At 36.8% G+C, this 72,089-nt stretch overlaps 3 protein-coding genes and 1 pseudogene across 20 annotated transcripts; all 4 read left to right on the top strand.

Annotated features, from left to right (window-relative positions):
* The first annotated feature begins 13,983 nt into the window (after positions 1-13,983).
* Positions 13,984-17,580, top strand: LOC111906238 (G-type lectin S-receptor-like serine/threonine-protein kinase At4g27290). 9 transcript variants are annotated; one of them, XM_042899473.1, is made up of 9 exons: positions 13,984-14,106; positions 14,172-14,879; positions 15,081-15,596; positions 15,738-15,881; positions 16,016-16,170; positions 16,258-16,468; positions 16,611-16,848; positions 16,939-17,089; positions 17,159-17,580. In XM_042899473.1, the coding sequence occupies exons 1-9, from the start codon at positions 14,070-14,072 to the stop codon at positions 17,444-17,446; spliced, it is 2,448 nt and encodes an 815-aa protein (XP_042755407.1). In that variant the 5' UTR covers positions 13,984-14,069; the 3' UTR covers positions 17,447-17,580. The 9 variants fall into 9 exon arrangements, with proteins under 9 accessions (XP_042755407.1, XP_023757730.1, XP_042755406.1 ...); XM_042899476.2 differs by lacking the exon at positions 13,984-14,106 and having other exon boundaries at positions 14,529-14,667; positions 14,829-14,879; positions 15,089-15,596; XM_052768662.1 differs by lacking the exon at positions 13,984-14,106 and having other exon boundaries at positions 14,547-14,667; positions 14,796-14,879.
* A 14,055-nt stretch (positions 17,581-31,635) lies between these two features.
* On the top strand, positions 31,636-36,640 carry LOC111906239 (G-type lectin S-receptor-like serine/threonine-protein kinase At4g27290). Of its 7 annotated transcripts, none has more exons than XM_052768663.1 (9): positions 31,636-31,935; positions 32,047-33,739; positions 33,921-34,064; positions 34,179-34,333; positions 34,413-34,623; positions 34,701-34,938; positions 35,029-35,179; positions 35,249-35,474; positions 35,922-36,640. In XM_052768663.1, exons 2-9 carry the CDS (start codon positions 32,449-32,451, stop codon positions 35,945-35,947), a joined length of 2,442 nt encoding a protein of 813 aa, XP_052624623.1. In that variant the 5' UTR covers positions 31,636-31,935; positions 32,047-32,448; the 3' UTR covers positions 35,948-36,640. The 7 variants fall into 7 exon arrangements, with proteins under 7 accessions (XP_052624623.1, XP_042755413.1, XP_023757731.1 ...); XM_042899479.2 differs by lacking the exon at positions 35,922-36,640 and having other exon boundaries at positions 31,637-31,935; positions 32,047-32,186; positions 32,385-33,739; positions 35,249-35,683; XM_042899481.2 differs by lacking the exon at positions 35,922-36,640 and having other exon boundaries at positions 31,638-31,935; positions 32,047-32,186; positions 32,507-33,739; positions 35,249-35,683.
* Positions 36,641-39,756: 3,116 nt separating this feature from the next.
* On the top strand, positions 39,757-43,953 carry LOC111906240 (G-type lectin S-receptor-like serine/threonine-protein kinase At4g27290). 4 transcript variants are annotated; one of them, XM_042899486.2, is made up of 9 exons: positions 39,757-39,905; positions 40,309-40,918; positions 41,018-41,847; positions 42,177-42,320; positions 42,441-42,595; positions 42,680-42,890; positions 42,984-43,221; positions 43,312-43,462; positions 43,532-43,953. In XM_042899486.2, the coding sequence occupies exons 2-9, from the start codon at positions 40,566-40,568 to the stop codon at positions 43,817-43,819; spliced, it is 2,370 nt and encodes a 789-aa protein (XP_042755420.1). In that variant the 5' UTR covers positions 39,757-39,905; positions 40,309-40,565; the 3' UTR covers positions 43,820-43,953. The 4 variants fall into 4 exon arrangements, with proteins under 4 accessions (XP_042755420.1, XP_023757732.1, XP_042755419.1 ...); XM_023901964.3 differs by having other exon boundaries at positions 40,309-41,847; XM_042899485.2 differs by having other exon boundaries at positions 39,761-39,905; positions 40,442-41,847.
* Positions 43,954-45,163: 1,210 nt separating this feature from the next.
* On the top strand, positions 45,164-48,447 carry LOC111906241 (G-type lectin S-receptor-like serine/threonine-protein kinase At4g27290; annotated as a pseudogene).
* The last annotated feature ends 23,642 nt before the right edge of the window (positions 48,448-72,089 follow it).

Genomic DNA, 72,089 nt, shown 5'->3' with positions numbered 1-72,089 from the left:
GTTGGTTCAATTAATGCTTTCTTTAATAATATTCTTTATTTTAAAGCATTACCTTGTGATGGTGTGTATGAAACTGTATTTGTGGTTGATAACTTAGGAAATAATGTTTTGTGTATTGATTCTCCTAATAATAATAACTTGGATAAAGCATCATTAGGGCATTGTCGTCTTGGACATATAAGCAAGAAACACATAGGCCAACTCCAAAAGGATGGAGTCTTGGAGTCATTTGACCTAAAGTCAGATGATAGTTGCGAATCATGCTTACTTGGAAAAATGACAAAGTCACCATTCACAGGTTCTTGTGAGAGGGGTGAAGGTTTGTTGGACCTTGTACACACGGATGTGTGTGGACCATTCAAACATGCCACAAGGGATGCTAATCGTTATTATCTGACTTTTACTGATGATTACAATAGATATGGATATGTCTACTTAATCAAGCATAAGTCAGAGACTTTCGAAAGGTTTAAGGAATTTAAACAGGAAGTCGAGAATCAGTTGGGCAGGAACATTAAGATGCTTCGATCCGATCGAGGTGGTGAGTATCTTAGTTCAGAGTTCCTCGACTATCTTAGGGAATGTGGGATTGTCTCACAATTGACACCTCCCAGGACACCGCAGTTGAATGGTGTGGCTGAGAGGCGTAATAGAACCTTGTTGGATATGGTTCGTTCCATGATGAGTCGAGCTTCGCTACCAATCTCATTCTGTGGGTATGCCTTAGAGACTGCCACTCATATCCTTAATCTAGTCCCTACAAAGAAAGTTGCCTAAACTCCTCACGAGATGTGGACTGGTAAAGTACCCAAACTAGACCACATCCAGATTGGGTTTGCGAGGATTTTGTGAGGCGCGAGTCTCATGATAAGCTAGAACCCCGAAGCAAGAGGTGTATTTTCATCGACTACCCACAAAGATCCTTTTGGTTACCTCTTCTACATACCTAGTGATAATGTGGTCTTTGTAGCAAGAAGAGGAGTCTTTCGAGAGAGAGATTTTATAAGCCAAGGAGACAGTGGGAGGCAAATTGACCTTGAAGAACTTCAAGAGTCAAGTGGTTAAGGAACTTCAAACCCTAGCCCTCAACTTGAGGAGGAAACTCCTATTGAGCCAATTGACGAGTATGTACCTCTAAGGTGTTCCACGAGAGTTAGGAATGCACCTGATCATTACTATGGTTTCCATATTACTGTGGAAGGTGAGACACTTATTAGTGATGAGACACTAGTAGGTCTGGATGAACCTAACAGCTACGCAGAAGCCATGGCAGGCCTTGAGTCTGCTAAATGGAAAGAGACTATGGATAGCGAGATACAATCCATGTATGACAATCAAGTTTGGAACTTGGTTGAAAATGTACCAGGTCGTAAGACTGTAGGGTGCAAATGGATCTTCAAGAAGAAGACCGACATGGATGGTAATGTACACACTTATAAGGCTCGATTGGTGGCAAAGGGCTTCTCTCAAACTCCTGGAGTGGATTATGATGAGACTTTTTCTCCAGTAGTCAAGATTAAGTCTATTAGGGTTATGTTAGCCATAGCTGCATTTCATGACTACGAAATTGTTGGATTAGTGTCTAAGTCCATAACTATTTTGGTATGTACTTGACCCGATGGTGCATGGTCCTTTTGGGTTGCCTTCACCAAAGCAACTTGATAGGATGAATTATGGAGAGACAGGATTAAATATGATTTATTAATATATTATGAGAATAATATATTAAAGGAGAAATCATATTGTTTAATTAATATTAGTCAAGAATTAATAAGAATTAAGTTTGTGACTAAAAGAGATTAATTAAACTTAAGGGACTGGAATTGTAATTATAAGATAATTGCCATTGGGCTATGGATTGCCTTATATTATAAGGTTGGACGAATTCTATGGGGAAACCCATAAGAAATCGTCCAAGGCCTTTAAGGAAAGGAGTCCATGGGTTGCTTAGGGCTTAAGCATCCAAATTAGGGTTTCCTTGTTAGATAACCCTAATAGCCTCACTATTTAAAGAGCCCTTATGCCCCAAAAACGTGGACAAGCTTCCTTCTAGGGTTTCCACATGTTTTAGGCAGCCTCCTTCTCTCCTCCTCTTCATGCTTTTGCTCTTGGTGTTTGTGAACCATTAGAGGAGTGACATTTGTGACTCTAAGCTTTCTAAAGTCAATACAAGAAGGATTTGAGATTGTTATTGCTACATAACAATCAAGGTATGATCTAAACCCTAATTATATGTTATATTGGTTATCATATGCTAGATCTAGGGTTTATAGTCTTGGATAACTTGCATGTACAATTGAGAAACCTAGATCCAAGCATTAGGGTTTGTATGAGCACATAGGATGTTCTTATAGCCAAAACCCATCAGAAATATGGCAAATGGATGTCAAAACTGCTTTCCTTAATGGAAAGTTGACTGAAGATGTTTACATGAGTCAGCCAGAAGGTTTTGTCAGTAACGAGTACCCTAATAGAGTGTGTAAGCTTGAGAAATCCATTTATGGATTAAAGCAAGCACCTCGCAGATGGAATCTTTGCTTTGATGAGAAAGTCAAGGAATTTGGCTTTTCTGGGAGTGAAGATGAATCTTGTGTGTATGTCAAGGCTAGTAGGAGTATAGTTAGCTTTTTGATATTGTATGTGGATGACATACTACTCATAGGAAATGACATCCCAACTCTGCAGGAAGTTAAGTCCTGGCTTGGGAAGTGTTTCCCTATGAAGGACCTAGGAGAAGCTGCCTATATTCTAGGGATAAGGATTTTGAGAGACCGGAGTAAAAGACTAATTGGACTTAGTCAAAGTACCTACTTGGACAAGGTGTTGAAGAGATTCAGAATGCAGAACTCCAAGAAAGGAGAGTTACCCATCCAGAGTAATGCCAGATTGAGTAAGACACAAAGCCCTAGTACTGAGGTTGCGATAGCAGAAATGAGTCAAGTGCCTTATGCTTCGACAGTAGGCTCGATCATGTATGCTATGACTTGTACTCGACCTGATGTAGCCTTTGCCTTGAGCATGGTTAGCAGGTATTAGGGGAACCCTGTCAAGTCTCACTGGATTACGGTAAAGAATATCCTCAAGTACCTACGGAGGACTAAGGTCTGGGTCCTTACCCTCGGTGGGAGTGATGACTTGAGAGTTATAGGGTATTGTGATGCTGGTTTCCATACTGATAGGGATAATTTCCACTCTCAGTCGGGCTAGGTCTTCACCCTAAACGGAGGAGCAATCACTTGGAAGAGTTCCAAGCAGGAGACAGTGGGTGATTCCACTTGTGAATCAGAGTATATAGCAGCAAGCGAGGCAGCAAAGGAGGCTATATGGTTGAAGAACTTCATAGGAGACCTTGGAGTAGTACCAGCTATAAAGGACCCCATGGAAATTTTCTGTGATACTGAAAGTGTTGTTGCCTTAGCCAAGGAACCAAGGGATCACGGGAGATCCAGACACATCGATAGAAAATATCATTTTATCAGACATCGCATAGAAGAAGGAATCCTCGTGGCAAGGAGGGTATCATCGGATGAGAACCCAGCAGATCCCCTCACGAAAGGACTGAGTAGGGTTAAGCATCTCCAGCATGCTCGGAGCATAGGGCTGAAGGATGATATAAGTTTTAGTAGTTAGATAAATTATGAAATTTGTAAAGTGTAATTGACATTTGATGATGAATAAAAGTTGTGTTTATTCATGAGTAAAGTGTTGCTATCTTTTGTCAATCATTTACTATAATTTATTTTGCATGTTTTGACTTCCAGAATAGTATGTTGTGGTTTCACATATTATTCAAATTTTCCACAGTCAGTCATATGTTGGAAGTAGATATGAAGTAAGACTGTCATGAAGTTGGTTGTAGGTGTCAGGATATAAGACAACACTTCATTAGTGCTCATAAGTTCTGAGTATTGGAATCAACCCACGCTCACTAGAATCACTTCATGGAATTTTATCTCGAGTGATCGTGAGACGGTAATATCATATAAGTCTTCAAACCTAGAGATATGATTTGTTGCCTATGAATTGATTATGCATTGATTGTATGAAAATGCATTGGTAACTCGATGTTATAAAATATGCTTTTGTGTATAACTCAACTAGTAGTAGAACAAACATATGAGTCGAAGTTTATCTGTTCCTTCTTGGATTAGAAGCTGATATTTGGGCCACTCGATGATTTTTTTTTGACCTATGTAGCGGGCCCGGTCAGAACTAAGTTGATGTGTTCAATTAAGTTCTTTGTCAAACAAATCAGGAATCGGGAAACAAACTGCTGGACAATAAGTAAGACATTGTTCCATGTAATTGTCCGGATGATATCTAGAACAGAGGATTATATGATCACTTATCTTAAATGGCGTATCAACATCTTCTCAGTTCCGAGAGACCTTGAAAGAGCTACGATTGTCGATCGGTTCCTGAAGTATTGCAGTTATAGTTATTAGACTTATCCAAGTGGGAGACTGTTGGATAAGGTGTCTAAGTTCATAACTATTTCTGGTAAGTACTTGACTCGACCCGGCATGGTCCATTTGGGTTGCATGGCACCATGCAATTGGATAAACTAAATGAGAGAAATAACACATATGGTTTATTAATATATTATAAGTTCTAATATATCAATAATATTATTTAATTAGTTTTGATCAAGAATTAATTTAGAATTAATTAAGTGATCAAAAGATAACTAATTAAATATATGGGTAGATTATGTAAATCTTCCATATCTTATATAGTGGGCTAAGAGGCTCCATGGATTATCAAGTTGGGTTCCACCCATAAGATGCTCCATGGAGTTAACCCATAGATCAAGAAATGAAGAGTCATGGAACATTAGGGTTTACCTAATGCAACACACTATATAAGCAATGTAACTCTCCCCAAAATCGGCTACACTAAGAAACAAGAGGGCTTGGCCGATTTTGCATGTGTTAGAGTATTCTCTCAAGTTTATTCTTTGCATTTGGTGTTGTGTGAAGCATTTGAGGCATCACACTTGAGGGGCTAGGCTCACAAGGTTTCAAGGAACACTTTCAACAACAAGGTATGTAGTTCTATCTTTTATACAAATAAAATTGTACCCCATGTATGCTAGATAGGTTCATAACCTTGGAAAACAACTTTGCATGATTATTAGACAAACATAGATCCAAGGTTATTAGGGTTGCATGTACACTTAGGAAGTGTTAGAATGCTCAAAACCCATCAAAAGCAACAAAGGAGTTTAGGGATTGATTCGATCAATTCCAAAAACATTCTTGGGCTAAAATGCCATTTCCTCTTAAAACCCTTTTACTTAGTTTTTAGATTAGATTAATCATAAAGATTTTGGATTAATTGCTATGTGGTTTATTTATTCTTATTAATTTAATTATGTTTGTTTGATCACCAACCTTATGTGTTAAAGATCTTATTTTCATTACTTATTGCTAATGATAATAGAACTTAGACGATCAACCCTGTTTTATTGGCTTGTTTCATAGTTGTTTTATGACCATTAAATACAAATTAGGCTTATGTTTGTTTGATCACCAACTTTATGTGTGTACGTTGAGCGTACTGGGACGTGCCCTAACACGTTGGGTGTACACTTATGTACGCGGGGTGTACTACCTCGAGGAGGAAAACCCTAATTTTTAGGGTTTGGGTGGTTTTAAGCAACATTAAGACTCATTTTATCCCACCTCCTTTGAGATGTTTTTGCAAACCCTAACCCTTGAGTGTGTGTTTTGGAGCTCAAGTTTCTTCTTGGTGTGTTGAATGAAGAAGAAGATTCTTGGAAAAGCCTTGGTGTTAGAGCAACTTGTAGATCTGGGATTCTTACCTTCTTGAGAAGTTCCAGAAGGTATAAAGCTTTGATCTTGAATTGTATTTCTTTAAGATCTTTCCATGATAAATTTATGTGTTTTTAGTCCCTTTCTTGGCCTTAATGAGCATGAACTACTCTAAGACCAAAGGATCTGTCCTTTCTGAAGAATTGAGGTGCATTAAGTCATAAAATGCTATCTTGGCTCATTTGGTGCATGCATGAAAGTTATATAGGTCTTCATTTGTAACATCCCGAGTTCAGAAGTGCAAGTTTAGGGTTCAAAGTGTAAATGTGAAAGGGCAACTAGGCGAGTACATGGGTGGACTCGGCGAGTAGGGTCGCGATTCTGGTCGCGTGTTAAGTGGCAAACTCGGCGAGTCGGCGGCTGGACTCGGCGAGTTGGTGCTGTGTGGAGAAAACCCTAATTTCGGAGGATGAGCCCTATATAAAGGACATTATACCCTCTCCCCAGCCTCTTTACCCTCTCTTGAAGTCCAGAAAACCCTAGAATCGTGTATAACCTCCATTGATGAAGAATTAGAGCTTGGGAAGAGAACTTGAGAAGAAGAAGGTTGAAGATTAAGAGGCTAGCATTTGGATATTATTGTAGATCAGGGATCTACTCCTCCTTTGGATCATTTCTGAGGTAACAATTTGTTACCTTGAGTTTCCTTCTTCTTGATTTGTTCTTAGTTGCTATTTTGGGGATTATGGATTGAGTGGATTCAATTGCAAGTTTAGAAGCTAGATCTGAAGTTGAAACTTCAGATCCAAGCTTGTAATGATCCTATTTGTTGTAAAGGTGCTGCCCAAGAATGGTTGATGAAGCCCTTTTGTCCCAAACCCAAACCCTAGAGTGTAAAATGCTTAGATCTACTTGGATTCACGTAAAGTTTGCCACTTTACGTGATGGATGGCTTGTATAAGAGTAGATCTATGGATTTGAGACCCTGCATGGCTTAGAAAGCCTCTGTATGGGTTAAGAGCTAGTGGCACTCGGCGAGTCACATGGGTGTACTCGGCGAGTTGCATGAAGGTGGGCAGAAACTCGACGAGTTGGAAGAAAAACTCGGCGAGTTGGTTGAAGATAGCCTTGGACTCGGCGAGTCTGGTCGTGAGGTCCTAACCTTCTTCTGGTTGAGCCGTGAATCGGTGAGTCAAGGGAGGACTCAGTGAGTTGAGTGCGAGGGGACTCGGAGTTGTTGGACTCGGCGAGTCTCGGGGTGACTCGGCGAGTTGAGTCGCAGATTGGGGAAGTTCTGAGCATGGGGACTCGATGAGTCATCGGGTTGACTCGGCGAGTAGATTTAGTCAGGAGGTTGACTTTGACTTTGACTTTGACCAAGGGTTGACCAGTTGACTTCCAGGGGCATTTTGGTAATTGTTGGCATTTGTTTTAAGTTCAGTGTTGGTGTTGGCTAGTGGTGAAGATCGTGTCAGTGGTCGGAGCAGCTCGGTCTTATCTTTTCAGTCGGCAGTTGCGAGGTGAGTTATCCTCACTATATCGACAGGGTCTACGGCACCAAGGCTGACCCTTTATCGGATTGTGATCCAGGTATCATTGTTATGTTTTGCTTTGCTATGTTTGCATCCGGTAGTTATGATGGTATATGTTAGAGACCTGGTTAAGGTCGGTATCCTGGTATATAGGATGATGTTATGCTAGTGACCGGTTAGGTCGGTATCCTGGTTAGGATGATGTTATGCTATGTGATCTGTTAGATTGGTTTGATTGGATGTGATTCGTTATATGATTGAATGTTTATGTGCACATGGTTGTTGGATTGGGGTTGGGTTGAGGCGGGTCCTGCTTTGTGCTATAGGCCAACATACCCAGGGCGGACCGGTTATCCCGAAGGCCCAGCGAGCGGTCCGGATAGGCTGTAGGCCCCAAGAGGGCGGACCAGACGTGCCGAGGCTCGGAGAGTGGACTAGGCCGACTGAAGGCCCAGTGCGGGCGGACCAGTCATACTGTAGACTCAGAGAGTGGACTAGGTGGATTGAAGGCCCGATGCGGGCGGACCAATCACACTATAGACTCGATGTATGTGGCTAGACTCGGAGGGTGGACCAGGTGGACTGAAGGCCGGTGCGGCGGACCAGTCACACAGTAGACCCGAAGTGCATGGTTGTTCTGTGTTCTGTTATGATATGACATGTTGTGCGTGTATGGTGTATGTGGTTGGTATTTTGGGGGTATCTCACTAAGCTTTTGGGCTTACAGTTGTGGTTTAATGTTTTTTAGGTTCTTCAGGAGACCGTGGCAAGGCAAAGACATGATCGTACCGCTCCTCCTTATTATGTTTTATGATGTGGTTCTGGGAAGACTCTGATAATAATTGTATTGAAAACCTTTTTATAATAACTTTATGAAACTTGGTTGTTTTTGAAAACTTTAAATTGGTTGAGATTTTTAGAGTGTTACATCAGTAGTTAAGACAAACTAGGATCTTGGTTTTGGGACTTAATAAGACATGTATAACCATAAAGTTGGAAACTTTATGGTTTGCAACACCTTTTAGGCTTGGATCTAAAATTGGACGTTTGGACTTGTTGGATTAAGCACTTAATGGGGATTATGGGAGGTGAGAGGGTACGCCCCACGTACTCGGTCAACCACCCTGATGGTAGTCAATGCGAGGCTTGGAGTACGCTAAGCGTACCTCCAGAGTATTCCATGCTTACTCACACTGGGTCAACTTAGTGGGTTTGACCAGTTGACTTTGACCAGGTTAGACCTTGGGGGTATTTTGGGATTTTTATGGAATTGGTCATTTAGTGGAAATAGGTATCGGTTTGAGAGCTGAGATTCAGAGTCGGGCCTTATCGGTTTGGTTCAGTTTGCAAGGTGAGTTTTCTTTACTGTACTTACGGGTTGAAGGCATCAAGGCCGTCCCTTTAGATTGTTATCCTGGTTTATCGTATGATTGTGTACTATAGTGATTTATAAGATCTGTATCCTAGTAGATAGGATGATGCTATGCTTAGTGATCTATAATATCTGTCTGTTTGTTTATTGGTTAGTTATTTGTATGCGTGTTTGTCATATATGTGTGTCGACATAGTTTATGTGTGGTTGAGTTGAGGTGGTCCTTCTTTGTGCTGAAGGCCAACGAACCCAGGGTGTCCTGGATAGACTGAAGGTCAGTGGGGCGTTCCAGTCAGACTGAAGCCTCTGTATGCATGTTGTTTGTTGTTATTGTTATGATTATGTTTTGTGTTGGTATTTTAGGGGAAACTTACTAAGCTTTAGGCTTACAGTTTTGGGTTATGTTTCAGGTACCTCAGATGATCACGGGAAGACGAAGGCGTGATCGTGCACCTCCTCGTGTTTTGATTTATGATTTTGGGAAAACTCTGATATTAAACATGATTTGAAAACTAAATTGAAAACAATGATGATTTGTGGGATAGCTTTAAAAGTTTAAATTTTTCATGAATTTTATGGATGATACAAAATGACTTGGAGTGCTTAAACTAAAGAATCGCATCCGAAAACCCAAATCCACGATCGCATTTTTTTATATGTGCATTCGCATAAATGTGTCGATGTTTTGCAAGGTCAAAAAAAGGCATATGGAGAAAAAAGCTTATTTCTGCGATCACATATATCATATTTGCGATCACATTTTTGAGAGGCAACTCCAGAAGCTTCAGAAATAGCATCATACTTCATTTAAGGCCAATCCTGAATATTTTTGAAAATCTACGATCGCATATCGCACATCTGCGATCACATTTTCTACCAACTTGTTTTGGAAGCTTCTATCTTGCGTATAAATATGACCCTCTTGATCAAATTCAAGAGTGAGATGGTTCCAGGTGACGAAAAAACACTTCTGAAGGCAATTTCTAACACTTTTCAACACTTTCTAAAGATCTAAAGGTTGTGCATCATCTTCTACACTTATTTTAGAAGATTAATCAGTTCGTTTTTCTTTTTACTAGTTTAGATTCGTTTTTAGCCATGTCTGGCTAAAACCCTGGTTTTTAGTTTATTATTAGACTAGTATTTTTCATGTATCAGCTCTGGGTTTCTTTGTATAATTCTATCTAGTTGTTTCAGTTTTGAACTTAATGAATGTTTGATATTTAATTCTTATTAGTATGACCACCTAGCTAGGATTTTATCATTCCAGTTAATCAGTTAATAGAATCTGTAATTGTTCTTGTCAACTAGTAATAAGTAACAAGTATCAGAATGATTCCATGTTAGGGATTTAATTCTAATATAAACTGAAATTTCATACATTTACGCTTCCGAGCTTGTGAGAAGTATTAGGTATTGCTGGGAATTTTACACAGATCTTAATCTATCTTTTATGATCTTAATTAAGAGCTTATTTAATTAGACAGTAAAAATTTAGGGTTAACTAAAGAGCTTGTTCTGGTTAATTTAACTAGTTAAAAGAGATTATATCGGATCTTTTTAGTTTTTCTCAATACCAGCTTAGATAGAACGCATTCTGAATAACCAGATTTGGGTTGATTGCATGATTAGGAAATTCACAGCAGAACTGAAATCGTGTTTATTACTGAGTTTAATTTAGTTTATTTTCACCGTAATTTTTAGTTTTTAGTTTAAATAAAAAAATTCCCTTTTTATTTTTATGTTTTAATGACTAGTATGTGCCTTACGTAAAAATGCAGTGACCGTTAGGCTGTGTCCCTGAGGATTCGACTATGCTTCCCTATGCTACCTTTTAGTGCAACTAGGGGTGTAAACGAGCCGAACCGAGCCCGAGCCTGGCCAGGCTCGGCTCGGGCTCGTTTAAGTTATATGAGGCTCGAGCTCGAGCTCGGCTCGATTCGAGCTTTCTTTTACTGAGCTCGGCTTGAGCTCGTAAAGAGTTATACAAGCTTGGCTCGGGCTTGGGCTCGTTTTTATCGGCCGTGCCTAAATAAGCTTAAGCTCGGCTAGAGCTCGTTAAAAAACTCATTTACTAATACCCGAAATTCATAATTCCTGCAATATGTTTTTATTTTAATATATATAAATAATAATAAATAATATTATATAAAGGCTCGTTTAGGCTTGCGAGCCTAATCGAGCTTTGTGACATAGGCTTGAGCTCGAGCTCGTTTAATAAACAAGCTTAATATTAAGCTCGAGCTCGGCTCAGACTCGTTTAAAATCGGTTTCGAGTCGAACTTTTAACGATCCGATCTCGAGTAGCTTGGCTCGTTTGCACCCCTAAGTGCAACCAGCAATAAAATAGTATTTGCTTAATACGCCTACGATAGCGTGTTAACAAACAATTTTACCTCTAAACAAACTACAAGAACCATTATTACATCTCTTCTTTTTATTTTATTCAATTATTATACATTAATTATTTTAATTAATCATTTTTGATTTTTTTATTGAATTATTATATATTAATAAATATTAAAAATATTGATGTTGATAATAAGTTAAGCAATTGTTTATTATCATTGATTTTTATGAGAAACTTAAATTCATATTGAATAAGTTTCGGTTATAATTATCGATAATTAATTGTATTTATATATTGAAAATCTTACAAAATCATGTTTAATTAATAATTTATTGAAAATAACCGATTAATAATTATGAGTTTTTACTATAAAATTTTAATTATTTTTGTAACCATGGTTTCCACGGGCTATAAGCTAGTAATTAAATAAAATAAAATAAAAAGTGATGCATAAATGGTACTCATAGTTTGGTTGCAAAAATGTTCCATGAAGTAAAATTATAATTAAAAAAAAAAAAGTTAACAGCTAAACTATTAAAGTTAACAATTTTGGACAAAAAAACGCATAAGGATTCAAAATTTGACCATTGGTGTATCACCGACATTTTTGGACAAAAGACACATAATTTTGACAAATATAAGACTATTTTTGCAATTTTATCTTTTATAAAATTGAATCTTAATTTTATTTATTTATTTTTTTAATATCTTAGATTTTTTTTTCTGGAAAAGACTTTTAGCTTTTGAATTTTTTTTTTCAAAAAAAAAAAAGCCTCTAACCTTTTAAATATTTTTCCAGAAAACCCTTAATTTTTTTTTACTTTCTTTTTGAAAAAAATCCTTTTTAACTTTTTCCTGATTTTCAGAAAAAACTAGTAAAATTACCAAATGAAATTTGGGTTTAATCGAAAAAATATTTGTATTTATATTAATAAAAAAAAGACAAAATTGCACAAATGGTCCATGTGGTATGTCGAAAATTGTCACTTTGGTCCAAAAATGTTTGGAGTAGCACTAGAGGTCCAAAGTTTTTATTTTGTTGCTTGTTTGGTCCAATCTGTTTTGATATTTTTCAAAATGACTGATTTGCCCCTGTTAATATGATTTTATTCTTTTTTCTTATTTGTTTTTCCGATTTTCAGATTTAAAAAAGTAAAAATTAAATAAAAATAAATCTCTCTCTCTCTCTCTCTCTCTCTCTCTCTCTCTCGCCACCATCCAAAATAATTCCCCTTTAATCTACAGTCCAACATCACCACTCTTGAAACAAACTCCGACCACCGGCCAACAACATCGCCAATAATCACTGATACTAAATCTAATGACACTAAATCAAAAGGAAACCTTAAACTTGAAATTAAAAGCAAACCAAAATCAAACTTGAATCAAACCTAGAAAATAAAAATAGATTAAACGAAATTCAGATTTCAACCATCACTTAATACCATAAAAAATAACGATTCAAACCGGAAAAAGAAACCTAAACCATTTTTCTAAGAAACTGCATCAATTCCCAAATAAAAACTTGATTTCGGTCCTCGATTTCAACTTGTATCAAACCAGGAAAAGAAATTAAAACTTTGTTTATAAAAAAAGGTTTAGGTCATTTTTGGTCACTTAACTTTTGGTTTTGTGCTCATTTGGTCACTTAACTATTTTTAAGTTTTAAAAGGTCATCAAACTTTTGACTTTGTGCTCATTTAGTCACTTAACTTTTGGTTTGGTCACATTTAGTCACTTAACTTTTAGATTTGTGCTCATTTAATCACCTAACTTTTAAAATTGTGCTCATTTAGTCACTGAACTTTTAAAAAAATTTAAAAGTTTAGTGACTAAATGAGCACAATTTTAAAAGTTAGGTGACTAAATATGACCAAACCAAAAGTTAAGTGACTAAATGAGCACAAAGCCAAAATTTTGATGACCTTTTAAAACTTAAAAAGAGTTAAGTGACCAAATGAGCACAAAACCAAAAGTTAAGTGACCAAAAATGACCTAAACTCTATAAAAAAACCTTCATAAAACCCAAAAGTCCTGATTTCAAATGAAAAAGACATGCAAATCCCTACATCAAATCCAAAAAAAAAAATCACATTACCGATTGGAGATTAGGGTGATGACAGTGTATCACATAGATGATGTTGGAATCGTTTTTTGTAAGAGAGAAATACATGGGTTGTGCAGTCATGAACAAATCTGCTGCAACTCGATCCCGTACCCCGTCGATCTTGCACATGGCAAACTCCAAATGTTGTCTGAAACCGGAATCTACCACCGTCATCGTCTTCTTCGCCGCTGGAAACCACAATCCACCACCGCCACTGGCGATGCTAAATGATCTGCTAAAAACCTAGATCACTGGCGGCTCGCCGGATAAGGAGAAAGACGAAGGTAATGGAGAGAAGGCGGCGATTTAAGAGAGAGGAGAGAAGGGTGTCGGTTTGAGATGGTGAAGTTAGATAGGTTGGGTTGTTGGTGCACTGAATTCGTAGTCATCGGTTTGTGGGGGAAAGAAGGTGAAGTTGGGTGAGCGTGTGAGTGTGAGAGAAGTTGGTGCCGGATAAAATAAGGGTGGGGTTCATATTTTTCTGACAGTAGAGAGATAAGGAGTTGGTGGAGGGAGTATGGGTAGGGTAGGGTTATATTTGTTTTCTTTTTTCTTTAATTGTTAATTAGAAAAATTCAAAATTAATAAAAAGAAAATGGAAAATCAAATAGAAAGGGCAAAAGGGTCCTTTCATATACTTCCAATTATAAAATGGATCAAACTTGCAACAAAATAAAAATTTTGGACCTCTGGTGCTAGTCCAAACCTTTTTGGACCAAAATAGCAAATTTCGACATCCACAGGGACCATTTGTGCAGTTTTGTCATTTAAAAAAAAAAAAAAAAAAAAAAGATGGTAGACCATTTTTGTGATTACCGACATATTTATTTTCAAATAGAAGGAGCATTGATTTGTTGGTGTTGATTGTTGAAGTTTGAACAGAGTATCTAAAATATTCAATTTGAAGTTTTGAATAGTTCAGAGAGGATTAGATATGCTCATCAAAAGTTCAAAACAACATGTGGTCAACCGTAAGTTGAAATCTTTAAATTTCCAAGACGCATTTTTTTATTAAAAACGAATTTATTTTTGACAGTCTTTGTTCCTTGGAAATGGCATCGCAATCACAATTATTTAGTATTTACTCCATTCCTTACGTCAGCTATGTCCTCGCTCCAAACCAGACAACATATTTTCTCGAGGAAAAACAATTTAGTAATCAAAGAAGGTAAATCGTTAATGGAAAGCCTTTTCACAAGTTTATTGTTCGCCATTTCTTTGTTCTTGCTCCTGCCAATTTCTGTTGCAGTAAACAGCATAGCTGCAAATCAAGGCATCAAAGATGGTGAGACCATCGTTTCAACTGGAGAAATGTATGAACTCGGCTTCTTTAGCCCCGCTAACTCCGACAATCGATACTTGGGAATATGGTTCAAGAAGATATCAACGGGTACAGTGGTATGGGTTGCTAACAGAGAGTTTCCGATACCCAATAAAACAGGCACGCTCAAAGTCAACATAAAGGGACACCTGTTGCTTTCCTGCTGTGGCGATACCCTAATCTGGTCATCCAATTCCTCTGTTTCTGTCAGGTACAATACCAATCCAGTGGCACAACTTTTGGATACTGGAAATTTTGTTGTAAAAGATGGTAGTAGTAGTTCTAATAAGACAAATTTCATATGGCAAAGTTTTGATTATCCTGGTGACACTTTGTTAGCTGGAATGAAACTTGGTATGGACTTCATAACAGGCACAAACAGGACATTGACATCATGGAAAGGTCCCAATGACCCTTCTCCAGGTCAGTACGTAGATTATGTAGACACAAATGGATATCCACAAATATTTTTGATGCAAGGTTTAGTTATAAATGTAAGATTTGGACCATGGAATGGCATCAGGTTTAGTGGTTTGCCTAATGAGATGCCAAATCCAATTTACTGGGTTGACTTTGTTGTCAACCAGAAAGAAGCATATTATAAATTCGAGCTTAAAACTTCAGTTGTTCAGATGATACGTTTGAAATGGGATGGAAGCATAGCAATGTGGCACTGGAACAATCGAAGTAAAAATTGGGTTGTGTATACAAGTGGTCTGATAGATAGTTGTGGTCGCTATGGAATCTGTGGTCCTTATGGAAGCTGTAACATCAACAGAAATCCTCCCTGTAGTTGTATGGAAGGTTTTGAACCAAAAAGCCCTGAAGAATGGAACATAGCAGACTGGTCGAATGGGTGTAAGCTCCAAATTCCTTTAGATTGTCAGGGTGGGGATGCCTTTCGTAAAGTTATTAAAATGAAGTTTCCTGACACACGACATTCATGGTACAATAGGAGCATGACACTTGGCGAGTGTGAGATAGCCTGCAGGAGAAATTGCTCTTGTACAGCTTATGCAAATTTAGATATCAGAAAAGGGGGAAGTGGATGCTTACTATGGTTTGGTGAACTGATGGATCTTAAGGTCATTGAAGAGAATCAAGATCTTTACATAAGAATGCCTTCATCCCTACTAACAGGTAAACACATTTCTTCAGAATAGTCCATGTTTTTAGTCTAGGTTTTATGGAATCTAATGAATAAACTTGATACCACAAACTACCTATTCCCTTTACAATGAATAAACTGTTTGCTAAACATATTACATTTTTTAAATGAAGGTCCTACAGTCCCCCAACCTGATTTCAATAGCAAGATTCAAGTACTCACCATAGTCTTGCCAATTGTAGCTCTCTTGATTTGCCTGTCTGTAGCAGTGTATGTTTTCAGCATGAAAAAGAAAAGGTCTTATATGAAAGCAAGAGGTAAGGCGAATGAGTCACATCAATGCTTTAATAAATGATTCTTTTATTTAGAAAAATGTAACCCATGCGGAAGAGTACATGTTATTGTTTCTCTTATATATATAATATTAATAATACAACATATCACTTTGTAGGTCGAAGGGTACACTCCATTGATAGACATAATTCAGATGTACAAAAGGAAGATCTAGAGCTGAATTTTTTTAGCTTATCTATAATAACCAAGGCTACCAATAACTTCTCAGTTGAGAATAAGCTTGGAGAAGGTGGCTTTGGTCCTGTTTACAAGGTAACTTCTTGCATGAAATTGTAGTTTGCTCAGTTAACAGAAAAAGTAAAGCTTATCATAATCCTGAGTCTTGACTATAATCTTTAGGGGGTGTTGGAAACAGGACAAGAAATAGCTGTGAAGCAACTTTCTAGAACTTCTGAACAGGGTTATGATGAGTTCTACAATGAAGTTGTTTGTGTTGCTAAACTTCAACATCGGAATCTTGTGAAGCTTGTTGGATACTGCATGGATGGAGATGAAAGGATCCTGATTTATGAATACATGTCTAACAAAAGCTTGGACTTTTTTCTATTTGGTTCGACTCTTTTATCATTCTTTTTTTTTTTGTTACATAATAACTACTATTGCTTTTCACGTGCACATTTACATCCATTTACCTTTCTCCATTTTATAGGCCCCATACTTTCTAAATCTATATGGTAATCTTGTGTTGACAGATGAAACCAAAAGTTGCATGCTTGACTGGCCTCAACGTTTTTGCATCATCAATGGGATTGCTAGAGGAATGCTTTATCTCCACCAAGATTCTCGCCTTCGAATCATACACAGAGACCTGAAAGCAGCCAATATTCTGTTGGATCATGACATGAACCCTAAAATATCAGATTTTGGCCTTGCTAGAGAGTTTGAAGGAAACCAGATCACTGCAAAAACGAAGAAAGTGGTTGGAACATAGTAAGTATCTGTATGTATAGTATATACTATGACCATGGGGCTCATTTCCTGATGCTTATATATACATCATGCTTTTTGGTGGTTTTACAGTGGTTACATATCACCCGAGTATGCACTTCATGGACGCTTTTCTGTAAAATCAGATGTGTTCAGTTTTGGTGTTTTGGTGCTGGAGATAGTGAGTGGGAAGAAAAACAGAGAATTCTCACATGAAGATCTCAATGATAACCTTCTTGGACATGTAAGTAAATCTCATGGATTAATTATCTTCTTTTGAAAATATTTTATTAACTTTTTGGTTTTCATTCAGGCATGGAGACTGTATACAGAAGGCAAGTACCTTGATCTCATGAGCCCATCTTTACAAAGCTCATGCATTATCTCAGAGGTGAAAAGATCAATACATGTTGGGCTATTATGTGTACAAAATCATGCACAAGATAGACCAACTATGTCCTCTGTGGTTATGATGTTGGGTGGTGATGGATTACTACCTCCACCTAAACAACCTGCTTTCTTTGCTGAAGAAGGTTCACGTAAGCACTGCACTTTTTCAGATGTTGATGAAGCAACTATAACATTGTTAGATCCTCGGTAGGAAATATGTATTCATATGCCAAATAGTAATGTATATTTAGCCTCGATACATTCTTTTCCTACACCATTATTGGTTTTTTGTGTATTATGTATCATTAAGCTGCATGCTTTTGTCAATTGTATCATATTTGAGTATGCCCTTTTCCTTTCATCAGTATTATAGTGGCGACAACACAACAAAGCACACAAATACACATTACATGGGGTATAACTATATTGTATATGATCGTTACTCTTAGTGAAGTTGGTTGTATGCCATGTCATTAGATGTTAGTGTCATGTGGGTTTTGTACTAATCTATATTAACCGGCTTTTCTCCTTCTATTGGTGTATTAATACTATCCCAGTATCCCTTTCATGATATCTTTGTAATTACTTCAAAATCAAAACATAAGAGTGTTCATAGCAAATACATTTATTACATTTTAGTTCTTTTTTTTTCTTCATACCAGAAAGAACAGGCTGCCCTTCTTTATCCACAACAACCTATGTAGTGGATGTGATCAGGTTATTGTGTCAATTACTCGTATGGTCTGTTGCAAGTGTTGTTGATAAGATTGTTCATATTTGTTTTCTTTGTAATTGATTTGTTCATATAGTTCTAATTACTACTTGTTAAATGCAACTTGGGAATTGACGACTCGAATGCATATTGTCCCAACGGAACAAAGTAAAGAAACCCGACACAGCTAGGCCCGACCTTATTCTGGTTATGGTTACGTGTTGTACTTTGCATATATAATACGACTGATAGCTAGGGTTATATTGTAATATTGATTTTCAAGCTTGTTAATTAAAATTAAAAAAAAAAAAAAAAAAAAAAAAAAAAAAAAACCTTTGTGGACGTAGATCACATGACTAAACGATGTTAATGATATGGGTACATCTACCCTTTGGCACTAGAGACTAGAGACCGGAGAATATGAGTGAGAAATGTATAAAGATACTAGATATTGTTGGTGATTTTAATGTCATCATGTCATTTTATGTAACTGGAATTAGCATGTGAGCTAAGGGGCTTCTTAATTTGTTTTCTAATATGTGTACGGGTTGGTGCAGAGTACACGCATGTATAAGATCAAATTAGTAGCCGGTTCGACGAATAGTCGGGAGTCCGGGGGCAGCGCCGCTTTGGCGGGGTCTAAGGGCAGTGCCCCTAGCGGGGTCCAAGGGGTAGAGCCCCTGGCTGGGGTCCCGCTGACTTGCCCTGACTTGCTTCCAAAGGAATCCATAGAGGCCCAACCCTAATATCGTTTATTATATAAACGACTATTCTTTTTAGAAGACATATACGATCTTAAGCTCTCGTTTTCATCATACCTTTACAGAATCTTCTAGCATATTGACTTACGATTTCTGTGCCTAGAATCGTAAGTGTCCACTTGGATTATCCTAGGCTTAATTTCTTGTAACCCAGACATAGGATAGAAATATTAGTTCGGAAAGTGATATCACGATCCAAGTTGGTATCCAGATCTCCACCACAAACCCTAAACTTCCCAATAGATACAAATGTAGGATTCCATAACTCAAGCATGTAGATTTTGATTTATGTGAGCCATGTGTCCTTGGCAAATAGAAAAATGTTACCTTAATGAATATGGGAATGTCACTCAAGATTGGGAAGATGGAGTGTTTTATACTGATGAGTATGGCCCTACATCACTTTCTTCAATGGTAAGTATCTTATAATTACTTTAGAGATAAGAGAGACCCATAACTCAGAGAAAAGTAGGAGTTTTAAACATGATAGACGAATCTAAGATAGTGGGAGCTCGTAATTCTAGACTATTGATGAAGTATATTCAAACACTAAGAGGCTGTTTGTTTTTTTGCTGCAGATCTGCGAAATCACTTTTGTCTGCGCCGCGCAGACCACGCGCAGACATAGGTCCTCGCAGTGTGTTTGTTTTTTCAAAGTGGGCAGATTCAAAAACGTCTGCGCGAGGTCTTCACCACACAGACATGGACTAACATCTTCTAAGATCTGCAAAGTCCTTTTAACCTAAAAAACACGTCTTTTTTTTTTCTTTCTCTATTCGGCCCATCCATTCTCACGTTTCACCCACCATCGACGCTCCTGCCTCGCTCCAACATCTTCTTCATCGTTCATCTTCTCCAATCAGCACCGCTGTCCGCCGCCGCCTCCTCTCTGATCGCAGGCAACAGAAAACGCCTCCTCTCCCATCGCAGACGAACAACAACACAGCGAACAAGTTTGCTTTCTTTTTTTCGTTTCTTTTCCGGTTCTAACGTCAAATTAATGATTAATCTTGCTTGAAAACTCTCTAATGTACTGAAATATGTGGTTTAATTTTGCTAAAATTGCTTCTTGCTGTATGAATTTGTTGTTGAATATTGGAAATCCGAAAATATGGTTGAAAATAGATTTTCCTGTGTAAATTTCTTATTAAATGTTGCTGGAAATCATATTCCTTGTGTATTTTGCTGGAAATTTCATGAGATTGCTGAAAATCAAGTTTTTTGTTGCTAAAAATCAACTTTTTTGTTGTTGAAAATATGAAAATAGTGCTGAAAATCATATTCCTTGTGTATTTTGCTAGTAGTTTCATAAGATTGCTGAAAATCAAGTTTTTTGTTATTGAAAATCAAATTTTTTGTTGCTAAAAATAAGAAAATAGTACTGAAAATGTGAAAATAATTTCTAGAAATTCCATAACATTACTGAAAAATTCAATTTTGATGTTGAAAGACCCTTTTAAGTTGAAAATTGTGAATGTTGTTTATTCTTACTGAAAAGTCTATAATCTAGTCAAATTTGTTGATTCTTTTTGCTGAAAATAGTTGTTTTTTCTTAAATTTGATGTTAGATGTTGCTAAAAATGTTGTGAATTGTTGTTTAATATTGCTGTGAAAATTGTTGTTGAAATCAAGTTTTTTTTTTTTGATTAAAATATGAAAAATTGTGTTGGAAATATGAAATATTGTTGTGAATGTTGTGATTTTTGTTGAAAATACTTTTTACAATACCTTATAAAATCTTATTTGTCTATGATATATTGGTTATTGTAAAACCATTTTTTTATTGTATGACTAATTTAGTTGAATGAATTTTATTTTCAGTGTTGTATGATTATTATTATTAAAATTTTGGTGTTGAAAAATCATTTGAAGTTTGTAAAATAATTTTATTTAAAATTCAGTTTATTTTAGCAGCTTGCAGACGTTAAAAAACAAACAGTCTTCTTATTGCAGACTGCAGACGTTTGGTCCACCTCTTCTGTTGCAGAGGCTTGCAGATGTAGTCCGCAGACTGCAGACATTTTGACTTCAGAAAAACAAACAGCACCTAAACTGTTAGAAGATCCACTAGATAAAGAAGACTTCTGGATACATACTCTCCAGCAACAAACTATTTTTTGTCGACTGAGAATGATGAGTTATATTCTTATCCAAAGGCTTTGAGAATGGATGATTCATATAATGGAAGAAAGTTATAGATGATGAGATGAATTCATTTGATAAGAATAAATATGAAAAAAGCACTGCATAATAAGTGGGTGGGTGTTCACGGAAGTTGATGACCACGATGACAACAAATTATACAAGTCTAGATCGGTGCTTGCAACTTGAAAATGAAGTTTATTATTATGATATTTTTTACAAGTTGTGAAGATGGTCACTATCATATAGGTTTTAGGCGTAATAGTTGCAAAAGAATTACATCTAAAAGCAACAAGGTAGTAAAATAAAAAAGAATAGAAAATTACAAATATAGCCACTTTTTAAAAAAAATTTCCACAAATTAGCCAAAGATTAAGTTTTTTTTTTCTTTTTTTTTTAATAATAATAATAACCACCCAAACATAGATAAGGCTAACACTAATTGTGGTTTCATCAAGTGAGCTTGTTAGGCTTGTCAAACTCAACAAATAATAGGGGTACAACGGACTCCAAATACACTGCTTTAATATACTAAAAAGTAGTACAAGGCAAACAGGGTTGAACCACAGAGACACGAGATAAAAGTATATACCTCTTTGCGCAAGGTACTTTGATCACAAAAGGGGGTTTTGTTTACTAAAGTAAAATAATAAAATAACAAACTACTTTAAAAACATGCAGAAAATGAAAAAAACTTGTAAACAATTTGATTGAATGGTTCTAGTTCTGGTTGTCAATGTTGTTGTTCAACTTGATTATGACTTGATGTAGTTCATGATTGTTATTCTAAGTTGGTACTGAAAGATATTAACACACTCTAATACCTCTCGCTTGCCAAATTATCTAACCAAAACACGCTCTTTGACTAGACCTAGCTTTACTAATTCAACCTAAACACACTCTTAGATTGTATTGAAAAATTGCATTAAGTTTTGTACAAGCTTCCCAACAATGTTCATTTCTTCTTATACACTCGGAAGTGCGAAAACATGTGATATATGTTTTACAATAAGAAAACTTATTGCTTGTTACCAATTATTAACTTAATAGAATGTTTAGGTGCCCTAAAAGTTAAATAACCACACAAAAATTCAATTCATGAAAGTGCCCAATCAAACACAAATCAAATTCAAGGGTTATAGTTTAAACAAAAACATAATCACTAGAATTGAATCACAAATCAAACATCAAATCACATGCTTCAAGTCAAGCAATCAACATGTTTTGATAGAAATTAGGGTTTCTTAGTCACACATGGCTAAGAACAAATCAATCAGAAAGAAATATGAAATTGGAAATGTTTAATGCTTACAAAAGGAAATCAAAAGTGTTTGCAATGATTAGTAGCCTTCAAGAATTCCCAAAAATCTCCCAAAATCATCATAGAAATCTCCAAAAACCGTCTCCCTTTCATAAGTGTCGACCCCCCTTGTTTTATCATAAGACCATGGGTTTTTAGCATGGCCATGCCTTTTGCCCATGTGATTTATTTTAAAGCTAAAAAATTAGAAACTAAAATTGATATTATGAGAAATTAAGGGGACCATTTATGAAGATTTGTCTTGATTTATTTTATAAATATAACGTTAAAAAGACCATAAAACTATAAACATATAGAAAAACATATATAAATTATTGAAGTGACTATTTGTAACACCCCACTTATTAAATAAATAAATTAATTAATTAATGAATATATAGTAGCCCTAAAATCAATAATTATAGAGCAAGGTGTTGGTCTTGAGGAGCTAATTGTCATAATTTTAGAGATTGGGGGTTAAAAGTGTAAAATTCGGATTCATGTTGTAAATATTTATGAAGACAGGGGCTCCGTGGCAATTATTGGAACTTAAGCTGAAAAGAATGAGAGGATGAGGGACTAAAAATGTTAACATGGCTGAAGTTTGATCATTGGACTAAATTGAAATGAATTTAGAATGTTGAGGGCTAAAGAGTAAATTCTGGACCTAATCTGAAAAGGATTTGTAGAGGGAGGGGTTGTTGGGTAAATTTCGGACTTAATTTGAAGGGATTTTGGATGGCTGGGGTAAAAAGGGTAAATTGTGGATCTATTTTGAATGAAAAAGGAGACCCAGGGACCATTCCTATCATTATGGCCATAAGTTTCAAGTGTCGGGTATATAACCCATACAAACCCTAACCCTAATCAATCATCTACAGCCGCCACCTCTCCACCCTTATGCCTCCTCGTCGGCGCCACCGCTATGTCGTCTCCGATCAGCATCCGACGAAAATACCTTCGGACTTCCGTTCTTCTTCTCCATCTCCTTCTTCGGTCGCTGCCATGAGAAGTCTCATCCACCACCGCTACTTCGCAATCGGAGCGCCGCCACCACTGCCGATGCGCCATTTTCGTCAATGCCCATTTCCATTGACGACAAGTTGTCGCCAGATACTATGTGTTGTTGCCGCCGTTCGTTGAACGCCACCAGGTGGGTGGCTGCTCCCGGATCTCAGGCGATGCATACGTGTGGTTGTTACTTTGCTGTCACCGTGAATGCTCCCCTGCCGCCGCTATCTCCGGTCAATGGCGCCGCTGCTGCTATTTCCTTTTGAAGACGAGTGTCACTGGTTCGTGGGTTTTCTGTTTGCTGGTGTGTGTTGCTGCGTGATTAGGAGCCAAAAGGAACCACTTCCACCACCGCGAGGTGGTGGCTGCCATCCCAAAACCGTTGTTGTCGCCGCCGTGAGCCACAAGGTGGGTGGATGGAGTGTATACTTTAATATGAAGTGTGTTGATGTGTGTCTTGTGTGGCTGGAAAACCAAGAAAAGGCCACCATCACCACCGTGAGGTGGTGGCTGCCACCGTCTGCCACTGCCGCCCACCACAATGGTGGTTGTGTGTGTGTTTATGTATTTGTGTGTGTATTTGTTTTGGGTTAAAGCATTGTAAATTGTAATTAGTGAACTGTATAATAAGAAAACCCATAACCACCACCGTGAGGTGGTGGCTTCCTCCTCCTACCGCTACCAGCCGCCGTGTTGGGTGGCGGTGTGCCTTGTTTGTGTTTTGATTCATTTGAGATGCTTGGACAAAATGGACTGGAACCATAACCACTACCGTGAGATGGTGGCCGCCATCGTAAGCCGCCATTGAAACCTTAATGGATCTAAGGACTTAGCTTTTGGGCCTATTGGGATGGGATTGGGTTGGAAACCCTAATTAAGGTTAAGAAAACCCTAATTTTGGAATCATTGACTTGGACTTATCGGGACCCGCATTTTGGGCCATTGGAATTTGGTGGTTGTCGAGGCCAACACAAATAATAACCCTAAATATTACACACTAAAATAGTGTATAGTGGTAAAGGGATCGAATCCACGGAGATTGGTTCAATTTATAACTCTATGAAAAATCTCTTTGTAAAAATACTTGTAAAATGACAATAAAAATAAAATGGGGGGTTTTGTTGTTTTGAAATACTTGAAACAAACTAGAATTAACTATGATTTAAATAGACAAATGCAACAAAAATAAGAGTTTGATGTAAAATCAATGAGGGAAAGATGGTTGACTTAAAGTTTCCTCACTTTGACTTTTGATGAACATATCATTAGAATCCAATGGTGCAATACTTTGATTTAAATCCTTAATTTGGCTATAGTAATCCAAGGAGCTTGAGATTACCTAGACTTTTCTTAATTGTTGAAATGGCTAGAGAAGCTCATAACAATTTCCTTAGTTAAAGTCACTAATTCCAAATAGCATGTAATTAGTGAAAGTCAACTAGCATTAAGAACCAAAAAGTCACCAAATCCAAGAGGGGTCAAATGCTTTCACCACCATATTGGAGGAAATGTTTTTATGATTGTGTGAAGCAAAAACAACACAAAAATCATTTGTTGCTTGCTAATTTGAGGATCCTTTACTTAATCAAGAAATTAGCCAACTAATCACCACAAACACATTTAAACTCATGAACTAAAACATACAAGTAGTGATAAGATGTTAAAACACAAAACATTCCCATAAAGATTTAAGAACATGTTCATGGATTCTTCAACATTCAACAAAAGTTCAAAGGATTAACCAAAAGTCAACCAAGATTAGTTTAGCCAAGCATGGCTAAACCCAAAGAAACAAAGTTAGAGAAAATTGTACCAAACATTAAGCAAGAATCAAGAGGTAAAAATATGATGTTCTTCAAGTGTTCTTGGCCTTCAAAAGTCTTCAAAACTCCAGAGAGAATCTCCAAAAATCGGATGTCTAAGAGTCTCTAAAAGATGGGCACCAACCTTCCTCAAATAGCCTTCCAAATGGATTTCCGAAATTGCCCCTGCAGGAGGTTGCGCGACCCGCGTGCTGTTGCGCGGGTGGGTTGCGCGGGTGGTCCCTGAATGTAGCATCTTTGAGGTTTTGGGCCTCCATAGCTTAGCCCACTTGGCCCAGTGCGAGCCCAATCAGCTCCTAGCCCATTTTTCTTCAAGTTTTCTTCAATTTAAGCCCAATTTGGCTTCTCCACATCCTCCAAAGCTCGTGCACTCTCCCGATTAAAAATCTACGTATGCCCGCATCTTGCAAATTTAAAGTTTATTTCTCTCCAAACCTTCAAATAACCATCAAGCTCGCTCCATGCACCATCTCCATAATCACCAAGCCTAACATCCTTTTTGCCTATCAAATCTCATCGCTTCCCATACTCCCGAACACTCCCGCTAGACCCGAAAACCTGCAATTATGCTCACAAGATTCGAAAGTACCCGAAATAGTCATAAAATAACAAAATGGAAAATATGCATGGAAATTATCTAAATTATGAATGAAATATGCTAAAATAAACTATAAAAAGAAGTAAACAAAACTAACTATCAGAATTGTACTATGTATTCAGCCTGACCACGCCATATGATTTATCTAGTAGAGTGATGGACTTAATGGATTAAGCCATAAATGGGTTAAGTGAGAAACACTTAACCTTAATTGTCATTTTATATGAAAACCCTAATCTTGCTTGGGCCTTAAGTTGGGCCTTTTTATTGGGCTTTGGTGATTGGGCTATTGATGAGCCATCCAAGAACAATCATATGGACTAAGAATTTATGGATGGGCTTTAGGGTAAGGCCCATGTGAGGTTCGGGCCCAATTTGGAAAATTGGGCCATATGTGGGCCATAATTGGGCCTTTATGATTATGAGATATTGGGCCATTAGAAATGCCAAATGTTTGGAGTGGACTAAATGGTTGGGCCTTAGAATAAGACCGTGTAAAGGTTTGGGCCCAATTTGGAAAATTGGGTCATATGTTAGGCTTTGACTCATAGTTGACTTTTGGGCCTTGGGCTTGAATCAAGCTAAGATAGGGGGTAAAGCAGTCTTTTACCCCAAGCATGGACTTATGTGTATATGTTGGAACCCAATTGCTGATTGGGTGTTATTTTGATGATTGACAGTTTGAGAACCTGTCATCCAGCAGCTAGAGTTTTGTCTTCGGGACTTCAGCAGTGTGTGGTGAGTTACCTTCCAGTAGAAGTAGGTCGAAGGCACCAATGCCGACCCAATAGTAGTTGATTATAGTTGAGATGATTGTTTTTGTGATAATTCTCTTGTATGCCACTATCTGTTATGTGTTATGTGCTAGTATGCTATGAGGGGTAGGATAGACCCCAGTATCGGTTATAAGAACCGACACGTAGGTCGGGCACCCCAGATATGCCTAATAGTATGTTTATGATATGTTATTATGTAGTAGTAGTAGGGGTGAAATAGTCCACGTAGCCGGTTGAGATAAATCGGAGGGTAGGTCGGTGGCCCAGAATTACCAGACAGGGTAGGTCGAGCACCCCAAAAATGCTTGACATGGGTAGGTCGGGCACCCCATACTTGTCTGGCAGGGTAGGTCGGGCACCCCAGAATTGACTTGCAGTATGTGTTTGGTATAGTATGTTGTATGATGGGGGAACTCACTAAGCTTCGTGCTTACGGTTTTTAGTTTTGGTTTCAGGTACTTCGTTTCCAAAGGAAAGGAGCCGGCTTGATCGCAGCGCATCACACTATGTTTTCCGCACATGAGATCTTTGAGATTACACTCTGATATTATTTTATGATAACATGTTTGACTATTGACACTTTGGTTTTGACATGAGATGTTATTATGGATGATTTTATACTTATGGTTTATAATAACTTATTTAAAAATGAAATTTTTGGCCTTGAATTTTCGGATGTTACACTATTAATGGAAAAATGACATAAAAAACCTTAAATTTTCAAGAAATTGTTGGTTTTAAGTTCAATAAAGTCTTTAAGTTTGCATTTTTCTTTTCACTTTTACCCTTTTTTTCCAGTAAAGACGGTAAACTGCCGGTCATGCTCCATGTGTGCATGAGCAGTTAATATGGATGACGTGACTCTTGACGTAAGGCCACATCAGTGTGAGTAGAAAAAGGACACATGTTTTGAAGGCAATGACCATGCTAGCGATCGAACTTTAGACCTTTGAAAGGAGGGGTTAACGCCTTATCCATCAGGCTAAGAGGAGATTGATGGTCTTATGTTTGATTTTTTTTCATATATAACAAGAAACAAAAGAAATTGATTATTATTATTATTATTATTATTATTATTATTATTATTATTATTATTATTACATAACTATATTTTATAAATGTATAAATACATTTTAGAGCGTATTTATATATTTAAAAGCGCATTTTTTTATTTTTAGAAACGTATTCATATTTTAAAAATTGTGTTCATACCATTAATAGTGTATAAAGACGCTTCGTGATGTATAAATATGTTCGAAAATATATAAAATGTAACGACCCAAAAATACGACCCAAAAATTCCATTTTTAATATAACAAAATCATAAAACTGCGTATCACATAATAAAACCATACGTTGCGTATCTCAAAACCATACTAAAATACTGTGAGAAAAACTGTGTCACAACTGTATCAAAACATATCTAAGAAACTGAATCAACTCCCAGGACAAAAACTGAAGTTGTGGTGTGTGCGATGCCATCATCCCGAGCTCTTCCCTTTGCTTGCGGAAGTACCCGAAACCAAAACTGAAACTGTAAGCACGAAGCTTACTGAGCTCCCTCAAACTACCACATACCACACAATAACAATTAAAGCACATACTGGGCCTTGCCCACTGTATCGGACCGAAGTCCGGAACTAGCTGCATCGGACCGAAGTCCGGAACTGACTGCCTCGGACCGAAGTCCGGAACTGACTGGGACCTTGTCCCCTGCATCGGACCGAAGTCCGGAACTAACTGCATCGGACCGAAGTCCAGAATTGACTGCATCAGACCGACGTCCGGAACTGACTGGGACCTTGTTCCCTACATCGGACCGAAGTCCGGAACTGACTGATCATAACATAGCACAACACATATCAACTAATATAGACACATATACTGCATACTGCATCGGACTGAATTCCGGAACATATAACACATAAACATGCTTGAATCACATAGATATCAAGCATATTGAACCGCTGCATCGGACTGAAGTCCGGAACTAACTGCTAACTAAACGGGCCGGCATTGTGGCCGTAGACCCGTTCCTACTGGAAGGAAACTCACCTCGTGAACTGGCTGCTGAGTGTATGGCTCTGGAAGCTAACTGCTGCTGCTCCGGTATCTCCCCGGCTACAAATCCATAAACACACTCAATCAAATGCTAATTACTGCACTGGGGTAAAATGACTCTTTCACCCTTAGTCAAAGTCAACTCCCCCGGTCAAAGTCAACCTACGGCTGACCTAACTCGCCGAGTTGGGCCGCCAACTCGCCGAGTCTCTAGTCTCACTTCTTGACCCTACTCGTGGCTACTCATCGAGTATGGCATCGACTCGACGAGTATCCTCTCGATTCAAGAACTTAGACAATCTGCACCCGACTCGACGAGTTGTTCTTGAGCTAAGAAGATTGCCTTGGACTCGTCGAGTTGTATGAACAACTCGTCGAGTCCCTCCATTACTGAGTTTAACCTCCGACTCACTGAGTCCATCCTACTGCTCACTGACCTCCACCCGGAGTCACTCAAAGGGGGGGGGGGTAAAAATCGGGGACTCGCGGCCTGACTCGCCGAGTCCGAAGAACGACTCGCCGAGTCACATGCATGCAGATCCTAAAAACTCGATTCTGATCAAAACCACTGCATACAATTTATAGATCTGAGTTTCTAAGGTTGATTCACCACGTAAAGTTTCCAACTTTACGTGTACATACGCATGAAAAGGGATATAAAGGCTAAAAAGGCACTTAAAAGAGTAGATCTAGGGCTATCATGCAAAATGGCTCCATAAAGGTGGTAGATCTACGATTTTGGGACTGAAACATGGCTAGATCCGAAGGCTAATCAATCAAATGTGATCTCTACCAAGAACAAGCTAAGAAATGGCTAAAAGAGGTTACATATGCTTGTTAAAGAGAAATCAATCATAGAAACAGCAGGAATTCGGCTAATACCTCAATGAACTCTGAAATGGGAGCAAGACTTCGAATCTTCTTCTTCTCCTTTGGATCTAGCCTCCTTCTTCTCTTCAAAACTTCAAGATTCACACAAGAAATGCACAAATAATCAAGGAAATGATTAGGGTTTGCTAAATGATGCTCTGAGGGTGAAGGGGACGAGTTTGGGGGCTCATAAGGTGGTTTAAATAAGGTGCAAACCCGGGGATTTAGGGTTTCTACCTGGCAGGCAGACTCGCCGAGTCCCGAATATGGACTCGCCGAGTCGTCGACTAACACGTGCTCGAAAACTCGACCCTACTCGACGAGTCAAGCCATAGACTCGCCGAGTCCCTCAAGAAAACTTCTAAATAAATGCCACGGAAACAACATACCAGAGATGGGGCGTTACATAAAAACGTACGTATATGTATCTATTCATTTAAAACGAATGTATATAAGCATATTTTTATGTATTTAAACATTTAAAACATATTTATGAATATTAAAAATGTTTTTATATGAAATTATATAATTTAAAAACGTATTAGTATGTTTATATATTTTTAGAACATATTTATATGTATTAATATGTGCTTATACATTTTAAAAACATGTTTACATGTATCTATATGCTTTTAAAATGTATAAATATGTATGCACATTTTTAAAATGAATGAATATATATACACATTTATATACTTTTACTAACTTATTTTTATATTATGAAGCTTTTTAATATAACTTTACAGATATAAATATGATTTTAAAAATAAAAAATAACATTTTTAAATAAAAAAAAAATAATACTTGTATTACCAATAATAATAATACGTATTTAAAATGTATAAATATGTATGCATATTTTTAAAATGAATGAATATATATACACATTTATATACATTTACTAACTTATTTATATATTATGAAGCGTTTTAATATAACTTTACAGATATAAATATGATTTTAAAAATAAAAAATAATAATAATACTTGTATTACCAATAATAATAATAATAATAATAATAAATAATAATAATAATAATAACAACAACAACAACAACAATGAAACAATTCCTTCGGTTTATCTTTATATTTAATGTGTTGGAAAGAAAACTATCAGACTCGATCTAGCCTACTGGTTACATGTCCTGTTATTTGGAAGGTCTCAAGTTCAATTCTCATAAGCTATATTTCTACATTTCTAAATACTTTTGCTTATCATCTTTTTTAGGGTATATTTAAACTGTCACACGTAAATATTCAAAGTGTGTTGCAGCCGAGTGGTTATGTAGCTTGTTAGCGTATTGGAGGACGAGGGTTTGAAACCCACATACGTCAATTCTCCCTATTAATTTTTTAAGCAGTTGACTAACTAAAGCCATGTCAATCAAAAATGCACAATCTGACGAGGCGCTCCATCTTTGTAGGTAACCAGATCTTGACCTTCAAACCGGCCAAATAGACATAAGTGCAAAAATTAAACAAAAGCTCAGACTTTATTGAACCTAAAAGAGGCCGAAGGTTAAAACCAACAATTTCTTGAAATGTATTTTGACTGGCGGTTTAGGGTTTAAGACTTAGGTTTTTAAGAAGTTGACTAACTAGAGCCATGTCAGTCAAAAATGCACAGTCAACACTGACATGTCAGTCCATCTTTGTAGGTAATCGGATCTCGACCTTGAAACCAGCTAAATGGACATAAGTGCAAAAATTAAACAAAAGTTCAGACTTTATTGAACCTAAAAGAGGCCGAAGAGTAAAACCAACAATTTCTTGAACACTTGAGGGCTTTTATGTTATTTTCCCACTATTAATTGAAATTTTCGTAAAACATAAAAGATAAAACCGGCAAATTAAACAAAAGCTTAAGCTTTATTGAACCTAAAAGAGGCCGAAGGTAAAATCATCAATTTCTTAGAAACTTAAGACTTTTATGTCATTTTACCGCTATTAATTGAAATTTTTGTAAAACATAAGCACCAAAAAACATTCTGGCTCAATGGAATCTTCGTAATACATAAACACGAAAAAAAACATAAAAAAAATTCCAAAATGGCTCATCATGATTTCTGTCTATACTCCAAAATATCACGATGTTCCGAACAAATTGATCATTTTGCCAACAATATAAATTTTTTTATAGATACAAACATTTACATTGGTTATATTTCTGTTTGATTAAGGGGTGGTTTGGATTAGCTTATTAGCTTATTTGTGGTGGGAATAAACAATAAGTAATAAATATAGGGAGAGATTCTTATTAAAATTAGCTTATTACTTTGATTATAACCCGAACCGAATAACTTTTAACTTTATTTGGTCCTGTTAACTCGCAACAATTTCGTCGCTCTTCGATTTTAAAGTAGACAAAAATCAAAAGTCAAAGCGCTGAATCGAAAAATACTGGTGCACAGTAGACGAAGGAGGGCACCAAACAAAGGTATGGAATTCCCCTCACGTCTTTGTTGAACGTAACTAATCGTGTAAAATCTGGAGATTTTGCAAACCTTCTTGATTTTGACTTTGCTACTGATGCGAATTCGGAATTTTGTTTTGAATTCCGAGTTATTCTGGGAAAGATAAAAAAAACAGTCTCAGTGCGCGGGTGCATTTATATTTTGTTTCTATTATTTGATGCGATGATTCGAAGGTATGAACATGATCTCTGACTGAATTTTGAGTTTCATGTTTCTACTTTTGTGGACAAATAAGTTGATTATTCTTTTGATGTTTCGCTCACTGCTTTTACTTGTAATTGCAGTATAATGTCGGTTTACAGTCTACCTATCCAATTGATTGAATTTAGGAGAACGGATTATAGCTTCCAAGCCCTTTTTAGACAGCGAGTTCGACAGAGTTAAATGGAAATATACTGAATCCGTAATAATCAACGTTTTATTGGTATGTATGTGGTCAGAGATTATATTTGATTTCGTATGCAAACAGCATTAGTTGTTGTGGTTTGGATAAACTATTATATTAAACAAGTTCTATTGAATCTTTCAAACCTGAGCAGCGTAAAGGAGATAAGATATGTTCAATCATCTGTAGATTTCCAAGACGCTTTCTTTGATACGAATAAAATTATTTTTTTGGCAGTCTTTTAAAAAAACATATCGATCGGGTCCACAGCCAGGCAATAATCAAAGAGGCTAAATCGTTGATGGAAGGCCTTTTTACAAGTTTATTGTGCATCATTTCTTTATTCTTGCTCTTCTTAGGTTCTTTTGCTGTAGACAGCATAGCTTCAAATCAAGGCATCAAAGATGGTGAGACCATTGTTTCAACTGGAGGAATGTATGAACTGGGCTTTTTTAGCCCCAGTAACTCAAACGATCGGTACCTGGGAATATGGTTCAAGAAGATATCAACAGGTAGAGTGGTATGGATTGCTAACAGAGACTTTCCATTACTCAATAGAACAGGAAAACTCAAAGTCAGTAGTGAGGGACTCCTGTTGCTTTCCTGCTGTGGTGATACAGTAATCTGGTCATCCAATTCCTCTGCTTCTGTCAGGTACAATAACAATCCAGTGGCACAACTTTTGGATACTGGAAATTTTGTTGTAAAAGATGGTAGTAGTAATAGTAGTAGTTCTATTCAAACAAATTTCATATGGCAAAGTTTTGATTATCCTGATGACACTTTGCTAGCTGGAATGAAACTTGGTAAGGATTTTGTAAGAGGCATAAACAGGAGCTTGACATCATGGAAGAGTCCTGACGATCCTTCTACAGGTCAGTATGTAAGTTATGTAGATACAAATGGATACCCACAATTAATTGTGAGCCAAGGTTTAGTAATAGACTTAAGATTTGGACCATGGAACGGCATCAGGTTTAGTGGTTTGCCTTTTGAGACGTCAAATCCAATATACTCTCATGATTTTGTTGTCAACCAGAAGGAAGTATATTATAAATTCGAGCTTAAGAGTTCAATTTTTCAGATAATATCTTTGAGGTGGGATGGAAGCATAGCATTGTTGCATTGGAACAATCGAAGTCAAAATTGGGTTGTGTATACAAGTGGTCTGATAGACAGTTGTGTTCGCTATGGAATCTGTGGTCCTTATGGAAGCTGTAACATCAACAGAAATCCTCCTTGTAATTGTATGGAAGGTTTTGAACCAAAAAGCCCTGAAGAATGGAACATAGCAGACTGGTCTAATGGGTGTAAGCTCCAAAGTCCTTTAGATTGTAAGGGTGGGGATGCCTTTCGGAAAGTTACTAAAATGAAATTTCCTGACACGCGATATTCATGGTACAATAGGAGCATGACACTTGGCGAGTGTGAGATAGCCTGCAGGAAAAATTGCACTTGTACAGCTTATGCGAATTTAGATATCAGAAAAGAGGGGAGTGGATGCTTACTATGGTTTGGTGAATTGATGGATCTCAATGTCTGTGAAGAGAACCAAGATCTTTACATAAGAATGCCTGCGTCCCTACTAACAGGTACTCTAAATTTTTCACAACACTTCATATTTTTAACATCAACAATTACATAGGGGAAAACACCAAATAGGGACAAGAAAGCTAAACAAGCCAATCTGAACTATAATACTACTTTAGAAATGAGATTGGTTATAACTTTAGTAAGAAAAGCTGTTGAACTTGTTTCATTTTGTAAATGAAGGTCTTACAGTCTCCCAACCTGGCTTCAATAGAAAGATTGAAATACTCATCATAGTCATGCCAACTTTGGTGATCTTAATGGGCCTGTCTGTAGCAGTGTATGCTTTCAGCATGAAAAAGAAAAGGTCTTACATCAAAGGTCGAGGTAAGGAAAACATTAAACAATTCACAATGCCATACTGGAATTGTTTTTTTTCAGAAAAATGTAAAACAAAAGGAAAAGTAGACATTTCTGTTACTCATGTATATCACTTTGTAGGTCGAAGGGTACACTCCACTGATAGACATAATTCAGATGTAGAGAAGGAAGATCTAGAGATGAATTTTGTTAGCTTATCTATAATAACCAAGGCTACCAATAACTTCTCAATAGACAATAAGCTTGGAGAAGGTGGCTTTGGTCCTGTTTACAAGGTAACTTTTTGCCTAAAATTATTGTTTGCCCATTTAGCAGAAAAGTAAAGCTAATCAAATTCCTGAGTATAATCTTTAGGGAGTATTGGAAACAGGACAAGAAATAGCTGTGAAGCAACTTTCTAGAACTTCTGAACAGGGTTATGATGAGTTCTACAATGAAGTTGTTTGTGTTGCCAAACTTCAACATCGGAATCTTGTGAAGCTTGTTGGATACTGCATGGATGGAGATGAAAGGATCCTGATTTATGAATACATGTCTAACAAAAGCCTGGACTTACTTCTATTCGGTTAAACTCTTTCACCATTCCATTATTTTCATTACATAATAAAAGTAATCTGTTAAATCTAAATCTTGTGTTGACAGATGAAACCAAAAGTTGCATGCTTGACTGGCCTCAACGTTTTTGCATCATCAATGGGATTGCTAGAGGAATGCTTTATCTCCACCAAGATTCTCGCCTTCGAATCATACACAGAGACCTGAAAGCAGCCAATATTCTGTTGGATCATGACATGAACCCTAAAATATCAGATTTTGGCCTTGCTAGAGAGTTTGAAGGAAACCAGATCACTGCAAAAACGAAGAAAGTGGTTGGAACATAGTAAGTATCTGTATGTATAGTATATACTATGACCATGGGGCTCATTTCCTGATGCTTATATATACATCATGCTTTTTGGTGGTTTTACAGTGGTTACATATCACCCGAGTATGCACTTCATGGACGCTTTTCTGTAAAATCAGATGTGTTCAGTTTTGGTGTTTTGGTGCTGGAGATAGTGAGTGGGAAGAAAAACAGAGAATTCTCACATGAAGATCTCAATGATAACCTTCTTGGACATGTAAGTAAATCTCATGGATTAATTATCTTCTTTTGAAAATATTTTATTAACTTTTTGGTTTTCATTCAGGCATGGAGACTGTATACAGAAGGCAAGTACCTTGATCTCATGAGCCCATCTTTACACAACTCATGCATTATCTCAGAGGTGAAAAGATCAATACATGTTGGGCTTTTATGTGTACAAAATCATGCACAAGATAGACCAACTATGTCCTCTGTGGTTATGATGTTGGGTGGTGAGGGATCACTACCTCCACCTAGACAACCTGCTTTCTTTGCTGAAGAAGGTTCACGTAAGCACTACACTTTTTCCAAAGTTGATGAAGCAACTATAACATTGTTAGTTCCTCGGTAGGAAATTTGTATTCATATGCCAAATAGTAATGTATATTTAGCCTCGACACATTCTTCTCCTACACCATTAGTTGTTTTTTGTGTATTATGTATCATTAAGCTGCATGCTTTTGTCATTTGTATCATATTTGAGTATGCCTTTTCCTTCCATGGGTATTATAGTGGCCACAACACAACAAAAGACACACATACACATTACATGGGGTATAACTATCTTGTATATGATCGTTACTACAGAGAAATTGGTTGTATGCCATGTCATCAGATGTTCATTGGCTTTGTGTGTGATTTATTCTTGTTTATTCATAACACTACTCTTATAACTTGATTATCAAAATATCTTGTTGAGTCTTACAAATCTCACCTAATCAATCATGGACATTCAGTTTTTATAGGGTTCAAGTTTCTATAAGAGGGATGACAAGATTGAGAAGTAACTTTTACACACTTTAAGAGTATTTGGATGTGTCTTTTATATCAAGATCAAGGGTGCTGACATAAACAATCGAGGCAAGTGCCAAGAAATACATATTTTTTTACTAGGTTGGGATAATATGGGATATACTTTTCTGGATTATCAGATTATAAGAAGAATGAATGTTATATTCAATTGGAATATAAAGATGATCTTGCAACACCTTTATTATAAAGAAAGAAGAAACCACATGGAAAGGAGCAAGTAATGCTTTAGAAGTATATTAATACACCAAACTGGTAGAAGATCCCGTCCCCATCAACAAATTATTTTCTATTGAATATACCGACTTCTCCCCATGCAAAAAGATTCAACATTTAGGGATTAAGAGAGAAGGGTGTCAATCCGGTTACAAAAGTTTCATTAGCTCTTGCCTAAACCTTAAGATGAAGTATGATCTGAAGTTCAAAAGTGAGAAATGTGACAACGTATCTGCATGACTGGAAGCCGTATTTTGTTTTTGAAGTCACCGGATCAAACGGTCAATGGTCAATGGTCTGGAATATCATTTCATTGAATCTGATTTGCCACAAACAAATCCGATATCACAACCTTCATGTATTATATCGTTCGTGGGGTCCATTTGCATGTTTTATCATTATTTGGACATATGTGAACGTTTACTGTTTTTTTCAATAGATTTTTTTGTTTCATGTGAAAAACATGAGTTGATATAACTTATAATCATAAAATCAGAAATAATCATAAAATCATAAACACATAAGAACATAAATATATATATATATATATATATATATATATATATATATATATATATATATATATATATATATATATATATATATATATATATATATATAATCAAGTTTTATATGCTTTTTAAATCTTTTTTTGAAAGCTTTTTAAAACTTGAAAAAATCATTTTGTTTTTTTTTTAAGATTGCCAAATCTTTTTTTGTGACTTATTAATTTTTTTTAAGCGTTGTTTCGAAAAGACAAAACTACAAAAATGGTCTTTGTGGTTTGACGATTTTTTTTAGGTAAGGTCTAAAAAAAGTTTACTAGTAAAAAATGCCCTACTACAATCTATTTCTTTTCATGGGTTTGTTATGCATTGTGTGGGTAGTCAGCCAGTGTAGTTTGTGTAGTTTTTTGTCGAGAGTTCATGATTGTATGCGAAGATCCGCGATTTCCTATGAGATTATGTGACAGGGAAAGATAGTAGAAGACAATGAATGGATGAACTAACAAGGAGTGTGTAGATCAAACCTCCTAGTGGTTTGAATGGTGGTGGGTATAGCAGAAAATGGTCGATTTAGTGGCAAATATGGAGAATTCCGACAGATTGTGAAGAACTTGTAGTAGGTGGCTACTAGCGGTATTGGGTGTAATGGTAGGGTTTCCATCGGACCTCCAATGAAGGAGATTGGCAGTGGTCTTTCCGATTTTCGATGTTAGGAGGCGGTGTTTTTGCGTGCTTCCGCAACTTTGTGGTGGACACAATAAAATTAAAAAATTAATATTATATATTAAAAATAATTTAATAATATAATAAAAAAGAATTAATACAATAAAACAATTAAAAAAGTTAATTAGAAGAGATCAACAATAAAAGTAATATTTAATAATATATGAATATTATTTATTAAAAATAATATTTAATAATATATAATAATCCAAGAAAAAAATTAATCCAATAAAAATTAGTTAAGAAAAAACTTATTAAAAGAGTTAATGTATAATATTTCAATAAAATTAAAAATAAAAATTGTAGAAATTGTCCTTATAGTTTGGTAAAAAAGATACAACTTTAAAAATAATCTCTAAGGATAAAATTGTCATTTAAAAAAAAATTAACAGTTAAACTGTTAAACTTAATGAGATAGAAACCAAAACCAAAACCTTTTTTTTTGAACGGCAAGTACAATATATTCTTAAACTACTCCTAAATCCACATATGTCTTAGAAGATACTTGAACCCTCAACCTAAAGGAGGGAGGACAACACCTGATAATGACATTTTTTGTTAGACTATGCGGTACGAGACCGTTAAGTAGAGGAAGATCAAATGGCGAAAGATTTGACAATTCTTCGCACTCGGGAGGAAGATATAACGCCACGAGAAGTGCAAGTGGTACGAAAAATGAATGAGAAGATTGAAAATAAATATTTGGACTAGGACTATTGTAACGTTTTTATATTTTTAAATTATGACTATTGTATTTTTGTGTTTATTATTATTTTTTTCTTGTGTAACATTATTTTTAGTTTTTTTTATGTAATGTTTAATTTAGGATTTAATTAAATAGCATATCTTATTGATTTATATTTTTTTTATAAACATTATAATATAAATAAAAAAACAAAGGGTCAATTACTAATCTAGCTAAACTAAAGAAGTGATTAACGATTTTTAGCCAAAAATTAGGATTTTTCTCAAACTAGTCCACGAAACCGTAGGTGGTTAAAATGGTCTACTGTTTCGCCCATTCACCTATTGTTTTGATTTTAGTATATAAAGATTTTTTTTTTCATTTTTCACTATGAAACCGTAGACGAAAAAATGGTCTACTGTTTCCTCGGAGAAGTCTGCTGTTTCCCAAATAGTAGATTACAAATGATCTACTGTTTCGTCTAAAACCTACAGTTTTAGTTTTTTTTTAATGAAAAAAAAAACACTAACTTTTACTGTAAAAGTTTGTTTTTTTCTTTTAATATATAGTAGGTACAATATAGTAGTAAAAAAGTTAGTGTTTTTTTCATTTAAAAAAAACACAAAACCGTAGGTTTTTAGACGAAACAGTAGATCATTTTTAATCTACTATTTGGGAAACAGTAGACTTCTCAGAGGAAACAGTAGACCATATTTTTGTCTATGGTTTTGTAGTGAAAAATGAAAAAAAAAAAAAACTCTTTATATACTAAAATCAAAACAGTAGGTAAATGGGCGAAACATTAGACCATTTTAACCACCTACAGTTTCATGGGCTAGTTTGGGACAAATCCTAATTTTTGGCTAAAATGTGAGAAGTCATTAATGAATTTGGTTAGATTAGTAATTTTTCCAAAAACAAATAAAAGAAAAGAAATCGAAAAAAACAATGATATGAAAATTGATAGGTGTTAAATTATGTTGTTTATTTCCTATTTTTGTATTATAAGACCATGGGATGGGATGACTTATATGATATTTTTTTAGTATGATATCATGTCTTCTCATTTTACTGACATCCTCTTCGTAATTTTTTTTTGACTTTACCTAAATAAATCAGGAAACCACATCGACCATTTCTACGGTTTTTCTTTCGAAAAACAATTCGTGACACCCCCTTATTAAGGCTGTCAAATCGGACAGTCATGTCGTGTTTTTTTCTGACACGACACGACACGACAAGGTTTTGGATGACACGAACACGACACGACATGATGTCGTGTTTTTTTTTTCATTAACACGAAAACGAACCAATTAAAACACGACACGACACGAAAAAGATAATATTACATAACTATTAGTGTATTTCATTCATACTTAAAGATATATAGCACGACAAAAACGACAAACACGACAACTATATGCTTAATCGTGTCAATTTATGAACACGACACGATATCGTGTTTTTTAATCTTGACACGAACACGACACGAGCACGAATTCGAATTTTGATTTCCTTCCGATTTTATTCCGTTTCGTGTATTTTTGTTGTGTCGTGTCATAAATTGACACCCCAACCCCTTATAAGTTATAACCCGAACCGAATTACCTTATCTTCATTCGGTCCGGGTAACCCGCAACATATTTCGTCGCTCTTTTGATTTTTTAAAGCAGACAAAAATCAAAAGTCTAAATTCTGGAGACTTTGCCTTCCTTCTTGATTTTGACTTTGCTACTGATGCTCGCGGGATGCGAATTGAATTCCGAGTTATTCTGAGGAAGGTAAAAAAACAGTGTCATAGCGCGGGTGCATTTAATTTTGTTTCTATTATTTGATGCTATGATTCGAAGGTATGAACATGATCTCTGACTGAATTTTGAGTTTCATGTTTATACTTTTGTTTGACAAATAAGTTGATTATTATTTTGATGTTTCGCTCACTGCTTTTACTTGTAATTGCTGTACAATGTCGGTTTAGAGTTACATATTCGATTGATTGAATGTGACTGAGTTAAATGGAAATACTTAGTACTGAATCGGTAATAGTCAAACGTTTTATTGTTTATTATGTATCCCTTATATTTATTGTCGGATGCAAGCAGCAATATTAATTGCTGTGGCTTGGACAGAGTATCTAAAATATTCATTTAAATAAGTTAAATTGAATCTTTCAAATTTGAACAGCTCGAAGGAGATAAGATATGTTCATTCGTCAGCAGATCAACACAGGAAAGAGCACGTGAACAACGATAAGCTGTGAAATCTATAAATATCCAAGACGCTTTCTTTAATACAAATAAATTTATTTTTTTGGCAGGTTTTGTTCCTTTTTAATATAAAATCTCAATCACAATTATGGGGTCCACGCCCGCGGTCAGCTATGTCTGCGCTCCCAACCTGACAGTATTTTCCCGAGGAAGAAATAATTTAGTAAATCGTTGATGGAAGGCCTTTTCACAAGTTTATTGTGCACCATTTCTTTATTCTTGCTCTTCTCAGGTTCTTTTGCTGTAAACAGCGTAGTTTCAAATCAAGGCATCAAAGATGGTGAGACCATTGTTTCAACTGGAGGAATGTATGAACTGGGCTTTTTTAGCCCCAGTAACTCAAACAATCGGTACCTGGGAATATGGTTCAAGAAGATATCAACAGGTAGAGTGGTATGGATTGCTAACAGAGACTTTCCATTACTCAATAGAACAGGAAAACTCAAAGTCAGTAGTGAGGGACTCCTGTTGCTTTCCTGCTGTGGTGATACAGTAATCTGGTCATCCAATTCCTCTGCTTCTGTCAGGTACAATAACAATCCAGTGGCACAACTTTTGGATACTGGAAATTTTGTTGTAAAAGATGGTAGTAGTAGTTCTAATAAGACAAATTTCATATGGCAAAGTTTTGATTATCCTGGTGACACCTTGCTAGCTGGAATGAAACTTGGTATGGACTACATAACAGGAACAAACAGGAGCTTGACATCATGGAAAGGTACCGATGATCCATCTCCAGGTCAGTATGTAAGTTATATAGATACAAATGGATATCCACAAATATTATTGAGCCAAGGTGTAGTAGTAGATGTAAGATTTGGACCATGGAATGGCATCAGGTTTAGTGGATTGCCTACTGAGATGTCAAATCCAATTTACTCTCTTGATTTTGTTGTCAGCCAGAAGGAAGTATATTATAAATTCGAGCTGAAAAGTTCAATTGTTCAGATAATACATTTGAAGTGGGATGGAAGCATATCAATGTTGCATTGGAACAATCGAAGTCAGGATTGGCTTGTGTATACAAGTGGTCTGATTGATAGTTGTGGTCACTATGGAATCTGTGGTCCTTATGGAAGTTGTAACACCAACACAAATCCTCCTTGTAATTGTATGGAAGGTTTTGAACCAAAAAGCCCTGAAGAATGGAACATAGCAGACTGGTCTAATGGGTGTAAGCTCCAAAGTCCTTTAGATTGCAAGGCTGGGGATGCCTTTCGGAAAGTTATTAAAATGAAATTTCCTGACACACGACATTCATGGTACAATAGGAGCATGACACTTGGCGAGTGTGAGATAGCTTGCAGGAGAAATTGCTCTTGTACAGCTTATGCAAATTTAGATATCAGAAAAGGAGGGAGTGGATGCTTGCTATGGTTTGGTGAACTCATGGATCTCAAGGTCTGTGAAGAGAGTCAGGATCTTTACATAAGAATGCCTTCATCCCTACTAACAGGTACACAAATTCTTCACAGCATCATATTTTTACTCTCGTTTTTTTTTTGGGTAAGATTTCTAGCAAGTCGGGTCCTTCCACCCCCTTGGATTTTTATGCATCCACCATTTGCACGTTGTTAAAGGATATTTATATCATGTACTTGATCCTCTCTTAAGATGATTGAATGAATATATTTTGTGGCTAGTGAAGGAAGACTATTTGATGGAGACATTATATCAGAACTAGATAGGAGAAAAAACCAGATAATACTACTTATTATAGAAATGAGATTGATTATAACTTTAGTAAGAAAAGCCGTTGAATGTATTTCATTTTTGTAAATACAGGTCTTACAGTCTCCCAACCTGGCTTCAATAGAAAGATCCAAATACTCACCATAGTCTTGTCAATTTTGGTGGTCTTGGTGGGCATGTTTGTAGCAGTGTATGCTTTCAGGATGAAAAAGAAAAGGTCTTACATGAAAGGACGAGGTAAGGCAAAAAATTCACAATTCCATGCTTTAAATAGATGAAAGTTTTTTTTTTCTTCAGAAAAATGTAAAACAAACGGAAAAGTAGACATTTCTGTTACTCCTGTGTATCACTTTGTAGGTCGAAGGGTACACTCCATTGATAGACATTATTCAGATGTAGAGAAGGAAGATCTAGAGCTGAATTTTTTTAGCTTATCTATAATAACCAAGGCAACCAATAACTTTTCAATCAACAATAAGCTTGGAGAGGGTGGCTTTGGTCCTGTTTACAAGGTAACTTCTTGCATTGAGTTATATCTTTGCTCAGTTAACAGAAAAAGTAAAGCTGATCATATTCCTGACTACTATAATCTTTAGGGAGTGTTGGAAACCGGACAAGAGATAGCTGTGAAGCAACTTTCTAGAACTTCTGAACAGGGTTATGATGAGTTCTACAATGAAGTTGTTTGTGTTGCCAAACTTCAACATCGGAATCTTGTGAAGCTTGTTGGATACTGCATGGATGGAGATGAAAGGATCCTGATTTATGAATACATGTCTAACAAAAGCCTGGACTTACTTCTATTCGGTTAAACTCTTTCATCATTCTATTATTTTCATTTTAAAGTAAAAGTAGTCTGTTAAATCTAAATCTATATATATGGTAATCCTGTGTTGGCAGATGAAACCAAAAGTTGTATGCTTGACTGGCCTCAACGTTTTTGCATCATCAATGGGATTGCTAGAGGAATGCTTTATCTCCACCAAGATTCTCGCCTTCGAATCATACACAGAGACCTCAAAGCAGCCAACATTCTGCTGGATCATGACATGAACCCTAAAATATCAGATTTTGGCCTTGCTAGAGAGTTTGAAGGAAACCAGATCACTGCAAAAACGAAGAAAGTGGTTGGAACATAGTAAGTATCTGTATGTATAGTATATACTATGACCATGGGGCTCATTTCCTGATGCTTATATATACATCATGCTTTTTGGTGGTTTTGCAGTGGTTACATATCACCCGAGTATGCACTTCATGGACGCTTTTCTGTAAAATCAGATGTGTTCAGTTTTGGTGTTTTGGTGCTGGAGATAGTGAGTGGGAAGAAAAACAGAGAATTCTCACATGAAGATCTCAATGATAACCTTCTTGGACATGTAAGTAAATCTCATGGATTAATTATCTTCTTTTGAAAATATTTTATTAACTTTTTGGTTTTCATTCAGGCATGGAGACTGTATACAGAAGGCAAGTACCTTGATCTCATGAGCCCATCTTTACAAAGCTCATGCATTATCTCAGAGGTGAAAAGATCAATACATGTTGGGCTATTATGTGTACAAAATCATGCACAAGATAGACCAACTATGTCCTCTGTGGTTATGATGTTGGGTGGTGATGGAATACTACCTCCACCTAAACAACCTGCTTTCTTTGCTGAAGAGGATTCTCCTAAACTCAACACTTATTCAGGAGTTGATGAAGCAACTATAACACTGTTACATCCTCGGTAGGAAATAAGTATTCATATGCCAAATCTTAGTGTACATTTAGCCACCATTAATGGTTTTTGTGTAATTATGTATCATGAAGTTGCATGCTTTTGAGTTTTGTCAATAGTATCATATTTTGAATATGCATTTTTTCCTTTTCATGGTGTTTAATTGTTTATGGTGACCATAACATAAAATTGATAGATCCTTGTTGAATCTATCGTAAACCCTAGGCATCGTAACACTCTTACTAACAGAAATTCTTGATAATATTCATAAAGATAGTTTTCTCACAATTCTAGAGGTGAGAGTCTCTCCAAAAGAAGAACAAAGTTCTTACAAATCAATTCTTAGCTATCTCACTCATACTCCTAACTACTATATATATACTACTACTAAAGAAAAGGACAAAAGGGAATAACAACCAACATAATCAGGTGTTGTTCCTACTAACATAACAGCCAATAACAGCCATAATACCAAAATGACCAAACTACCCCTACAGCCAAAAAGATAGCAGAATAACTCTACTAAAGCAAATCAACTAAAAGCACTCTAGGATTAGTTTGGGCTTATCAAAAATCCTAGTTGTAATAACTTGATTGGAAAGGTATACACGACTTTAAATAGAATTTCTCGTTAGAGTTCCAAGAGGATTCACTCTTGTCATTTAATTTGACTAATCACCAAATACCACACATGAACTTTACCTCCTTGCCATATATGTGTAAAGCATAATATGGTTTGTGGGATGCTAAATGTCAATAAACTTGAAGTAGTATGTTAAGGATGCATGTTAGGCAAGCATTCAAATAAATCTTTACCACATGCCAAATGTCAATAAACTCAATTTTTAGCGGTGTATAAGGGGAACATTTGAAAATTTTGTGAAAAAATGTATAGTAACTTTATTAATAAGATATATCAAGCTTTTTGAAAAATTTATAAATTTTATCAAATACTTAATTACAATAAATTAAAAAAAAAAAAAAAAAGTTCAGTTTACAGGGGAAAAACGAAACACAATAATCTCGTAATAATGCGACTGTCCATTAAGGCATTAAATAAGAAAAAATAAAAATCTTAGACTACAAATAAAGAAGTAATGCTGACGTCACACCAAGTTATCTTCTCCGCGGGAAGGAAAATAGGATGACCTAAATGCTCAAATTATTTTTATCAGTGTAGGACAGTAGGGCCCAATGATAGACATTGAAAGCAATTGAATTGAAAAAGGTGTACAGTTCGAAGAGGACCGATATATTAAGCAAAAAACAAACAATTTGATACGACTTCCATCGTAAGTCGTAACTGATATTGACGGATATCTGTATATATAAAATTAAGAAAACAATGTATGGAAGATGGAAACTCAAAATTGGAGTGCTGAGAAAATACACCAAAAGTTGACGATTCCTATCACCGAAAATTCAAAATTGGTATATCAAGTAGGTTTTGGTTTCAAGTTTCAACAACACATGATATCCATCCGTTATTGACCACCGATCGACAAACACTTTGAGATCAGAAACACCCATGAAAGTCAATCACTTCAGCTGTCTTATTTTTCTTCAGTTGCTCCACATAATTTCTGCTGAAATGGACACCATAGGTGCAAATGAGTACATAAGAGACGGTGAGACCATCATCTCAAGTGGTGAAATGTTTGAACTGGGCTTTTTTAGCCCTGGAAATTCAAAGAACCGATACTTAGGGATATGGTATTATAAGATATCTCAGACAGTTGTTTGGGTTGCCAACAGAGAAATACCACTTAACAATACATCTGGTGTGTTCAAAGTCAGTAGCCAGGGAAGTTTGCTGCTCCTCAATGGTGAAGGCCGAGACATCTGGTCATCGAATTCATCTGTATTGGTCGGGAATATTCATCCAGTGGCACAGCTTCAGGATAATGGAAATCTTATTGTGAGGAATGAAAGTGACATTGACCACTTAAGTCTCATCTGGCAAAGTTTTGATCATCCTTGTGACCATATTCTACCAGGAATGAAATTTGGGAAGGACTTAGTCTCTGGCAGAGACATAGCATTGAGTTCATGGAAAAGTCTGGATGATCCTTCTCCAGGTCTATATGTAAATTGGATGGATACAAATGGATACCCACAGACATTTATAAGCCATGGGGTTCAGTCATACAATATAGGTTTGGGCCATGGAATGGTCTTAGTTTCAGTGGCTTTCCAAGAGAGATGCCTAATCCATTTTACACATATGAATTTGTTGTGAATCAGAAGGAAGTATATTTCAAATGGGAACTTATCAATAGTTCATTTCGTTCAAGGGCTTATCTAAGTCCACAAGGCCACCAGGCACGTTTGAACTGGGTTGATCCCATACAAGCTTGGATTCAATATGCGGCTATTACTGTCGATATGTGTGCACAATATGGTCAATGTGGTCCAAATGGAATATGTGACATTAACAAGTCCCCTATATGCAGTTGTATTGACGGCTTTGAACCACTACACCCCGAAGAATGGAATATAGCAAACTGGTCAACGAAAAAAGCCTTTAGACTGTATGAATAGGGATGGATTTCAGAAGATTACAGGTGTAACACTGCCAGACTCTCGACAAACATGGTACAATGTGAGCATGAGCCTTGCAGAATGTAAAAAGGAATGCAATCTTAAGAGGAATTGTTCATGTACAGCTTATGCGAATTTGGATGTTAGAAATGGCGGAAGCGGATGTTTGCTATGGTTTGGAAATCTGACGGATATCAGAGACTTTGAGGAAAATCAAGATCTTTACATAAGAATTGCCATGACTGAGTCAACTGGCTCAAGCAAGAAAAGAAAAATCATATTGGTCCTCTTGACTTCTGTTGGCGTGGTTCTTGTTGGTCTGACATTAGCAGTACTACTGTATGGTTATAAGAAAAAAATTTCCCCAAGAGCAGGTAATGCCACCAGTTCTCATTATAATATGTCACAGCTGGAAAAACTCAAAAAAGCATACATGCCTACACAAGGTTCAACCATCTACCTACGTACTTTTGGTTTAATTTGATGTATCACTCTGCAGGTAATCTGGTACAATCCCTTGTTGATGATTATACAGAGGGGAGCCAGAATAAAAATGTAGAGCTACTGTCGTTTAGCTTGGCTAAAATAGCAAGATATACAAATCACTTCTCAGTCAGCAATAAGCTTGGAGAAGGTGGTTTTGGTTCAGTTTACAAGGTAAAATACTTATACATGGCTGTCTTGTGCATACTAGAGTGTTGTTCCTTAATTAGATTTGAACTAGGATCATGATTGTTTAGTACTAACCTAAAAATTTATTAGGGTGTGATGGAAGATGGACGGGAGATAGCTGTGAAGCGGCTATCAGAAACTTCTACGCAGGGATTTGATGAGTTTAAAAATGAAGTTAGATTTGTTGCCAGACTTCAGCATCAAAATCTTGTGAAGCTTTTTGGATACTGTGCTCAAGGAAATGAAATCATGTTGATTTATGAGTACATGCCCAACAAAAGCCTAGACACATTTTTATTTGGTATTACATGATTTAAAATTTCCATCAAATACAGGCTACTACTAATTGACTAGTTGTTCTCTCCTCAAATGAAACAAGAAATTTAATGCTTGATTGGACACTGCGCTTCCATATAATCCAAGGGATTGCACGGGGGCTTCTTTCTTTGCATCAAGACTCTCGGCTTCGCATTATACATAGAGATCTGAAAGCCAACAATATATTGTTGGACAATGATATGAACCCAAAGATCTCTGATTTTGGCCTTGCTAGAAGGTTTAAGGGATACGAGACCGGAGCTAAGACAAAGAATGTGGTTGGAACTTAGTAAGAATTAATAAACTTGATTTGTATCTTGGACTCGGTAAAGAAATATTTTTTTTTGTCTCTATTAATTTATCAGATCCTGCTGCAGCGGTTATATCTCCCCTGAGTATGCAGTGCATGGGTTCTTCTCAATAAAATCAGATGTATTCAGCTTTGGAGTATTGGTGCTTGAAATATTTAGTGGAATGAAGAATCGAGGATTCTCCCATCACGAACACTGTGATAATCTTCTTGGACATGTAAGTTTTGGAACATAAATCCTTCTATAGGAGCTAAAACTGTTATTTGCTATGCCTTTAATTTCCTTTTTATGTCATGGTATACATTAGGCATGGAGACTCTATAAAGATGACAAGACCCTTGAACTGGTTAGTGAATCCCTACGCAAATCATGCATCGTTTCTGAAGTACTATGGTGTGTACACATTGGTCTATTATGTGTTCAAAATCATGTTGAAGATAGGCCAACAATGTCATCTGTGGTTCTGATGTTTGGTAACGAGGGTATGTTGCCTCCACCTAAACAACCTGCATTCTTCTCTGAGCTTGAACCAAATTCTACTTCATCCAAACCAGGATCAGTTTCGGTTAATGAAGTAACAATTACATCATTAGATGCCTGATAGAATCATGGATTTTCATTTCTCTACATGTCCATAAACTCATAGAGTACTTCAATTTTGCAGCTGTAACCCAGATACATTGGATCTTGATCATCTGTAGACATCTCGATCATTATCTGGTCTCTTATGAGTAATTTCAAATTCCTTGTAAGCTCATTCATTATATCTATAAAATTTGGTGAAATAAAAACTAAAATCCAACACAGATTTGCAATCATGGTGCCAACAATCACCAAGCTACCACAAAATAGGGGTATTACCGATGGATTCTTACCGATGGAAAAAATATCCATCAGAAATACTGACAGGTTTCCTACGGACAATATTTCAATTTTCAATTTTTCTGGTGGCCGTTCCTGACAGTTTAAGATGGATTAGGTTCTATAGATGATAAGTTGGGAAATTACCAACACATTTCAATAATTTTGAATTTGGGGGCTCATTTGGGAAATTCTTTTTGCTAGAATGTGATTTGGAACTGGTGATTCGAATGAATTGCGATTTCAAAGGATAACTATATGGGTCCGATCCTATATTTGCTAGGGTTTACGGCTTAAAGTATTAGTAGCTAGGGATTCCAATGAATCACTTTTGAGAACAGTCAAGTAATAAAAGAATTATCCGGTTTCTGCTCATGGACATAATCACATATGTCACATTAAGTGAACCACATTAATTCTCTATGTTGTTTTATAGCTTTCTTTGCTTGTCTTCTTAATAAGTGATATTAAAGTTGTGATTGCTTGAAATCTAAAAGACTTGAATAACTAAAAAGCTTGCAATTAAGCAAGATGATGAGATGCTCAAATATTAGAGAGAATTGGCTAACCAAGGCAATTCAACACAATGAACATTTATGTATTTATCATTAGGATTCAATATGAAGCTTATCATTCATCCCAAATTTGTTATAGCAATCATGAAACATGATATGCGAAGATTCCTTATAGGTAGTATGGAGGTTGGGGAAGCCCACAACACACCTTCTTAATCAAAATCAAGGATCAATTGAAGCAATTGAACTCAAGAAGTTGATTAGCCTTACGAATGAAGGAATCCCCAATTCCTAGAGGATGTCAATGCTTACACATCCATAAAGGAGTCATGATTCATAAGCTAGAGATGATTTCTACCATCATAAAGCCCTTGTTCTAAGTAAATTCAATGATTCAATGCTAAACCAAAGAAATAAACCAACAATTGCTCATTCAAGTACCAAGCTCATGATCAAAGTATTAAACAAACATAAGAAATATGAACTAGAATCATAAACATAAGATAAATGACAATTAAGCATGAATCCTTCAAAAACCCACAAATATCCAAGGGTTTTAGCCAAAGTTAACCAAAATATAGAAACTAGCCACTCATGGCAACAAAATAACAATCACAAAAGTGTAGTTGAATCAAGAATCTTCCAATTACTTAGAAAGATGAGAAGAATGAGTATCCAAGCTCCAAAATCGCCTATAATGGTCTCTAATGGTGGAAAATTGAAGTGAATGTTGAAAGATCCAACCCCCGAGGTAAACGGTGAACAAAATGACCAAAATGCCCAAAAGTGTGCAGTTGTGTGGGTACCTGCACAAGTGTTGCGCAAATGAGACTCCACCCTCGCAAGTGTTGTTGGAATGCTATTGGTCCATTCTTCTCCACTACACCACTCCACTATCCAAGATTCCCTTGGTCCCCTCCATGCCTCACATGATTCAAATTTGGCCAATCACCTTCAAGCTTTAAATATAGATAGTCCATGCCCAAAATAAGAATCCATGACCTATCTCCAAAAGCTCACTTCATCCAAATCTTCAACTTTATAAGCCCAAATATCCTTTGATGGATCCGTAAAGCCCAATAATGCATCGAAAAGCCCACTAAGCCCAACCGCAACCGCAACGAGCTCCAAAACCCTGCAAAATATCTCATGCAAAATAGAAAGTATCCGACGCGATCCATGATAAAGAAAATAAAGAATATATAATGCAATACTAATAAAAAAGAGCTAAAAATACTAAAATAAATTAATAAAACTAAGGAAATAAAGTAAGTTATCAAATCACCCCAAGCTTAAACCTAACTTATCCTTAAGTTAGAACAAGACTAAAATGAGCTCGGGATGAGCTAAACTAAAAAGTATACCATAGAACTTGGTCAACATCAGTCAACATGGCCAGAATTAGTCTTTCATGGACCCTACGCATCTTCAAAATGTTCCCCGCTTTAGGGCCATAAACCACATTCTCAAATCACTTGAAGGGTGAATAGATCACGTTTGGATGTAGTCGCGGTGTGCAAGACAAAGGAAACAGAGGATGCGCCTAGTGGGGGCACTTTAAATCACCAATGCAGACCATAATGCATGAACGAAAGGCGCCTCTTCATCCACGATGATTCCTACATTTGTCAGGCTAAAGTGTATAATAATGAAACATGGTTTTGCTGCTTGAAACCCTAGAGGAATAGCCGAAATTCCTAACTCTACTTCTCCTCTCTCCTTACTCATCCTCTTTCTAGTGTTGGGTGTGATCTACTAGAGGAATAACCAAAATTCCTAGCTCTACTTCTCCTTTCTCCTCTCTCATCCTCTTGCTAGTGCTGAGTGTGATTTACTAGAGGCACGACGTTTGTGGTGCTTGCTCTCTAAGCTACAACAACACAAGGGTTCTTGTTATTTTTCAATAACCATAACAATATGTATTCTAACCTTGGTTATTAATTTCGAAATTAGTATATGCTTCCTAGGATTTTCCATTTGATGTTCAAAAGTTGTATGTTTAGTTAAAGAAAACATAGATCAAGATTAGGGTTGCATGCACACATAGGTTTTTGTTTGTTATGCTTAAAACCCATCAGTGGTATCAGAGTCTTGGCTTGTTTTCTATTGAATTGATTGCAATTGTTTGAATTTGATCAATTATGGATTATGGCAATTAAACCCTTTTGGACTTAGGGATTTTTGATTTTAGGGTTCTCATGAACCCTAAGTTTCGAAAGTAAGGAAGGGTTTTAACCATTTCCCTTGCCCTACAATTTTAGAATTAGGGATTCCTTAACCCTCAAGGTTTCGAAAATGGAAAGGATTGAAATCCTTGCCTTCCTCCCTAAGATAAGCCATTTTTTCGAAAATCCTAGGGTTTTGGTAGGGTTACCTTATTTTTGTAATTATTTGTTTATTTTATTAATTGGATAATTATAAAAAAAAATTATCTCTCCCATGATTTTCAAAAATAAAGGGGGAGAGGATTAGGATTAAATTATTTTGATTAATTTAATTGGATAATCATCAATTGATTTAATAAATTAATTAAATTTTTAATTAATAGATAATTATTAAATCATTTGTTTTTAATTTTAATTTTAATTTTAAATTATTTTTTTTATTTCGAAATTTAAAATTTAAAAACCCTAGTATTTTGAAAAGTTTAAAATACACTTTATACTATATGTAAAATTAAATGTTTAATATTTATTATATGTAAGACTAAGTCAATCAAACCGCTAGTACACCTCATTCACGAAGCCGATCTATATGGGGGCATAAGGAAACCGCCTATAAAATGGTAGTTGAATGAGTGTCCACTCTCACCCATTGCTTCCTTGATTGGTGTAGGGTCGTTAGCCGAACGGGTTTGATAGGACAAATAATTCTCATTAATAAGTATAATGAATTACAAAGTAACTAATTTTTTTATAAAATTCTTCATCTTAGTTACTTTAGGAAAAATGTGAATTTGTATGCTAACCCATGAAATTGCATATTGCACTTTATAAGTTGTTAGTGCAGCGCGTGTGGTTAACTGACACACTAATAGCGACTAATAAAGAGTGTAAATAGGTATCTCGTAAATTATCATTGATTAATGGAGTGCGTGGCTAACCGACACATTAACATGAGATGATAAATGACATCGAGAGTACCAAACTAATTTGCATGGTTATTCACATCTTGTTTGTGATCCTCGGTATCCAAGTCACAAATAGAAGAGCATAATTGAGATTAAACATGTCATTGAATAGTTCAATGAATCTCAAAAGATCTAGGAATTTCATTAAAACCCTAATTTGTTTAAAATTTCGTTTTCATGGTGAAATTGGTAAATCGTCATTTACCTACCTATATATAATTTACAATTAGATTACAACATCCCTTTTCTAAGTTTTGAATTATTTAGTTAGATCCTAGCCTTAATATTTCATTTGGGTGTTATATTGAGGACTATTCTTATCTAACAAAAATAGTCCTTCTTCTCTTTCAGATGTCTACTCCCAACGTTGCTTTTGGTTCCTCCTCTAATTACAACTTCTCACTGTTGAACATCTGGTCGAGGGTAACTTTTGATAGCACCAATTAGGGATGAGCAAAGGAACTGACCCGGCTGGAACCGACCCGGGAACCGAACTTGGTGGAAATAGGAACTGAACCGGACCGCCGGTTCTACTGGTTCTTGCCATGTCTTCAATGTTGGAACCAGTCCTCGAGAAATAGCAACATATGGTTCCGATTTTTGCTAGTTCTATCGGTTTTGGCGGTTCTACTAGTTTCGGTTCCTACCGGTTCCTGGTTCCAAAAATCCACAAGAATATCGTCCCGGTCCCGACCTGACCGGTTCCATCGGGTTCCGATTCCGGTCGGTTCCCCGATCCATATGCTCATCCCTAGCACCAATAATAACGATTGGATGCGCAACCCCAAAATGGATCTACGATTCAAGGACAAGGAATATGTGCTCGAAAAAGAACTTCTCGAGATTGATGAAATGAAAGCGACTGTTGTAGAACTAGCTGAGTATAGGAAACACTATAATGATGCAACAAAAGTTTCTTGCATTATGGAGGCGACTATGACTCATGATCAGCAAAGTTTATACGAGGATTACTGGCCATACGAGATGAACAAGGACTTGATGGAAAAGTACCATCAACGAGCTCACCAAGAGAAGTATGAGGTAGTAAATTCCCTTATCACTAGCAAAATGAATGATAGAGAGTCTGTCAGTAGCCACATGAAACGAATGCAACGATACGTGGAATGCTTTCTAAAGCTCAATGTGAACTTTGATGAGGAATTGGCTATTGATATAGTCTTGCACTCATTGCCCAGTTGTTATGATCAGTTTATCCTGACTTATCATCTGAAAAACCAAGAGACCATATTGGCTAAACTTTAGAACCTCCTACGAATTGTTGAAGCATAAATGAAGGGAAAAGGTGTTGCCTCCACTCCTGCTGCTGCTCCAGTCTTGGCCATTGGGAAAGGAAAAGGGAAGAAGAGGAATTGTCCTCCAAAGCAGAATTGGAAGGGAAAGTCCCAAGTTGGGTGATCAAGCAATGGACCCAAAAGAAAGGCCAATTTTGATGCTCCCCCTACCTCCGGTCCCAAAGAGTCTACTTACTTCTACTGCCACGATAAAGGGCATTGGAAACGAAGCTTCCCGAAGTACTTGTAAGATATAAAGGATGGCAAGGTGAAGCCAACCTCATAAGGTATTTACATTATCTTATCTAAAAACTCATCATATTCTCATTCTTGGGTCCTTGATACAGAATGTGGTTTTCACATTTGTTCTGATTTTCAGGGGCTAAGAAGAAGTGAGGATGTGCAGCATGGAAGTATGAACTTGATCATGGATAATAGACGATCTTCACCTATTACCAAGATTGGAGTTTATAACTTAGTGCTCCGTAGTGGGTTAGGTTTGGATTTGATAAATTGTTACTACTCGTCAGAGATGACACGAAACATCATTTCATTTCATGCTTTATTTAAACAAGGTTTTAGATATTCTTTTGATAATGAGAATGGATCTATTTCTGCTTTTAAAAATGGTGTATTTTATTTTGAAGCTTTACCTTGTGATGGTGTGTATGAAACTGTGATGATTGTAGACAATTTAGGAAATAGTGTTTTTTAAATTGATTTATCTAATAGTATAGACAAAGCATTCTTGTGTCATTGTCTTCTTGGACATGTTAACAAGAAACGCATCACCCAACTTCAAAAAGATTAAGTGTTGGAATCATTTGACTTAAGGTCAGATGATACGTGGGAATCTTGTTTACTAGGAAAGATGACGAAATCACATTTCACTGGTTCTTGTGAAAAAGGTGAGGGATTGTTGGATCTTATACACACAGATGTGTATGTGCCCATCAGATCCACCACAAGGATTCAAATCGATTCTTTGTGATTTTTATTGATGATTATAGCAGATATGGCTATATCTACTTAATCAAGCATAAGTCAGAAACCTTTGAAAAGTTCAAAGAGTTCATACAAGAAGTCAAGAATCAATTAGACAGGAAAAACAAGATGCTTAGATCTGATAGAGGCGGTGAGTATCTTAGTATCGAGTTCCACGACTACCTCAAGGAATGTGGAATAGTTTCACAGTTAACACCTCCTAGGACACCACGACTTAATGGTATGGCTAAGAGGTGTAATCGAACCTTGTTATACATGGTTCATTCCATGATGAGTCGAGCTTCACTTCCAATCTCATTATGGGGGTATGCCTTGTAGACTGCCACCCACATTCTTAATCTTGTCCCAACTAAAAAGGTTGCCAAAACACCTCATGAGATGTCGACAGGGAAGGTTCATCCATTAGCATATATCAAGGTTTGGGGTTGTGAAGCTTTTGTTAGACGAGAGACTCACGATAAGCTTGAACCTTGAAGTGGGAGATGTATTTCATCGATTACCCACAAAATTTCTTTGGATATTTGTTCTACAGACCTAGTGACAATGTGGTCGTCGTAGCACGAAGGGGAGTCTTTCAAGAGAGAGAGAGAGAGAGAGAGCTCATATGTAAAGAGGACAGTGGGAGTACAATTAATCTTGAAGAAATTCAAGAGTCAAATGATGAAGGAACCTCTAAAATTACTAGGGCTCAACCTGAGGAAGAAATTCCAGTTGAACCAATTGACGAGTCGTTACCTCTTGGGTGTTCCAATAGAGTTAGAATGTCACCAGAATTTTATGGATTCCATATTACTACAAATGGTGATATGTTTATCAGTGATAGTACACGGGGAAATTTGGATTAACCTTCTAACTACAAGAAAGCAATAGTGGGCCCTAAGTTTGCCGTGGAAAGAGGCAATGAACAGCAAGATCAAGTCCATGTATGACAACCAAGTTTGGAATATGGTTGACAATGTACTAGGTCGTAAGACAGTTGGGTGCAAATGGATCTTCAAAAAGAAGACCGACATGGATGGAAAGGTACACACTTTCAAAGATCAACTGGTTGCGAAGTGCTTTACTCAAACCCTAGGGGTTGACTATGATGAGACCTTCTCACCCATAGCTAAGATTAAATCTATTAGGGTAATGCTAGTCATAGCCGCATTTCATAACTATAAAATTTGGCAAATGGATGTTAAAACCGCCTTCCTTAATGGGAAATTGGCTGAAGATGTTTACATAAGTCAACCAGAGGGTTTTATGGATGCAAAGTATCCGAATAGAGTGTATAAGATTGAGAAATCAATCTATGGATTGAAACAAGCTTCTCAGAGATGGAATCTTTGCTTTGATGAAAAGGTCAAAGAGTTTGGCTTCTCTAGAAGTGAAGATGAATCTTGTGTATATGTCAAAACTAGTGGGAGTATAGTAATCTTCCTGGTGTTGTACGTTGATGACATACTCCTTATAGGGAACCACATTCCAACTTTGCAAGAAGTTAAGTCTTGGCTTGGAAAGTGTTTTGCTATGAAGGATATGGGAGAGGCTGCCTATATCCTAGGGATAAGGATTTTGAGAAACAGGAGCAAAAGACTAATTGGACTTAGTCAAAGTACATACTTGGATAAGGTGTTAAAGCGTTTTAGCATGGAAAATTCCAAGAAAGGAGAACTGCCTATCTAGAGTAATAAATACCAAACTGAGTAAGACTCATAGTCCGAGTACTGATGCAAATGTAGCAGAAATGAGTCGAGTTCCATATGCTTCTATCGTTGGATCAATCATGTATGCTATGACATGTACTCGTCCTAACGTGGCTTTTTCTTTGAGCATGGTTAGTCGATATCGGGGAAATCCGAGTAGAGCTCATTGGATAGCAGTTAACAATATTCTTAAGTATCTGTGAAGAACTAAGGATTGGGTCCTTGTGCTTGGTGGCAGTGATAACTTAAGAGTAATTGGGTATAGTGACGCTAGCTTTCAGATAGACAGAGGCAACTTCTGTTCTCAATCTGGTTGGGTGTTTACCTTAAATGGAGGAGCGGTAACTTGGAAAAGTTCCAAACAGGAGACGGTGGCTGATTCTACCTGTGAATCAGAGTACATAGTAGCAAGCGAAGCATCGAAGGAGGCTATATAGTTGAAGAACTTCATCGGAGACCTTGGAGTTGTGCCAACCATAAAAGAGCCAATGGAGATTTTCTCTGATAATGAATTAGCGGTTTCCTTAACAAAGGAACCGAGAGATCATGGCATATCAAGCCATATTGACAGAAAATACCATTTTATTTGACATAGGGTGGAAGAAGGACACGTCATCGTAAAGAGGGTATCATCAAAAGAAAATCCTACAGATCCCCTCATAAAGGGTCTGAGTAGGGTTAAGTACGTTCAACATGCAAGTAGCATTGGTCTGAAAGATGATATTAGTTTTAGTAGTTAGATAGGTATTGAGAAACTTGTAACAAAGTAAATGTAATTGACTATTGATGATTAAGTAATGGAGAATTATTTATGAGTATTGTTTACTATATTTTGTCAATTGTTTATTATTGTCTTTCATTTTTCATGTTCTACTTCTTGAATAATTAGATTATTGAAAACATCCACAACCAATCAAAGTTTTGGAAGTAAGTAGTGAATTAAGACTGTTGTGAATCGGGTTGTAGATTGTCTAAGGGTTTAGACATAGCAATAGTTTGATGCAGTATTCATGAGTACTTTGAAATGGAGAATTTAAGTATTGGATTAACCCATGCTCAGAGAATTACTTCATGGAATTTATCGTGAGTAATTATGAGATGATAATATCTTATAATCTTAAAATAGAGATATATGACTTGTGGTCTACAAATCAATTGTACATTGATGATATGTAAACGCATCAGTAACTTGATGTTATAAACGTATTATTGTGTATGATCTGGTGAATAAATAACACAAGCACATAAGTCAAAGTTTATCTATTCCTTTTTCCCTAACGGGAAAAGTGATATCTTGGGCCCCTCGATGATTTGGTGTTGACTTATAGTGTCGGGCCTGACCAAGACTAAATTGGTGTGTTCGATTAGTAGTTCTTTGTCATTACAAATCAGAAATCGAGAAATAAAGTATTGGAAAATGAGATTGATTCTATTCCATGTCAATTGTCCACATGATATCTTGCAGAACGGAGGATTATATGATCACTTATCTTAGAACACATAACTGACTAGGTCAGAGTTCGACAGTAGCTTTGAGAGAGGTTGAATTTATTATTTGATTAATAAATTGAAATAAATAATTTTTTAATATATTGTGAGAGTAATATATTAATTAGAAATATCAATATTTAATTAGAAATTAATTGGAATTAATTTTGAGATTAAAAGAATTAACTAAAAGTGCAGGGTCTAAAGTGCAATTGTTTAATAGTTGAGCAAGAAGTTCCAGAACCTTCCTAGGGCAGAAGGTGGACGGTTTCTATATGGATAATCTAGGGTTTCTAGATTATCCTATGTGGATAAATAAGGAGTTGGATAATTACCAATTTGAAATATAATATTATATACATATTATTGTTATCCATGGCATCCTAGATGCGCTATAAATAGACCTCTACCCCAGGATTTTTGGCCACTTGAACCCCTAGATGAATAGTTGAAATTCCTAGCTCTACTTCTCCTCTCTCCTCTCTTATCCTCTTGCTAGTGGTGGGTGTGATCTACTAGAGGCACAACATTTGTGGTGCTTGCTCTCTAAGCTACAACAATACAAGGGTTCTTGTTATTCTTCAATAACAATAAAGGTATGTATTCTAACCCAGGTTATTAATTTCGAAATTAGTATATGCTTCTTAGGGGTTTCCATTTGATGTTCAAAAGTTATATGTTCAATTACAGAAAACATATGTAACATCCTGTTTTCAAGACCTTTTTAAATTTGAAATGGTGAACAAGGTTTGGGTGTTAGCAGGGTTAGAATCCTTGATGAAGTTAATTATTAGGCTCATTGGGAGGTGGAGGCTATATTAGATACTTTGGGTATTCGGTTGTGACTTGGAGCAAAAAGAGTATTTCGATAACTTGTCAATCGGGATTTATGGGAAATGGATTTCAGATCTGATGGCAAGTATGAATTGATAATAGTGTTGAGCGTCTCGATGCCTTCTATGGATATATGGATCGTCGAGATTGGTGTTGTATCGAGTGAGTTATGGCATTCGAAAGATTCAGGGTTTGGGAGAAAACCCTAGTACGTTGGGCTTACCGAGTGATACACAGGGTGTACCGAGGAGAAAAAGTATATGTGAGGTGTAGCTGGAAAGAACACACAACGTAGGTGTGAGGTTTCAGTCGAGGTGTGTGGCCTTGTATACAGGGCATAGAAGAAGGTACGCAGGACGTACAAGGTTCACAATGAAAAACCCTAGTTTTAGGAATGGACACTATATAAAGAACATAATGCCTCAAAGATCAGCCTCCCTCTTACCCTTGGACAACTTTCACAAAACCCTAATCCTTCTTGTGTGTTATTGGAGCATAGAAGACCATTAGAAGAGTGTTTTGGTGATTTTGAAGAAGGTGCTCACTCTTGAAGATTCATTGAAGAAGCTAGAGCTTTTAGATCCAGAATCTCATCAGCCTTTGGCTCTCATTTGAGGTATAAAGTATCAAACTTGGTGGTTATTTTCTTAGATCTCTTTTAGGTTGAGTTTATCGACTCTTTTGGTCCCATTAATCAAGTCCCTTTAGTCCAAGTAATTTTTTGAGCTTATAGTTGCCCCTCTCAGTGTTATTTGGGACCTAGAATCATAAAGTTGTTATCTTGGAAGTCTTAATGGGTTCATGCAAGAGTTAAGACCATTTTCATGGAAGTAGAATGCCATTTTTGGAGTTTGGGTTTATGTAGGGCATGCAAAGTCACCAAGCCAGTGACTTTATGGGTTTAAATGTGATTTGGGACTCAGATCTGTAGTTTGGACTTATGGCTTAAAGCATTAAGTGCTTAATGGAAAAGTTGGTTTAAGAGGGACGTACATTGGGCGTACAAGCCGGTACGCACATCGTACAAGTTGTTAAGCGAGTACGCGCAGTATACCACTGTGTAAGCCCTGCGTACTCTGTCTGAGTGGGTTTGCATATTTGGGCTTCGGTTTGGGATGTATTCTTGGGCCCGATTGCTGGTAATTGATTGGGGAATCTGAGAAAGGGTGTTTTGGATTAGAGTTAAGTCGTGGGCTTTAGGGTAAGGACCAAGCAAGGGGTTGGGCCCAATTTGTAAAATTAGTCCATTAGTGGACCTTTTTGGTCTTGGGCCTTGGCGGGCCCAATGATTTGGTTCAGTAATGGTCCTGGTCAGTTGGGTCATCTATGGGGCATATTGTTAGGTGTGGCCTTGTATAGTCTCTGATTATAGTGTTGGGTTGTTTTGGCCCAGTTCAAGAGTCAGTGCGCGGTAGAAACGACAGTGTAGGGTTTCTCGCGTAGCAGCTGAGGTGACTCTTCTCACTATACTTAACTTAGTGGTAATCATTGTGTGACCGAAGGGTCTTATGTGCTTATACTGAGTTGTGTGATATCATGCATTTTGTCTTTGTGATTTATGATGTATATTACTCTTGTGCCTTATTGAGTTAATCTGTTCTTGTGAGACCAGAGGGTCTTCACTAAGATACCGTACTGGAGGGTCTGACCTGAGTTATGAGATCAAAGGGTCTTCACTAAGACACATGACCGGAGGGTCCTTATCGAGATATAGCCATGAGAGGCTAACTATTTGTGTGTGGTATTTTGGGGAGCTCACTAAGCTTCGTGCTTACCGTGTTGTGTGATATGTGTTTTAGGTACTTTTTAGGATCGCGAGAAGACGCCGACTTGATTATACACACCAGTTACTCAGTTAGAGATCGTGATTTGAGGACTATGGGATTTTATCAAACATTGTTGACTTGTGTTTTGACAACTTATACATTTTGTGGTTTTTGGGAAATGTGATATTGAGTTTATGTTATTTTAAAAATGAAAATTTTATTGAAAATTTACAGTGGTACAACATAGATCAAGATTAGGGTTGCATGCACACAGATGTTTTTGTTTGTTAGTGGAAGTTCCATGAGTGAGTGTAGATTGTAGTTGGCCAACATGAGGAAGGATTACCCACTCTTGAGAGAATATGTATAGGATGTATGCGTATCCTAGATGTTGGGCCTTGTAGCCAGGTGGTCCATGATAAACCGTTGAGACAAATATAGGTAGGTGTAGAAGGTAGTATGGACTCGTACTACTGGAAGCATAGGACCCGTACATATAACAAGGAAGTCATGAAACCCGAGGGTTTAGTAATTCTGTAATGCTGTAATATTAGGAATTGTGGTTTTTATGATGTATTCCGGTTTGTTTTTAGTATGCCGATCACTTGAGGCTCAGGATCAGGAGCGGGTGGCCCAAAGAGGCCAAGATTGATGGATGATGAGATTCAGGAGATGAAAACCACTAAGGTGACCATGGCTATTATGGAGGTGATCCCAGAGGTTTTTGGGTCTTTTAAGACCACCATGATTGAGATGTTCGACGAGCGCTATGTTGTTGTCTCATAGGCTACTACATTTGCAACCATTACAGTTGTTGCTGCTACAGGAGTTCAGGGGAGAGGGTTTTTTCAGTATCGGGACTTCAGCAACATGAAGCCGCCAGAGTTTGATGGGTTCAAGGACCCGATTGTCGGTATGATGTGGTTATCTGATGTGGATGGTTGTTTCTGATGGGTTTTAGCCATAAGAACATCCTATGTGCTCATACAAACCTTAATGCTTGGATCTAGGTTTCTCTATTGTACATGCATTCATCCAAGACTATAAACCCTAGATATAGTACATGATAATCAATATAACATATAAATTAGGGTTTAGATCATACCTTGATTGTTATGTAGCAACAACAATCTCAAATCCTCCTTGTAATGATTTTAGAAAGCTTAGAGTCACAAATGTCACTCCTATAATGGTTCACAAACACCAAGAGCAAGAGGATGAAGAGGAGAAGAGAAGGAGGCTACCCAAAACGTGTGGAAACCCTAATCAAATAGTTCACCACGTTTTTGGGGCTTAAGAGTCCTTTAAATAGTGAGGATATTAGGGTTATCTAAGAAGGAAACCCTAATTTGGATGCTTAAGCCCTAAGCAACCCATGGACTCCTTCCTTAACAATCCTTGGACGATTTCTAATGGGCTTCCCCATAGAATTCGTCCAACCTTATATTATAAGGTAATCCATAGCCTAATTGCAATTATCTTATAATTACAATTCCAGTCCCTTAAGTTTAATTAATCTCTTTTAGCCACAAACTTAATTCTTATTAATTCTTGACTAATATTAATTAAACAATATGATTTCTCCTTTAATATATTATTCTCATAATATATTAATAAATCATAATTAATCCTTTCTCTCCATAATTCATCTTATCAAATTGCTTTGGTGAAGGCAACCCAAAAGGATCATGCACCATCGGGTCAAGTATATACCAAAATAGTTATGGACTTAGACACTAATCCAACAGTTTCTTCACTTGTTCGTGTCCGGAGGACCAGAAGGTTGGGTGCGTCCTGAACCTTCTTCGTTTGGGGCGAAGGACTAGTGGAAGCTGGTAACCGGTGCTTATTCTCCTACAGAGAAAGTCGAAGTGACTTGGGAGAAAATTTTCGAGATGTTCCTTACTGAGTATGTGTCATTAGAGGAGAGGGGGAGATTAGCCCAGGAGTATCTATCACTAAGGCAGATGACAGAGTTGGTGACAGAGATCTCCAAGATGTTTAAAGATAGTTCCCTTCTCTTCCTTGAGTATTCCGCTTCGAAACAGGTCCATATGTCCCACTACTTGAGCATGCTCAAGCGGAGATTCGTGAGTTTGTACTTTGTATTGACCCAGCGATATACTTTTCTCTCCGAGTTGTTATATTTCGATCGGAGGAGAGAGGTTGAGATTGATACCCAAAAGAGAGAGAAAAGGCAGACTCTAGGTCAGTCACAGCTGAAAACGAAATGGTTCAAGCCCGTTGATTCACAATCTGGAGGTCAGAGGGGCCACACATGTGGCTAGTACGGGAATGTGCATTAGGGTGCATGTTAGTGAGTTGATGGGTGCCATAAATGTGGAAAGGAGGGGCATTTCGCGAGGGATTATTGTCAGCAGGCTCTGCTATCGAGTACTAGGATTTGTTATCATAGTGATTAGGTGGGCCATATGAAGGCCCAATGTCCTTTTTCTTGCCTCTAGGTCCGTGCAGGCACCAACCTCAACTACTTTGAGGATTACGTATGGACGCCAGGGGAGAGGTAAGGCCCCGAAGGCTGGGGATCATGCTTTTTATCTCACATCAGAGGAGGCCAGGGTGGCACTTGACTTCATTACTGGTATGTTCTCATTTATTATTTTGTCAAGTTATTTTCTTGTATACTTGTGATTGTATTTCTGCTAGGTAGCTTCTTAGTGAATTCCTTTCCCGCTCTTATGCTTTTTGAATTGGGTCCAATTCAGCCATTTGTGTCTCAGTCCTTTAGTAGGGGTTTCTATATGATTCTTGGGGAGTTGGAGTGTCCGTTGCAAGTTTCCATCACCAACGAATACGAGGTTTTTGTATTGAGCATTTTTCAGGATTGTACCGTGGAGATATTCGGGATGTCTTATCCGTTCGATTTGATTCCCACCCCTATACGGGATGTGTGCGTGATTGTATGGATGGATTGGTTGAGCATATTTAGAGTGATGGTTGACTGTGAGAGATAACAAGTGGCAGTCTTAACCCCAAGTGGGGGAGAACTGATTATTTATGGCGAGGGTACCAGGGTTAGTTCGGCCTTTTGCTCAGCTGTCAGGACTCAGCAGTATCTTTAGTATGGATGTTTGGGTTATCTCACTTATGTGGATGACACTCGGGATGAGGGGAGAGTTTCGGTTTTAGATGTGCCAGTGGTAAGAGAGTTTCCAGATGTATTTTCGGAGGATTTAACCGGTGTGCCTCCCATGAGGCAGGTGGAGTTCAAGATCGACTTGATCCTTGGTGTGGCCCCGATTGCTAAGGCAACGTATCGCCTTATACCACCAGAGATGCATAAGTTGTCCTCACAGCTTTAGGAGCTGTTGGGCAAGCAGTTTATCAGACCGAGCAATTCACCTTAGCGATCATCAATTCTGTTTGTGAAAAAGAAGGATGAGTCTCATCGTATGTGGATTGACTATCGGGAATTGAACAAATTTACGATGAAGAATTGGTACCCACTCCCTAGGATTGATGATCTTTTCGATCAGTTGCAGGGTGCATCTGTTGGAATAGTGTCTAAGGCTGCAACTATATTAGGCAAGTATTTGACCCGATTGTGCATGGTCCTTTTGGGTTGCCTTCACCATAGCAACTTGACAGGATGATTTATTATGAGAGAATAGATATTATTAATATATTATGAGAATAATATAAGGAATAATAATATTGTTATTTGATTAATATAAGTCATAGATTAATTAGTATTAATTTGGTGACTTAAGGAGATTAATTAAATAAGAGGGTATAAACTGTAAATTGTTTGATAGTTACACTTTGGGCTGTAAATCCTCCATGGATAGAGGATGGACGAATTCTAGGGCTTCGGATAGCCTCAAATTCGTCCAAGGCTTATCTTTGGTAAGGATTTGGATTTCTTTGGGTAAGGATTATCCAACTAGGGTTTAAGGGTGAAACCCTAGAAGCATACAAATATAAATAGACCCTTAGGGCATGTGAAATCGGCATCTCTTCTAAAGTAAAGTACCCCTGGCCGATTTCTTCCCAACCTCTCTCTCAAATCATCCTCCTTGCTAGTTGGTGTTTGTAAGCCATTAGAGGAGTGACAATTGTGACTCTAGAGCTCCAAGACAACAAGATCAAACAAGAGATTCAAAGGTAAACTTCTAGATCTAATTTTGTATTGTTCTTATACCTAATTAGTCATTAGAAGTCTTGGATTCAAAACATGTTTAATTAGAAAACCTAGATCCAAGCATTAGGGTTTTGCATGCGCACATAGGAAAGTTCTTATGGCTAAAACCCATCAGCATCTTGGTTCTCCAAGATTAATTTGAGATCGAGTTACCACCAGATGAGAGTCCAGGAGGAAGACGTGGAGAAGACAATGTTTCGGACTTGTTATGGTCATTATGAGTTTGTGGTGATTCTGTTTGTGCTCACCAACACACCTGCAACGTTCATGAATTTGATGAACCGGGTGTGTAGACTAATGCTTGATTGGTCAGTCATTTTTTTCATTGATGACATTCTGGTATACTCCAAGACCATAGAGCAGCATGAGGAGCATCTTAGAGAGTTAATCGGGATGCTGAGACAATAGAGGCTTTATGCCAAATGTGAGTTCTGGTTACGAGTGGTCTAATTTTTGGGACACCTCGTCTATCAAAACGGGGGGTTGATCCGGCCAAGATCGAGGCAGTGATGCACTTGGAGGTCCTGAAGTCTCCTTCTGATATTAGGAGTTTTATAGGGTTGGTTGGTTACTATCGGAGATTCATTCAGGATTTCTCCAAGATTGTTGTTCCTCTTACTCGCCTGGCGAAGAAGGGTTTGGATTTCTGTTGGGGGCCTGAGCAGTAGGCTGCATTTGAGACTCTGATGAGGAACTAATGTGAGACCTTGGTATTGACCCTTCCTAAGGGTGTTAAGCATTTTGTGCTTTTTGTGATGTATCGATCACAGGTTTAGGGGCGGTTCTCTTGCAGAGAGGTAGAGTCTTGGTTATGCATCCAAGCAGTTGAAGCCTCATGAGGTTAGGTATCTGACTCATGATTTGGAGTTGCAGGTAGTGGTTTTTTCCCTCACGATTTGGCGGCATTATCTATATGGCGTATGTTATACCATCTACCCGGATCACAAGAGTTTGAGATATCTTATGGATCAACCGAATCTGAACATGAGGCAGCGCAGATGGCTTGACGTGGTCAAGGATTATGATTGTAAGATTCTCTATCATCCGAGGAAGGCTAATGTAGTCACCGACGCTTTGAGCTGTAAGGCGGCTAGTACTCCTGCCTTGGAGCACTGTTTGAGGATGACCATCGACTCCCCACTTTTGGATCTAATCAGGGAGGATCAAACCGAGGGGGTCAAGAGGGAGAGATGGAAGTAGGAGAGGATCGGAGGTGAGATTGACATATTTTTTTACTGATGGTCGCGGACTTTGGACCCGATTTGGTCGGGTATAGGTGCCTTTTTGTAATGTCCCGAAAATCCAAGGTAAAAATTTTCATTTTTGAAACAATAATTCATACATCAATTTGTTCCCAAGCCAATTCAAGTGAAAAACAATATTTAAACATCAGAGTAAAAATTATCAATGCGGAATAGACTCTGCGGGATGCTATACACTCACATCAGGCCCTTCCCTTTTGAACCGGAAGTACGTGAAACCACAAACATAAACCATAAGCACAAAGCTTAGTGAGTTTCCCAAAATACCATATACCATACATAAGATAATGAATGCTATGGGTCAAATCATAGTCTTATTGTCACTTTCTGAAGGCTCGGTGGTGGTCAATCCTAGTGTTGCAGTCCTATTTGCATGCATTGTATTATGTTGTTGTGTGTGGTACTTTGGGGGGAACTCACTAAGCTTTGGCTTATAGTTTGAGTTTTATGTTTCACATACATCAAAGTATAGGGGCAAGGCAAAAAGGTGATTGTGCACATCATCTTGGATATTTATTTGACTTATGCTTTTGGGATACTCTGATTTATACTTATGGTTTTGGAAACTATATTTTGTATGAATTATGGATTTTGAGATGCTTATAAAAATAAAAGTTTTGTCATGATTTTTGGGATGTTATAGGTTCAAGTTTGGATCCAACAAAGTTACCTTATTTATGGACCTTTGTGAGTATAAAGTTTCTAACTTGCTCTTTTGTTCATTAGATCTTGTTATTGGTCATATTTGTCACTTTTTGGTCCATTTTGTTTATGATATTGGAGTTGAGATGACTCCATCACCTTTTGAGCACCTAGGAATTATCTGTGGAGCTTTTGGACTTGGAAAGTGGGTACTTTGTGCATGTCCTTTAATCCATGCAAGTTATTTGTTAGGTCATTTTGGTGTGTTAAAGTTTAGATATTGCATGATGGGGACGTCTTAATGAATAAAATTGGAAACTTTATCCATTAATACCTTAGTGAGATTTAGATCTAGAAAGTTGAGCCATGACTTAATGAATTAATTGGAAAAACCATTATGAAAAGGGTCAAGGCACGACGTGTCTAGCTTGGGTGCAGCGCAATTTCTGATTTTTTCCAGATGCACGTTTTATTGTCTGAAAACGCAACTATTTTGTCATGTAGTGAATATGGCACACCTAGGAGAGGCTGTGGTACAACTGGTTAACCAAGAGTTGAATTTTTGACTAATTTTGACCTTGGGTCAAACTTTAGGATTTTGGGTCTTGGACTGAGGTGTGACCTCTATTTGTTATAGGTGATTCAAGTAGCTAACTCTGTTAGACTTAGAGTGTTGATATCTATCTTTTGATAGGTGAGTCTTCTCATTATACTATGCAGGACACTAGGTGTCATGGTACGCTAAACTATCTTTGTGACTTTTGTATGAAAGACTATGGTTGGATCACAGCACATGTATGGAAGATTATGGTCGGACCATAACAGGAAAGATTATGGTTGGATCGTAGCAACGAAAGTGACTGTAAGACTATGGTTGGATCATATCATTCACATGGGTTGAAATATACTCCTAGGGTTGGGCCCATTATTATATGTACTATATATGTGGTATCTTTGGAAAATCACTAAGCTTTGTGCTTACGGTTTAAGTTTAAATGTTTTGGGTACTTATAGTAGCAAGAGGAAGGGAACAACTTGATTGTATTGCATCCACTGATAACTGGTTTTGCGATTTGAACTCTTATGATGGCTATCTTTTATTTAGTATGAAACTTGAGAGGGTTTTTATTATATTTTAAAACGAAAAAAATTTCTTGTAATTTGGCTACGTTACAATGTGGTATACTACTCTATGTCTATTTTCAGGAGGCCCAAAGTGGACAATATTGTGGTATGTGCCTTTATAAGATCTTACACACAATAGCTACAAGGTATATTGCTTAGTGGCTTTTGTCAGCTTTAATTTCATTGTTCTTTTTCAAATTTCAAGTTGCAAGTTGTAATATGATTATATGGATTTCTCGGCTTTCTCAATATGGATTTCTTGGCTTTCTCAAACCTAACAACTTTCGAAATATCTAAACTGCTTTCTTGTTAATTAAATAAAAAATGTGCTCGGTTTAATGTTGTCTTTCATGATAGTGCTCAAGCATGTGTTTCTGATGATCATCATCATTTCCTGATGACAACGTATATTTGTTGGAAATAATATTAAATTTATGATACTAATTTAGAGATGGAAAACTAGCTAATAAATAAATGTTATGAGGCTCGGAATCGAAGTCGTGGATAAAGGAAAATAGATAGAGATATACTTAGAAAAGAATACACAAATATCTTCAAAGAAAAAATAAGATAACCACTAATATAATAGAAAAATAAAAGTGATGCATGCTCTATTAAAAAACTACACTCCTTAAATAGTGAAATTTATATTGCAATAACATATTGGAAAGTGAAATACAAAGTTGGAAAGGTAAAATAAAACAAGCAATAGTGGGTCAGTTAGCATCCCATGTGAGGTTTATTCTTGAAAGCAAAGAAATGCCAAATAATGTTGTCAAGATTAGGTTTAATATCAAATTCTCCCCCTTAACTAGACCAAGCTTAGTATCCATTATGTCGAGCATGTTTCACATTTCACAATTTTTCACGTGTATGTTAGCCTTTGTAAAGATGTATGCCTATTGATCCTTCCTATCGACGTAGTCCACTATAGTTTATCCATCTTCAACACACTTCCTTATGAAGTGAAAATTAATTTCAATATTTTGCTTCGACCATGAAACACAAGATTCTTCATCAAGACAATTTCTAACTTATATAAACTCCTTCACGAGATTCCCAATCCAAATCGATTTACATGTCGTCGCTATGGCTACAATAAACAATCACACATAAACAAAGAAACAACATTTTACTTTTGAGATTGCCAAGTGATTGTATTCCTTCCAAGGTAGAAAAATAATCCCAGTTGTACTCTTGCTACCTATGTCACCTCCAAGATCATTATCGGTAAACTCCACTAAGTCTTTAATTTCATGAACTTTCCTTAGTTGAGTCACAAAATATGTTTTACTACTTGGAAATGCGAAGTTGTCAGTTTCTCCATGAAACGAATTAAAATACCAACCAAATATGAAAAGTTTGGTCGAGTATGTGTCAAGCACCTCAAACAACTCATCACTTGGCTATATTTGGTTGGGTCAACTTTTTCATCATATTCATCATTCATGACCTTCAACTTTGGTTCCATTGGTGATGTAGCCAAGTTGCAATCTAACAGCCCACATTGTTCTGAAAATTCATTGACATAAGTTGTTTGTCCCAAAGCTATGTCTTCGGTTTTCGACTATAATGATTAGGTCATCAACATAGAAACTACCTATAAGAATTTTTCCATTTGGGTTCCTTTTGTAAATTGTCAGGTCTTTTAAAATTTTCATTTGGGTTCCTTTTAAGCTTTTATCCAAATGAATATCCAAGATCGAGGTGTTTTTCATAGACCATAAAAGAGTTTTGAAGAACTTGAACACTTTATGACTATATATTTAATCAACACATCATTTTGGTTAGATGACATAGACCTCCTTAAGATCTTTATTGAAAGAAGTTGACTTGACATCAAGGTGGTGGGCAAAACACCCATATTGAGTTGTTATATCATTAAATTAAGAATAAGCCTCACAAATTTAATTCATTCTATCCATGAAAAATAATCATCAAAGTTGACTTATTGTTTCTGTACATGCCATTTTGCAATGAGCCGAACTTTATGTTTCACCATCTTTCCTAAGTTTTCCTTCTTCACTTTAAAGACCCATTTCAAACTGATTGTTTTATGAGTTGGTGCAAATTGGTAAGTTCTCATATCTTTTTCTCTTGATTGCATTAACTCCCCATGCCTTGCTTTAGAGGTCACCACCTCTTTAAAATTAAAAAGAAAAAACACCATAAATGGTCCCTGTGGTTTCCCCAAATCTGAAGTTTAGTCCCCGTGGTTTAGAAACGCCATAGCTGGTCCCTGTGCTTTCAAAACTTTTGACGATTGGTCCTTATTGCTAACTCCGTTAAGTTATGTCCGTTAACAGAAGGGCATTTTCATCATTTCACTACCATAGGGACCATTTATGATGTTTTCTCTTATTTTATAAAAAAAGAAATAAAATAATAAAATAATATACAAACAAAGGGTCTCTCTCCTCTCTCTTCTCCTCCACCTCTTTGTTCGACTCCTGTATTTATCTCACAAATATACCACAACTGATACAAACAATTTTAGTCAAAGCAACCATTTTGCCATAAACAATCGAGTAAGCACTTCTAGAGCCACACCCAATTCCCTACTTTGGATCAGAATCACACAATTCATCACCGACTCCGACCAATTTTGGAATCCATCACCTCTATGGTTTTGTTATCAGCAGCCGCTACCTCCAATCTCCGATCTTTTTTGCTGCCTCCAATCTCCAACCTCCAATATCTGATCTTCATTGTTGCCTCCAACATCTGAGTTCTTATCTTCTTCTAAAGTCCTTATTTTTTAGTTCCTAAAAATCTGATTCAGGTACTCGAACCAGTTAAACCCCCAACTGTATTTGCTGAAAGAAAATTGAAACTCACTTGAGTTATTTCCATATTTCCCGAAACACTAACAAGCATTACGTGTGTGTTCATCTTCACCTGATTGTTCATCTTATTCTGGTGTATAACTTTGGGGTTGATTTTTGAATGTAGAGAACTTCATGACTCAGTACAAAATCGTATTTGATAGAGAAGAACTTATTCTTGGGTGGAGAAAGTCCGATTATAAGTTTCGATTTTTAAAAGTCAAATCAAGAATTGAAATCAATTTTTTATACTGGTTGTTGTTTATTGTTCATGAAGGTTACGATATTGAGAATTAAACTGATTCAGGTTCAAAACCATTGAATCTTAACAATGTTCCGTCGGTGGTGGCGGCAGGGCTGGAAGGTCGCCATGAGTGGAGTGTAAGCACAGGTCGGAGCTCTGGTGGACACTGTAAGCGATTTTGTTATTCGATTCAAACGTGGATTTTTTTTCCTTTGCCTGTTGGTTCTATTGGATCTTTTGTTGTAGATTCGTTTACTTTTTGTATTGAAAAATGACAATATGAAATCATATAGCAACTTTGATGAATTTTTGAATAGAAATAATTGTAAATACGTTACAGATGAACGTTTTCATAAATATAGTCTAGTTGTTCCGATTAGGGTTCTTCAGTTGAAGCTTTCACTTAATTTTGTGATTCTATCTACACATTTTAACTGGTTCGAGCCTTAGTTTGTTAATGGCGTCAAGATCTCACAGTGGACAATCTAGGGTTTCAGGAAACATTAAGTTTGAGGCATCAGATGTGGCGAATTGGAGGCATGGTAGGAAATTTTCATTCGATACATTAGTAAATTCATTCAAGGAACAAAAACCAGTTGATATTAAAAGAATAATGGGTTCAATTGATGATTCCTAAGAAATGAATTCCATGCTAGTGTGCGTTTATATGGAGAGAGAGAGAGAGAGAGAGACAGAAAGAGAGAGAGAGAGAGAGAGAGAGAGAGAGAGAGAGAGAGAGAGAAAGAAAGAAAGACCCTTTGTATATTATTATTATTATTTATAAAATAAGAGAAAACATCATAAATGGTCCCTGTGGTAGTGAAATGATGAAAATGCCCTTCTGTTAACGGACATAACTTAACGGAGTTAGCAATAAGGACCAATCGTCAAAAGTTTTGAAAGCACAGGGACCAGCTATGACGTTTCTAAACCATGAGGACTAAAATTCAGATTTGAGGAAACCACAGGGACCATTTATGATGGTTTTTCAATTAAAAAAGTTGATTTGTTGCAGTCATAACAATTCTCCGAGTTCAACACTCACACTTTTAGGTATTGGCATTGGCAGAGATATCGACTAGTAAATGGAATTCCTTTTAGGCTTTAGGTCTACCCTCGCTTTAGAGGAATTCTGGTTAGGATGAGGTTAAAGAAAATGTAGCTAAAATATGAGCATTTGTGGTTGTTTTGGGTTGGACAAATTCAATATAAGGCTATTAGGTTTGGACAATAATGTTTTCATAGCTTTTTGGTTATTCCATGTTGATTATGGGGTTGTTTTGGGGTGCTTTAAGGGTATTTTGTAACACCCGAAATCAGAAAGGCCAAGAAAGGAAATGTAACATCCCAAGTCAGAATCAAGAGTTCCAGGGGGTAAAGTGTAAATAAAGAAGGGGACTCGACGAGTAGGTATTTCGACTCGCCGAGTTGGAGCGGGATTTTGGTCGCGAGTTAAGTGACCAACTCGTCGAGTCGGTAGTTGGACTCGACGAGTTGGTGCTGAAGAGAGAATTACCCTAATCCCGGGGTTTTGCCCTATATAAAGAATGTTATGTTCCTCCTTCAACCTCTTTACCTTCCCTTTGAGTTCCAGAAACCCCA

This window comes from Lactuca sativa, chromosome 2 (assembly GCF_002870075.4).
Source record: "Lactuca sativa cultivar Salinas chromosome 2, Lsat_Salinas_v11, whole genome shotgun sequence".
NCBI lineage: Eukaryota > Viridiplantae > Streptophyta > Magnoliopsida > Asterales > Asteraceae > Lactuca > Lactuca sativa.
Note: the sequence above shows the minus strand (reverse complement) of the source record. Positions and strands in the feature narration are given on the sequence as shown.

Coding starts and splice junctions, on each gene's coding strand:
- LOC111906238 (XM_023901962.2), top strand. CDS start 14,070: ATGCTCATCAAAAGTTCAAAACAACATGTGGTCAACC. Junction 15,597..15,737: donor GCCTTCATCCCTACTAACAG/GTAAACACATTT, acceptor TTTTAAATGAAG/GTCCTACAGTCCCCCAACCT. Junction 16,849..16,938: donor AAGAAAGTGGTTGGAACATA/GTAAGTATCTGT, acceptor GTGGTTTTACAG/TGGTTACATATCACCCGAGT.
- LOC111906239 (XM_042899479.2), top strand. CDS start 32,449: ATGGAAGGCCTTTTTACAAGTTTATTGTGCATCATTTCTTTATTCTTG. Junction 34,065..34,178: donor GTCTTACATCAAAGGTCGAG/GTAAGGAAAACA, acceptor ATCACTTTGTAG/GTCGAAGGGTACACTCCACT. Junction 34,624..34,700: donor CCTGGACTTACTTCTATTCG/GTTAAACTCTTT, acceptor TTGTGTTGACAG/ATGAAACCAAAAGTTGCATG.
- LOC111906240 (XM_023901964.3), top strand. CDS start 40,566: ATGGAAGGCCTTTTCACAAGTTTATTGTGCACCATTTCTTTATTCTTG. Junction 42,596..42,679: donor GCTTTGGTCCTGTTTACAAG/GTAACTTCTTGC, acceptor TATAATCTTTAG/GGAGTGTTGGAAACCGGACA. Junction 42,891..42,983: donor CCTGGACTTACTTCTATTCG/GTTAAACTCTTT, acceptor CTGTGTTGGCAG/ATGAAACCAAAAGTTGTATG.